At 39.0% G+C, this 72,089-nt stretch overlaps 1 protein-coding gene, 1 non-coding gene and 1 pseudogene across 2 annotated transcripts; all 3 read right to left on the reverse strand.

Annotated features, from left to right (window-relative positions):
* Positions 1 to 20,809: 20,809 nt before the first annotated feature.
* Positions 20,810 to 25,243, reverse strand: LOC114397090 (annotated as a pseudogene).
* Positions 25,244 to 27,323: 2,080 nt separating this feature from the next.
* Positions 27,324 to 28,878, reverse strand: LOC114395719 (F-box/kelch-repeat protein At1g23390-like). The gene has a single exon (XM_028357559.1). The coding sequence runs from the start codon at positions 28,747 to 28,749 to the stop codon at positions 27,598 to 27,600; it is 1,152 nt and encodes a 383-aa protein (XP_028213360.1). The 5' UTR covers positions 28,750 to 28,878; the 3' UTR covers positions 27,324 to 27,597.
* A 27,972-nt stretch (positions 28,879 to 56,850) lies between these two features.
* On the reverse strand, positions 56,851 to 56,957 carry LOC114397862. Its single transcript, XR_003663478.1, has one exon. It is a non-coding gene; the product is annotated as a small nucleolar RNA R71 (small nucleolar RNA).
* Positions 56,958 to 72,089: the final 15,132 nt, after the last annotated feature.

Here is a 72,089-nt window from a genome sequence, read left to right on the forward strand (position 1 = left end):
CTTACTATGCCATGATACAAGAGCAGATCCAATAAGTTGACATGTCCCACTTGTGCTCTTTCTATCAGTTTTGGATCCGGCAAAGTCAGAATCAGAGTATTCTATTAAGTTACATGCTGAGTTCTTAGGATACCATAATCCTAAATTGATTGATCCTAATAGGTATCTTATGATCCTTTTTACTGCACTCAAATGTGATTGTTTGGGGTTGGATTGGAACCTAGCACACATGCATACACTAAACATGATATCCGGTCTACTAGCAGATAAATAGAGAAGAGATCCAATCATACCTCGATATTGTTTCATGTCTATAGACTGACCAGATTCATCTTTATCTAAGTAACAGCCAGTACTCATAGGTGTAGCCATGTGCTTTGCACTTTCCATCCCAAATCTTTTGATCAATTCTTTGCAATATTTTGCTTGGTTGATGAATATACCTTCTTTAGTTTGCTTGATTTGTAACACCAGGAAGTAATTTAGTTCTCCCATCATTGACATCTCAAATTCGCTTTGCATATCAAGAGAGAACTCCTTGCACAATGAATCATTAGTGGATCCAAAGATTATATCATCAACATATATTTGGACCAACAAAATATCATCATGCTTTCGCTTTATGAACAGTGTGGTATCCACTTTTCCTCTAGAAAAATCTTTCTCTAAAAGAAATTCGCTTAGGCGTTCATACCATGCCCTTGGGGCTTGTTTCAAACCATATAAAGCCTTTTTCAATCTATAAACATGATTTGGCTTATCTGAAATTTCAAAACCTGGGGGTTGTTCAACATATACTTCTTCTTGAATTAAGCCATTTAGAAAAAGACTTTTAACATCCATTTGATAAAGCTTAAAATTCATTATGGATGCATAAGCTAAAAGCATTCTAATGGCTTCTAATCTTGCAACTAGAGCATATGTTTCTTCATAATCTATTCCCTCTTCTTGATTATATCCTTTTGCAACTAACCTAGCCTTATTCCTAATGATTATGCCATGTTTATCTAACTTATTCCTAAATACCCATTTTGTTCCTATGATGGGGTAGTTTTCAGGTTTCTCTACTAGTTCCCACACATTGTTTCTCTCAAACTGATTTAGTTCTTCTTGCATAGCAACTATCCAATGATCATCTATTATGGCTTCATTTAAATTTTTAGGTTCAATCATAGACACAAAAGCCATATTATTGCATAAATCTTTAAGAGAATGTCTAGTTGTTACCCCTTTTGAGATATCACCAATAATGTTGTCAAGGGGATGATCTCTTGAAGTTTTCCATTCTCTTGGAAGTTCATCATTTGATTTGGCTTCTTCTGGAGGATCTTCATTACTTCTTTTTCCTTTTCCTTTAGAATCTTGTCCATAAATATGAATTTGTTCTAAAGATTCTGCAATATCATCTAAAATATCCTTTCTTGGAGGAATAACATTAGACTCATCAAAGGAAATATGAATAGATTCTTCAATAGTCATAGTTCTCTTATTATATATTCTATAAGCTTTACTATGCAAGGAATAACTAAGGAAAATTCCTTCATCTGACTTAGCATCAAACTTTCCTAAGTTTTCTTTTCCATTTTTTAATACCAAGCATTTGCAACCAAAAACATGAAGGTGTGAAATGTTGGGTTTTCTACCATTAAACAGTTCATATGGAGTTTTCTTTAAAATGGGTCTTATTAAAGCCCTATTCATGATATAGCATGCAGTATTAACGGCTTCAGCCCAAAAATATTTTGGAAGAGGAGTGTCATTTAATAAGGTTCTAGCAATTTCTTTCAAAGATCTATTTTTCCTTTCAACAACTCCATTTTGTTGAGGGGTTCTACGTACAGAAAAGTTATGTTCAATGCCATGCTTATCACAAAATAATTCTTTATTTTCAAATTCACCCCCATGATCACTCCTAATAGATATAATTTTGAGATTTTTTTTGTTTTGAATCATTTTTGCAAGTTCCCTAAATGCTTGAAATGCATCATTCTTATGAGTGATAAATAGTGTCCAAGTGTATCTAGAATAGTCATAAACTATAACAAGGGCATAATAACTTCCTCCAAGACTCATGATTCTAGAAGGGCCAAACAAATCCATGTGTAATAATTGTAAAGGTTGAGTAGTTGAAACAATGTTTTTGGATTTGAATGAAACTCTAGTTTGTTTTCCCTTTTGACATGCATCACATAGTCTATCTTTTTCAAATTTTAGTTTTGGCAAACCAACAACTAAATCTTTTGAAATTAATTTGTTTAAGTGTTCCATGTTAATGTGAGCAATCCTTTTATGCCATAGCCATGGATCATTATATTTGCTAAGAAAACATTGATTATCACCTAGTTTTTGACTTAAGTCTATCATGTAAACATTATTGACTCTAAACCCTATATGCTTTATATTTGTATCATATCCATGTTCAATGACACATTTTTTAGAATCAAATGATACTAGATAGCCTTTATCACACAATTGACTAACACTAAGCAGGTTGTGCTTAAGACCTTCAACTAGTAGAACATTTTCAATGGAGGTTGAAGAATTTGTACCTATTTTTCCAACTCCAAGAATTCTACCTTTGTTATTGTCACCATAGGTTACATGCCTACTTTTCTTAGAAGAGATATGTGTGAACTTTGATGCATCTCCTGTCATATGTTTTGAGCACCTGCTATCTATGTACCACTTTTTCCTCAAGGGTTCCTACAAGATCAATATTGTGACTTAGGTACCCAATCTTTATTGGGTTCTTGAGTGTTAGTGTGAACAATGGATCCTTTTGGGACCCAAATCATTTTAATATTGTTGCAATTTTTCCTAAAATATCATGTAGATATGTCATGCCCTTTTCTTCCACAGTAAAAACATGTAATGAAAGGAGAATTATATTTTTGTGTGGAAGAAAAGAAATTTTTATAAAACTTTTGTCGTTTTTCTGGTTTATATCCAATCCCTACTTTATCAAAAATACATCTTTGTTTTCCTAATATAATATCTAGGTTGTTTTTGCCACTTGAGAATTTGCCAAGTGAGTTTTTCAGATTTTTAATTTCTTCTACATATTTACTACAACATTCACATGAATTTTCTTTTCCAATAGTCATAGTAGAAGCATGAACTTTATCACTTGATTTAGAGATTGACACTTTAGAATTAAGATGATCTAACTCTTTATTTAACTTTGAAATCTCTTTCTCTAAATCTGAAATAGTTTTCTTAGATGAAGAAACAAGTTTTGCAAGTTTAATAGATTCGCTATGTAATTCAGCAAATGCATCTTGTAACTCATCAAAAGAAATAGATTTGTTAGAAGATGTTACCTCTTCGTCACTTTCATAGTTTTTGTCCATTAGACATAGATTAATCACTTCTTTTTCAGAATCATCAGACGATTCTAAGTCATTATCATCCCATGTGATGTAGGCCTTCTTTGTCTTCTTTTCTCCAATGTTCTTGTTTTTGAATTTCTCCATTCTTTTCTTAAAGATTGGACAATCAACCCTCAGATGTCCGAGTTGATTGCACTCATAGCATCTTGGAGTTTGAGATGATTCTTCAAACCTTCTTTTAGGTTTGAAGTTTTGTCTTCTTTGAGTTTCTCTCATCCTAAGAAATTTGTTGAATCTTTTGACAAAGAGACTAAGTTCTTCATCATCATCCAAGTCAATTGAATCTTCCATATCACTTTCTTCTTGGATTGAAGATGAGGCTTTAAGAGTAATTCCCTTCTTCTTCTTATCATTTTCTTCATGTTGATTTAGTCTTTACAACTCCATCTCATGTTCCTGTAATTTACCAAATAATGTGGCAAGAGACATACTAGATAAATCTCGAGATTATGTGATGGTTGTTACCTTGGGTTGTCATTCTCTACTTAGACATCTCAAAACTTTATTTATTAGATCTTCATTTGGAAATATTTTTCGTAAAGATGCAAGATGATTAACTATGTGTGTGAACCTCTTTTGCATGTCTTGCATACTTTCATTTGCATTCATCCTAAATAGTTCATATTCATGAGTTAATGTGTTTATCCTAGATCTTTTAACATTTGTTATGCCTTCATGTGTTACTTGTAGGGTATCCCACATATCCTTTGCACTTTTACAGTTTGATACCCTAAAGTATTCATCCATTCCTAGGACAGATGTAATTATGTTTTTGGCTTTTAAGTTATATTGTACTAGTCTTCTTTCTTCCTCACTCCAATCTTCCCTAGGCTTTTCTATTGTTGTATTTCCAGCAACCATGGTGGGAATATAAGGCCCTATTTCTATGGCTTCCCAAATGTATAAATCTATAGCCTCTATGAAGATTTGCATGTGGGTTTTCCAATAGTGGTAACCCACTCCATTAAAAATGGGAGGCTTATTAATTGAATTGCCTTCAGGGAACAAGTAGTTTGATGAGGCCATTAATTCTTGAAGCTTCTAAACTTTGTAGAAGAATGAAGCTCTGATACCACTTGTTGAACAAGTGGCCTCATATATCTTAAGAAGGGGGGGTTGAATTAAGATATCACAAACTATTCCCCAATTAAAAATTCTACTTTGATTTTAACCCAAGTCCCAAGATTCCTTTTAAAATGAATTCCTAAATAATAATTCAAATTAAACTTACTGAATAGAAAAAATAAGCAACAATAAATAAAAGAGTTTAAGGGAAGAGAAAGTGCAAACACAGTTTTAATACTGATTCGGCAAAGTTCGTTGCCTACGTCCAGTCCCCAAGAAACCTGCTTGGGAGTTCCACTATCTCACAAATCCTTTACACCTTCTGAAACGCACAAGGATAACCCTTCCTTTGTGCTCAGATGCTTTACAACAAGAGACTCACAGTCTCCTAGCCCTTTTTTCAGAAATAAGAAGAAGAAGAAGAAGAAATGATCTCTCTTGAAAGAGACAGATGTTACAATGAAGCCCTCCATTCCTTATTGAATAACACAAGTGTTTGGCCAAGGAATTTTTGAAGATAAGAGATTTTTGTTTGAGAGGATTATGCCTTTTGTGAACAGTGAAAACTCTGAAGAAAATTTGTGCCCAAGTTACCTATTTAAATGTCTTTGATGGCCATTCAAAAATCCAATGAAAAGTTGTGACTGTTGGCAGATTTTCTCGAAAATCCTCTCTGGTAATCGATTACAGCATTGGCGTAATCGATTACACAATTTTTTTTATTCAAAATTCAAATGTCCAACATTCAAAAGCTCCGGTAATCAATTACATATGATGTGTAATTGATTACACACTTACAAAATCATTTTTAACCGTTTTAAAGCATTGGTAATTGATTATATAGTTTTGGTAATCGATTACAGCTTTGAAAACTTTGAAAATAACTTTGAAAACATTTCCAGAAAGCTTTGTGGCTACTTGTAATCAATTACAACCTTTGGTAATCGATTACCAGAGAGTAAAATGCTTGGAAAAGTTTTTGTTAAGATAGAAACTCACCTGGCCAATCATTTGTGCTTTTCAAAAACTTTTCTAAGAGTCTATCTTAATTCTTATCTTGAGATCTTTGCTTTACTTGACATCTTGTTTTCTTCATCCTTGAAATTCATCTTGAATGATCTTTGAAATTCCTTGGCATCATCAAAATAATTCTTAAATTCCTTGGCATCATCAAAATAATTCTTAAATTCCTTGGCATCATCAAAATAATTCTTGAAGCTTTGCTTCTACAATCTCCCCCTTTTTGATGATGACAAGTCCTGAAATCAAGATAGTATATACAAATACTCCCCCTTTCTTTTGGAGATTATACCCCCCCCCCCTTTCTTTAAGCTCTCTTGATTTCTATGTTCTTTAATTTTTCTTTCCCTTTGGCAACATCAAAAAGCCAAAGTGTGGGGAAATTTAAAACATCAAACTTAAGCAATCAGTAAACACGAATGTTTCAATCAACCAATCAATCCTTATTTATCCAAATCACTAACATCTAAGAGGCCTAATTCTTTCCTAATAGCAAAGAATGTTTCCTTAGGGAGAGGTTTTGTAAAGATATCAGCAAACTGATTCTTTGTATCAACAAATTCTAGAAGAAAGGGGGAATGAGTTCAAGTTAATTGCGACGGGTTTGCGGAAACATTGTCATTGTATTCAAGTTAATTGCAAAAATGCCACCGTTGCAGTTTCTAAGATGGTCCTTTACAACTGTCTTAAAATCAGCGATGTAAAAGGCTTAATTTTTAGTAGTGAAGCTTATGATCAATAATTAAAATTTCATTTAATGAAAACTTATTTAAGCTAAAATTTGTTTTCTTATTTTTTTTAAAATCCACAATTTTAATTATTTTTTAATTGAGATATTTTGTCATTCACTTTTAAAAATCTATAATTTTACTCTCCTATTTTTTAATTGAAACATTTTATTCTCTACTTTTAAAAAATTCACAATTTAAGATTTGATTATGTATTTTTTTAATTCTTTTTTTAATACTTTAAACTTTTTAGCAATTAAATATTTTAAAAAAATATTTGTTATATAAATAATAAATAAACATGTATCAGTCAACGTGTATAGAATGCATAGATCAACTTTTAAAATTAAATACAAGAACTAAAATTATAGATTTTTAAAAAATGAGAGATAAAATGTCTCAATTAAAATTACATATTTTTAAAAATAAAGGATGAAATGTTTCAAATAAAAATAAAATAACTAAAATCATATATTTAAAAAATTAAAGAAACAAAAATTATATATTTAACCTAAAATTTACCGTGTTGGCAAAAATATAAGTATAATGAGTTATAATGTGATAAAAAAGATAAAGACATAAAAGAATGACTATTAACGTGATATATATAGTATACTTTTAGTTTCATAATGGATTTTCAGAAATCACATTGAAATACGCATTAACGTTTGCTTATTTGGTTTCACCTTGCAAAATTTATTTTAGTTTCATAATTAATTAGTATAAGTTATTCTAAAAAAAATAATTAAAAATTAAAGCAACTTTAGATAATTTTGTATTGAATAAAAAAATTATAATTAATTTATTTTTAAAATAATAACATTCAAATATACTACTCTCGTGCCCAATGTAAGAAAAAAACGATGTCAACTAACAAAGTAAGATAGTCACATTAAATTATACCAATTTTTATTAAAAAGTAAATTTTTTTCAACTTATTATTCATTAAAATTTGATATCATACATAAATAAATTGTTATTAAAACTAACACTTCAATTAAAAAAATGATATTCTTAAAATAATAACATTAAATAAAATAAAATAAATTAAAAAATTATATTTCATACTAAGAAAAAATACTTTTTTCTTATATTTAAAGTCAGAAAATAAATGATATCACTTATAAATTAATTAAATTAAAATTAATTTGATTCAAAATTAATTTTATGAAGATACCATACACATACAACATTATTAAGCATCTAAATATCATAACCCAAAAAAACAGGTCCGTAAAAAAAACCAGTACTTGAGATAATGTAGTGAAATGCATATGCATATAGGACCTACCGTGAAGGTGTCTCCAATGTTGATTACAAGGGCATCAAGGCCAGGTGGAATCGTTTGCCACCTGTTGTCCGCAAATACATGAAGGCCTCCAACATGATCTTGGTGAAGTACACGTGCTTTCCAAATATTGCATACTAGCATGTTGTGCAACATCAGCTGGGCAGTAGCTATTGGATTACAAGTGTGAGGTGAAGTCATACATCGGATAAAAATAAAAAGGTTGAGCACCATATAATACAGAAATACACATCAAAATTATATCACCCATACCTAATTTTGGGACCACGTATTAATAAATGACATAATTTGTATTATATGAATATGAATATAAGCACTAATCAACTTGATTTCAAAATTATCAAAATCAAGAGTTCATTACTTTAAGCATTGGGTCTCTATATGTATCCTTTGGTGATTAGTATCTACATGCCTTTAAGTTTTGGTAACAACACAACTAGTGATGTGATCCCCGTTCTATTTTTTGGCATATAAAAACTCAGAGTCAAGGTTTCCTTTACTGCAAACTTTCAAGCTAGAAGATGAAATAAAATGAATTTTATAGTACTTTTTTGGTTGGCAGTACCTTTGTGTCATCCCACTGTTTACGCTGGAATTTGGTAAACAACCGCTAGTCTAAGTTAATTGCTTGCGAGATCAACTAGTGAATCTCAGGAGCATGTCATTTGTGTGTTTGCTTTAAATATAAAGCCGTTAATGTTCATCATTGCAATAAACATTTACTGGTTCGAAATTTGCAGAAAGGAAAATTCTTTGACAGAATCGAAATGCTGAAAGTAACTTTACAAGGGAAGATAAATTGCAGAATCGAAAGGCTCAACGAGTTCATTCAATCGAATGAACCATTTAAAAGACAGGAATTATAAAGTGAAATGTAAATTGCATTGCATTTGAAATGTAAAGTTTACAGAAACTTAAAATGGTTCACAAACATACATTCTCCTTGCGTACTCGTTTCTCTCTGCGCTGGGTACTTTGAGTATATAAGGATTCATATAAATGATTTGCGACCCTGAAATCTGACTAACAAACTGCTATATATAGACATTCGAAAATAAACTGCCCTAACGGTCGAGCACTATCCTAATGTCAAGTGTCCTGCCACGTACACCTTGCATGCACATAACTGCTCCTTAGAACGGTTATCCACATTGCTCGAAGTCGAACTGATTTTGTGAAGTTTTGTCAGAAATTGCGCTAAGTCCAGAAATCTGGCTGCCTCGACTTCGACTCGAGTATACACCAGTTCGAATCGCCCAATGATTCGAAGCCCTCTTTCTTGTCTTAGCCTTATACTTCGTAAATACTTCCTTGCACCTGGGAATCCCTTTCAAAAAACTCTTTTTCCGATTTCGAACAGAATCTGGCAAAACTCGTATCTAGAGCATATTTTTAGCTCATCAAAAATATGGGCTAACAAATTGCCCCCAAAAAATGTCTGCTTCGATTCGAGATCGAAGGGAGAGGAGAAGTTGACATTTTTTCTTTTCTTCAATAGTTTCCCTGGAACGGCGACACGATGGCACGTTTAATGGTAACCGTCGCCTCGATCTTCCACTACCCATCATTAATCCCACCTTTCTAGGCAGAGTGGGACACGTGTCACGCTGGGGAGTAAAAAGGGAAATCTGATGTGATTGATTTCTGACCCTTGATTATATTTTTTCCCTTTTTTTTTTTTAACATGAAACTCCATAAATAGTGCAGAGAACCTCAGAAAACCCCTTCAGCTCCTTTATTCAAAAACCTTTCTTCTTCTTCTTCGCTTCTGAAACCCTTCTTCTTCTTTGCATCCATTATCTCCGGCGAAGCTTTCTTATTTCCAGATACTCGTTATTCCTTTTATCATCAACCTCACCGCATTTCCGAACTTTGCCACCGTTCTTCGTGAACCCAAGCTCTCACTCACTGATTCCAACAACTACCAAACCCTTCGCGAGAAAACCATCCCTTTTCAGACTTCTTACAATGTCGCAAGGACAAGCAGTTCCGTTTGCTGGGAAATGGCATCGTTTTACAGTCAGGCCTGATGGAGAAAAGGTGGTTCCAGAACCACATGGTGACGCCGAACACACAGAAATCTGGGAATCGGAGGTGATGATCCCTTTCGCAGTGGAAAGAACAGTTTATGCTTTCGGTGGACCCCTGCCAGACCAAGAATCACTTTCGAGTGCCATGAACAAGGTATTTCCCTGCTACCCAACTTGCGAACCTAGGATTTTTGATAGTGAGCCTTACAACTTTAATTGTTTAAGCAAACCCCACAAACTCTTTCGATCCGCCCCGTCAATAGCCCATAGGGATTACCTACCTTGGCTTGATCGAGTTGAACAAGCGTATGAGGATTTCTGGAAGACATATGGCATCTTTGATTTGATACAATTTTCTCGATCTGGTCCTGAATACCGACCAGAAATGCTGATAGCAGCTATGCACTTTTTCGAGTCTTCTACCAACACCTTTCAGTTTAAATGTGGTATGATGACCCCCACTCTCTTAGACGTAGCCGCCCTCACAGGCCTTAGGCCTAGCGGAGAAACTTATGATCCCACTAAATCTAGTGATAATATCAAGCTAGTATATAAGGAGAATACCTTTTCCAAATATATAGCTGAACACAAAGGATCGGTCGAAGAGGAAGTCTCTGATGAAGAGCACGTAGCCTTCTTGACCCTATGGCTATCTCACTACGTCTTTTGCACAAAATCCTTGCAAGTAGCCAAAAGATTTATTCCAATGGCATTACAAATTCATGAAGGTCAAAACTTTGGATTGGGACGCCTCTTGTTAGCAGTGCTATACGAATCGCTTGGTGAGGCCTGCAACGATCTGAAGAAATCGAAGGATGGGTCTTCCTTCTTAGTGTCCGGGCCTATGTGGCTTCTCCAATTGTGGCTTAATGCCACTTTCGAACAAGAAATGGGATTAATAATCCCACAAGATTATGCTGAAGAAGTTGCGAATCGCTCGATCGAAGGCCAGAGAGCACTTCGATTAACACCCAAGACCTTCGATCAAAACCCACAAAAGCTGTTCCTAAAGTACATGAGGATTTTTCTGAGCTTTGACAAGTTTCTTCCCCAACATGCTCCATTCATTAGTCGAGAAGTTGGCCCGGCCTGGTTCACTGACTATTTTCCTGCTGTCGATCCGGACAATGAAGAAGAAGTGAACGAAATATGGTCATTTTACTTGAATCCACAGATTCTGTCTTGCCGTACAGGTGTTCAATCGAACTATTTAGGCCTGGTTGGATACCAGCCTAATTTGGTTTCGAGACAATTTGGCCTCTCACAAATCCGTCCTAAAAGCTTGTTCGAAGATCCTCGAGACGTTATAAGAGGGGCCAATCTTTCGGAAAAGACTTTCAAGAAGTTTTTGAAGATTTCTCTTGATGAAAACTATGACCTGCATCCTTTTGAGTTCAACCATTCCCACTTCTGCACCATGGGGTTTGTTACCTGGTGGGAGAAATATTATTCGACCCGTTCAGTTGGAGACACTACTATCATGATCTCCAGACTTGAGAGTGGTTTTACACAACCAACGGTCGAGAATATCCGCTCAAACCTTCAAGCTCGAGGTACTAAATTACTTTTGATTTTCTAAATTGATATGTATTTTTGCCTTTTCTAATATTCTTACTTTCAGGCAAAACAATCATGACAAAGAAAATTGCTGAAACGTCTCGAGCTGATGTGAGACCCAAGAAACCCACTGGGGTGAAGATCCAAGAAGGGAAACAAGAAGAGAAGGTAACTCTTCTGAATTTATCTTTTACTCTTAACGTCTTGCCTCATATTTCTTTATTTTTCAGAGTCAAAAGAAAGATGATAGCACTGAAACTACCACTACTTCAAAACGCTCGAAGCATGCGGTCGTCGAATTAGACGAAGAAAAAGATGCAAGTTTTTATTCTTAATGTCAATATTATAACTCTCTTTCAAGTCTATAATCTGACAATTCTTTATCCTCGTAATGCAGGAAGAGGAGGAAAGACCACTCATAAGAAAAAGAAAATTTCCTTCGACTTCGACCAAGTCTACTGAACAAACAAAGGCAGGGAATTCCCAAGCTCAAATACCTAAGAAGAAAAAGAAGGTAAAGCAGGTCGAGCCTGCACCTCCTGTGGCTGTTGAGGGTGGTGAGCCAATCAAGAAGAAAAAGAAAAAGACCAAGTCTTCAAAAGAACAAGGTGACAATCAACCTGTTGACGTCCAACCACCTTCGACCGATATTGACGGCACTGAAGTAGAGGCTACTCCTTCTGTTGCTGAGATGGGCAATCCTGTTGATCAACCGGACTTACCACAAGAACAACCTGCCGTCGAGGTATCATCCTCTTAATGTATTTTAAATCATAGCTTATACGAAACTATTTGTTAACCTTTTTCCATGATAATTCGAATCAGGTACAACAAAATGTTTCTGTAGAAGAAATACCCTCACATGCTCGAACATCTCCCGCTCCTGAGACGGATGCAGTGAATGTTGAGGAACAGGGTGAAGGTCAAGGCATTGGATCCAGCAGTCCTCATGGATCGAGTCAAAAAAGTTCATCCGAAGAAAACTTTTCCGATGAAGAAGCCATAGAAGAGGCTGAAGCTGGAGGTTCGGACATTTTCCCGGCGTCTTCGACATCTAAGCTTTCCGCTAGCATAGGGATCGCAGAGGATACATTCATTCAAATGCAAGACGAAGACCCTGCTGCAGCCCTTCGACTCCTGCTGAACACCAGTCAAGCCAATACCTCAAGTGAAAAGATTCCTGGTGCTTCGTCCTCCTCTGATGCTGACATAACCTCTTCAGTGCGCCAAGATTGCCTGCTCTTGAAGTTATCAATGGAATACGCACGGGAAGACGTACTTAAATCCATTGAAGAGAATCCCTCTGCCGCTTTTGGACACCTGAATTTTTTGAAGAAATTGCACAACCCCCTTACCTCTGATGAGATTCTAGGCAAAGTTATCCAAATCGAGGCCATCATCGACCAGTTTGCAAGTACCGTGCAGAAAAAACGCGAAAATAGCGCCAGACTGGATGCCCAGAAACAGGCACATATCCTTCTACTCGAGAAAGCCCGAGCTGCTCAAAATGAAGTCGAACGTCTCACCAAAGAGGCGAAAGAAGGATCTTCTGAGATCAAAGCCTGTGATGATAACATCTCCTCCTGGGAGGCAACTATTACAAATTTGCTGTCTCAGGTCGATGATCTAAGGCAGAAAATTGTAACAGAGCAAGCCAAACGCCAAGAACTCCAGGAGAAGGCCGCTAATTCGATTCAGAAGCTGGTTGCTGAAAAAGGGAGGGAAGGCCTGAAGGCCTTTAGCGCATCTCAAGCTGTAGCAGATAAGGCGAGAGCTATGGAGAGTGCTGACCAGGTCTTAACTAAAGAGATGGCTACCTTGAAGAAACTATATGAGGACTTGGTCATGCATTAGTAGAACTTATAATTTCTATATTTCGAATTCTGTATTTCGATTCTACTTTTTATGTAATATTGACAAATGCCTTTTTGTGGCAATTTACTGTTATCGCCATTTTTATGTTTCCAGTATTTTTCTTATTCTATGCTTATTTTAACTTCGAGCAGTGTTGGTTTATATTTTTTCAAATACTTACCATTTATGCTCAAAGTACGTTTCTGAGGGGTTAATTCTTCTAACTTATAAGCACCATTCGAATAGATCTGAATTATTTTGAACGGTCCTTCCCAATTTGGGGACCATTTGCCCAAGGCTCGATCCTTACTATCCATGGGCAGGATAACCTTCCAAACTAAATTTCCAATACTAAAAGTTTTTGACTTCACTTTCTTATTATAAGCTTTAGCAACTCTTTCTTTTTGTTTAGTCAAAACCTCTAATGCTCTTAATCTCTCCTCATCTAAATCAACCAACTCATCTGACATCATTTTCCAATAATGATCGATTGGAATATCCATTTGTTTTTGTACCCTGGCTGATTGCAAATGTATTTCGACCGGAAGTACAGCATCATGCCCATAAGTCAGTCGAAATGGGGTAGTATTAGTTGATTCCTTAGGAGAATTTCTACATGCCCATAGAACTTGATCTAACGTTTTATTCCAATTTCTTGGCTTTTGGGCAATGTGTTTTTTAATTAAGTTAATTACAATTTTATTGGCTGCTTCGACCTGACCATTTGCTTGCGCGTAATATGGTGTTGAGGTTAATAATCGAAAGCCAGTTTTTTGGGCAAATTCTTTCATTTTTCGTCCAGTAAAAACTGAACCTTGATCAGTGGTAATTGTTTCGGGAATACCAAACCTATAAATAATATAATTTTGAATGAAACTAATTACTGCTTCCTGATCAACATTTGGCAAAGGGACTGCTTCGATCCATTTTGTAAAGTAATCGACACCAACTATGATATAACGCTGGTTCTTAGAAGAAGCAGGCTTGATTTCACCAATTAAGTCCAAAGCCCATCCTCTGAAAGGCCAAGGTTTGATTATGGAGTGTAACTCACTAGCAGGTACATGCTGTATTCCTGCATGCTTTTGGCATTCCTGACAGCCTTTAGCAAATTCTATACAGTCTTTTAACATCGAAGGCCAATACAAACCTTGTCGAAATAAAAGCCATTTCATTTTATGGCCTGCTTGATGTGATCCGCAAGCCCCACTGTGAACATGGGAAACTGCCAAGTATGCTTCTGATTCACTTAGACATTTCAGCAACACTCCTTCTGCAGTCTTTTTAAACAAATCATTTCCCACAATCACGTAATTTAAAGCCCTATATTTGATCTTTCGAGCCACATTGCCTATTGGATTTTCCAAATATTCAATAATGGACTTTCTCCAATCATTATCTAACATATTGTCAATGGCCAAAATTTGAATTTTTTCCTGGAGATTATTCATGCTTTCATCTTCATTATTTTGTGGTGTACTTGCCCCCACAAGTTTTGGCATTGGCAATTTAGTGCTTAATGGCTCTGGAAATTCCAGTTTATCTTTTATTTCGATCAACTGAGTTAACTTTTCCTTCGACATTTTGTACCCTGAAGCTATTTGGGCTAAATCATTTGCTTCTTGGTTTTCTTGTCGAGGTATATGTTCAATGTTAATATAATCGAAATGATTCAGAAGAGAACTTGCGATAACAAAATATTTTGCTAAGTGTTCACTAACACATTTGTATTCTTGTGTCAATTGCCTCAACACTAATTCTGAATCGCCTCTTATGTTAACATTTCTTGCCCCCAGGCTAATTAAAATTTCAAGGCCTGTAATTAGAGCCTCATACTCAGCCTCATTATTAGAACAAAGCCCTTTGATTTTATATTTGAATTTAGTTGGAACTTTATTGGGGGATATTATTAAAACTCCAATTCCAGTTCCATGTTTGTGTTTCGATCCATCGAAATACAAAATCCAAGGCTCTGTATCGACATAGTCTTGCGGCATCTCGATCACTGAGTGATCTACAATAAAATCTGCCACAATTTGACCCTTAACAGATTTCAAAGGCTTGTACGTTAAAGAATATTCTGTTAATGCTAAAGCCCATTTTCCAATTCTACTGTGCAAAATAGGTTTTGACAACATGTGCTTAATAATATCATAATGAGAATATACATAAACATCAACAGGCTTTATATATTGCTTAAGTTTTGCACAAGAGAAATACAAACAAAGACAAAGTTTTTCTATGGCAGTATATCTAGTTTCTGCATCATTTAGTACACGACTAAGATAATAAATTGCATGGTCTATGCCATCATCATCTTCCTGAGCCAACATGCTACCAATGGTCTTGTCAGACGCAGCAATATACAACTTCATAGTCTTGTTTCGACTAGGAGGCATTAACACAGGAGGCTTGATCAGATATTCTTTAATTTCATCGAAAGCCTTTTGATGCTCTTCATTCCATTTGAATGGTTCATCTTTCTTGAGTCGAAGTAATGGCGAAAAAATTTGAGCTTTGCCACTTAGATTCGAAATGAATCGTCTCAAGAAGTTGATTTTTCCTAGCAAAGACTGAAGCTGTTTTTTGGTCGAAGGAGGCTTCGTCTCAAGAATAGCCTTTGTCTTGTTTTGATTTATCTCAATGCCTTTTTTATGCACCACAAAACCAAGGAAGTCTCCTGCACGCACACAAAAAGCACATTTTAATGGATTCATTTTTAATCCATGTTTCCTCATTCGTTCGAAAGATTGCCTAAGGTAATCCAAATGGCTATCTTCTGAGGAAGATTTGATGATTATATCATCAATATAAACTTGCATAAATGTGTCAATAAAATCATGAAACATGGAATTCATGGCCCTTTGATAAGTGGCACCAGCATTTTTCAACCCAAAGGGCATAACCACCCATTCATAAGTGCCTAAAGCACCAGGGCATCGAAATGTTGTTTTCGACACATCACTTTCAGCAATAAATATTTGGTTATAACCAGAATAACCATCTAACATGCTTAGAAATTCGAAGCCGGCTGCTGAATCTACCAACATTTCTGCTACTGGCATAGCATATTCATCTTTAGGTGTAGCATTATTTAAATCCCTAAAATCTATGCATACTCTAAGAGTTCCATTCTTTTTAATGACAGGGACTATATTTGCTAACCATTCGACATACCTGGCAGCCCTGATGAATTTACACCTCAGCAGCCTTTCGATCTCTTCCTTAATCTTGGACATGATTTCTGGTGCGAACCTTCTTGGTAGTTGTTTTACTGGTCTTTTTCCCTCCTTAATAGGTAATTTCATTTCGACCATTTCTCTGCTTAACCCAGGCATTTCGTGGTAATCCCAAGCAAAACAGTCTTTAAATTCTCTAAGAAGAGGCACCAGCTTTTCTTTTAAACTTGAGGTGATATTGGCACTGATATAGGTTGGCCTTTTTATCGAGCCATCTCCAATATCGACCTCTTCCAAAGGATCTTGAGCCTGCATCTTTGGCGCCTCACTTATGGGATTTTTCTCAAAACCCAGCGGCTCATCATCATAAATACAATCCAGTCTTCGATCCTTTGTTTCTTTGTTTTCACGATCTTCGATCTTGGCTTCAACTGCCATATTTTGTTGAAATTCAGCCTCAAAGGCCGTATTTAGTCTATTTTCGGCCATATAAGCCGTAATTCTGGCCCATGCAGTGGCCTCAGTCATATTAATCTTCATATATATTCCACCCAGTTGGTGGAATGACTCCATCTTCAGAGGGAACAACATCAATTTCCTCCCTCTCCCATATAAACCCATAGGTAGGATGGAGTTTGACAGAATGGATAACATTGTCACTTGATTCGACAATAGCCTCCTTATCACCACAAGGTGCTATGTTAGCCAACTTTTTGTCAAAGGTTTGTGCAGTAACATTATCGACCTCCGACTTATAGAAGCTTTGATCCGCTTCTATATTTTCAACAATTCCATCCTCCCTCCAGATAATGAGTTTCTGGTGAAGGGTAGATGGCACAGCCCCAACTCCATGGATCCATTCCCTTCCTAACAGCAAGTTAAAATTAGCCTTGGACTGTATCACCAGGAATAGAGTTGGTCGAACTATACTGCCCACAGCAACATCTACTTGAATGGCTCCCAAAGAATAGCCAGTTTTACCCTCATAATTCGAAAGCACAATGTTGTGGGCAGATAGATCAGTGTCATGTTTCCCGATCTTGTAGAGCATAGATCGAGGCATTAAGTTGACAGCCGCTCCTCCATCAATGAGCACTTTGTTGATTCCAACATTCTCAACTTTTGCCCTGATGAAAAGAGGTTTGAGATGACTTTTCATCTGAAAATCTGGCTTTTCGAAATAAGCTAATTGCTCTTCCACACAGCCATTATTCATAACATAGTAACATACTGGCTTTGGGTCAGCCATATCAAAATGATCGAACTCGCTTTCGATCTCAGTAACTTCAGATTGGACATCATATTCAGATGGCAAGATAGATACCACACAGATGACATCAAAATCTGGTTCAGAATCCAGTAGATCCTCATCTTCCATCTTATCTTCATCCACTGGAGGCAGGAGCCTCTCTTTTACTGGCCTCCTAGATACTTCTTTATACTGGCCCGTTTGCGGATTCTGTTGGGCCAATTTCTTCTGACGCTGGAACCTACGCCATTGGGTCCTCGTCATAGGATTCTTTCCTCTGTAATTGTTCCTATAAGAGTACTTATTAGCCTCTTGTGGGCCAACTTGCTTCGTTCCACTCGAACCACCTACTTCCATGATCCCTTTGTTGAACCTTATGAGTCCCTGGTGCATCCATTTTTCGACCGGAACTGATCCAGGAGGAGAGAAAGTATTCCTTCGACCAGACTTCTGATTAGTATTCGGCTGCACCATAACTCTTTTGCCTTTATCGAAACGTTGGTTCTGCTTTGCCCCCTTGTTAACAACTTGGTATTTCTTGAGGCCCTCAGTAGCCTCCCTATCACATACTGCACTGCAGCGAGGGCAGAGCATCACAATCTTGTTTTCGAGTTTGCATCTGTTCAAGAAATCAATTAATTCCTCCTCAGCCTGAGGATACACAACCTTCATTTGTTCATTGTAATCCTCTTCAGATATGTCCTGAACTTGCACATGGGACAACTCCATTGTTTCGACCATCATTATTTCTTGGGGCTCCGCATAGAGAGTTTCAGCAGCTTTGGATGTTTCAGAATTTGCCTGAACAACCTTTGGTTTCTCACCAAATTTGAGCCTCCCTTCGTCAAGAGCCTTTTGAACCAAATCCCTGAAAAGAACGCAACGTGAGGTTTTATGGCCAAGAAAATTATGAAATTTACAATAACCCCTTTTCTTCTGTTGTTCGATTGGGGGTAATTTCAAGCCCTTGGGAACAACAATCTGGCCATCTGTGACTAATAAATCAAATATTTCATCACATTTAGTTATGTCAAATGTATAAGTTTTAGACACAAATTTATCATTTTTAGGTTCAACAGGGTTTTTTCCATTGGAAGGTCTAAGGAGTTTACAAACATAAGGAGGCCCAGGTTTTAATTCTGCTAAATCAACCTCATTGTCTTCGATATCTTCATAAATAATATCGAACTCCTGGTCACTGTCATTGGTTTCGACATATGCAACCTTTTCCTTCTTATGGAATTTAGAATTTCTAGCCTTTTCAGCCTTCAACCGTTCGAGTTGTCGAACTCTATCAGCCAATTGAGCCATATCCCTTAAATACTGGGTATCTAATTTCTTTCTAATCGAATAGTCTAGGCCACCAGCAGCCATTTCGACTAATTCATGTTCAGGGACTTGGGTGAAACACCTTGCCTTTAAGAGTCTGAATCTGTTCAAATAATCATCAATTGATTCAGGTGCCTTGCGTCGAACGCTGGCTAACTCTTTAAGGCTAATCTTAGATTGTCCCATATAAAATTGCTCATGGAAAATCCTTTCCAATTGGTTCCAATTATGTATGGAATGAGGAGGAAGGGTTGTAAACCATGTAAAAGCATTTTTAGTCAAGGAATTAGGGAAAAATTTCATTCTTAAATTTTCATTATTAGCCAAATCCCCTGCCTCGACCAAATATCTAGCAATGTGTTCGACAGTGGACTCATTTGTCTCTCCTGCAAACTTAGTAAACTTAGGGATTTTCACACCCCTTGGTAACTCTGCTTGTAACACAAACTCAGATAATGGAGACACAAAATTGGGCCTATGTAAACCCAAATTTAAACCGTTCTGTACTAAAATTGTTTCGACCATTTGGGCCAAGTTATTCTGCCTATCGAAACGGTTTTGTTGAATATTCCCTATTACTTCATCAGCATTTTGGTTTCTATTTACCAATACTATACCAGGGTTTGGTTCGACCTGTTGGACTGGTGGCTCTATACGTGCCACTGGTTGTGCTGCTTGAGCCATTTGCATCCCTGGGTTGTTAGGCATCTGTATCTCTTGGACAGGCGCCTGTATTTGGATCTGTCGAATTGGTGGTTGCTGTATGGGTGGTGCCCCAAAAAAGTCAGCAATTCGACTTATTTGATTTGTTAACATTTGGTAACTGTCATTTGTATTTTGAATTAAGGGGTTAATAACAGTTCCTATTTGTTGTGTTAACATGTTAACCATATCATGGTTACTTTCATCCATTTGTTGTCTGAGTGACAAAACGGATGTATTGGTTAAATGTTGAGGAATTACCCTACCTTGATTGCCCGCTACAGATCCTGATGGAGAGGACATATTAAGATTCTCTATATTTGGTTGAGAGTTTTGCAACCCTGCCATCAAAGATGTAGGCATGCCATATAGAGGGTTTTGAGGCGGTCGAAAGGGACTTCCAATGGGATTCCCTAAACTAGGGTTATTCCATGGGGCAAAAGCAGACGCTGACGTGGTCGAACTTGCCAACGTCATGTTGGTCATGGGAGAAGTTACCTCTGTCTGATTCATAACTGTCGAAGCGGTCGAACTTATCGTGCCAACAGCTTGGTCAGGAATTGCTCCTATGCCAGAATTTATATTGGCATTACTGACAGATGTCTGCGTTGGTTGCCCCTCCATATTTGGAAGGTCATTGTTTCGATTACTTGGGGGTGGTCTAGCCATCCTTGTACGAGTTTTGAATTCTGTTAAGTGTGGAACAGATTTCCCACTTCTTAAATGCATACAAAATCAAAACAATTAAGAATGCAATAAACCAACTGCACTAAACAACTTTAATAATAATTTAAAATCAAAACACACAATTGACCGGTCCCACTGGGCGTGCCAATTTGTTTACGCTGGAATTTGGTAAACAACCGCTAGTCTAAGTTAATTGCTTGCGAGATCAACTAGTGAATCTCAGGAGCATGTCATTGGTGTGTTTGCTTTAAATATAAAGCCGTTAATGTTCATCATTGCAATAAACATTTACTGGTTCGAAATTTGCAAAAAGGAAAATTCTTTGACAGAATCGAAATGCTGAAAGTAACTTTACAAGGGAAGATAAATTGCAGAATCGAAAGGCTCAACGAGTTCATTCAATCGAATGAACCATTTAAAAGACAGGAATTATAAAGTGAAATGTAAATTGCATTGCATTTGAAATGTAAAGTTTACAGAAACTTAAAATGGTTCACAAACATACATTCTCCTTGCGTACTCGTTTCTCTCTGCGCTGGGTACTTTGAGTATATAAGGATTCATATAAATGATTTGCGACCCTGAAATCTGACTAACAAACTGCTATATATAGACATTCGAAAATAAACTGCCCTAACGGTCGAGCACTATCCTAATGCCAAGTGTCCTGCCACGTACACCTTGCATGCACATAACTGCTCCTTAGAACGGTTATCCACATTGCTCGAAGTCGAACTGATTTTGTGAAGTTTTGTCAGAAATTGCGCTAAGTCCAGAAATCTGGCTGCCTCGACTTCGACTCGAGTATACACCAGTTCGAATCGCCCAATGATTCGAAGCCCTCTTTCTTGTCTTAGCCTTGTACTTCGTAAATACTTCCTTGCACCTGGGAATCCCTTTCAAAAAACTCTTTTTCCGATTTAGAACAGAATCTGGCAAAACTCGTATCTAGAGCATATTTTTAGCTCATCAAAAATATGGGCTAACACCCACCAAATCAAATTGGCAAGAATCTTCCAAAAGAGGATATTGAGTCTACGAAATTATTTAATAAACAAACATGACCAAGAGAGGACAAGATATTGACATTCCCTTACTCCATTAAATTTATTAAAAGAAAAAACATCCACCACCACCATTTCATTGAAGGCATATTCTCAAGCATGAGGAGAAGGTTGTACGAAAAAGGGTGTTCAAAAATACACATTGTGGAATAAAAAGATTTATTTTATATTTAAATTATATTAGAAACAGATGACATATTAAATAATGTACCTATTGATGAACCCTTGAAACATAAAAATTCTTCAATAGTGTGAAGACTCTACGTGTATCTACACCGAGACTGACCTCTATTCATCAACAACTTTGACAAGTGGAAAAATAAGAACAGAGAAATGATATTAGGATTGTTTCAACGTGCAGCCCAAGGCTCTATATAGCACGCTAAAGATACCAAATTTCTGATCAAATCAAAATCATTATTAATAGTATCCTTTTTTAAGCTATATTATTTCTTGTTACCTTTTATTGCTAACCATTTAACAATTAAAATTGAAATAATAATTGATCAAGTCAAACTTGTATCTAGTCGTCTTTTCAACCCAAATTCCAAATACACAATTATACATGTTTGTTTTTCTTCTTTCACCAAATCTTTCATATTATTTATATTTTCAGTGCTAGTAAAAATATAATAATATTCCACCTTTTTGAAATTAATTAATCATTTGATCATATTAAATTCTCTAATTTAATTAATCATCAAATATTAAAATAATTTCTTTAACAGATATTAGAGCACTCGTTTGTGTGTGACCCTGTAGGTTCAATACTAAGCCGGTAATATATTAATCAAATTAATATACTAATCAATGTAGGCGTCTAGCAACACTCCTTAATGTCCGGATAGCATGAAGTGGCATTTTACTTTCAAGAACCATTAGAAGAGTAGTGTAATAATTTCTTTCATCTTTACAACTTTGGGTTAGCTCTAGAGTATGGTATTACTATCAAACCCTTTTGAGTTAACTCATAATGACTTAAGAAACACATTTCTTCTTTCATTTAATTTTCTTGGCCAGGATATAATTTTATTCATAGAGCTCAAACTTATTACCAAGAGTCGATGTATTCCTTCTTGATTAATCATTAATTTCATAGGTATTTAATCATATCCAATATCCATTCAACAAGTGCTCTAAAGCACTAGGTGTTCGAAATCAAAATACAACAAATAACCTGTTAATTACTATGACAATCTCGGGTCAAAGAAAGTTATTATACCTCTTCTTGAGAATTTTCTATTGACAGCTTATGATAAATTTTAACCATTAGAAAATTTCAATTGAGTCAGTTCAATAATCACATCAACATGTGACTCATATATATATGAAAATTAATAAATGAGATCTATTAATATTTATTCAATAAATACTATCACATATATATTAATCCATCAGAATTATTGATATCCTATTTACAATAATCCTATGATCAAGAACGGTTTAGATTAAAATTAGAACGAACTTGTTTCTCATCATCATAATCTCTATTATAATAACAAGTCTTTAATTTTTATCAAGGACATTATCAAATGGACCATTTAATCAAATAGTGAAATATGACAATGAAAATAAAATAATACTTTATTATTAGAATTAGAATTGATTATATGATGACTTGGATCGTAGGCATATAAATTTATTCCAAACAAAGGTATCCACTCAACTAAGTTAGCCAATAAAAAACAAATAACCTATACAAATATAAAATTCCAAACATATGCTTTGTTTCCCATGAAAATTGAAAAAGACTTCAACAAAAAGCAAATCATTTATAGAATGAAAACTAATTATTCCATTAGCATAATTGTTTCCACAACCATATAGTTCGGTTCAAAGAAAAATTTAAATAGCACAAGCATTTCTTAACTTAATCACCACCTTAAAATAAATTTATCTCATGGTTATCAAATATCAATAAGATATACTACACAAACCACTATGATTCAACCAAATGTTCAGTAAGTTTTCATGTTGATCATACAGGTAGTTAAATGTTTATTTTTATCTAAGATAAGTCTTGCATAAAGCATATGCAACACAAATTAACTTTCTGAGGGTTCGATAAAATATGCTATTGCTTTTGGTGATTACAAAAATTGTGAAACTAGTACGCAGCTTTGACAAATACATTGATTTGTCAAAAGTATTAAATAAAGAGAAAGAGATGGTAGATTCTATACCGTTATATGCTGAGAAACACCAGGTGCTCTTGATGCCCTGGAAACTTTGGACAGTTCCTGCTCAATATCCTCCTGTCCATTTAACCAGAAAATGATAAAATACTTTATAAATATATTCTATAGCAACATGCACGTGGCTTATGGTGTCTTAATAATGTAATTGAAATAACAATTAGATCAATGAGTCAGACAAACCTTAGAGAAATACACAGGGCAGTAATGCTTATTCCTCTTCTTCACAGCCAAAAGCTCTGACTGTAAGAACATATGATTATTAGTCAATAGTACCAATCCACCACAGAGATGAGGCAATATTAAAATAGTTATATAGCTTAAAATCAGCCAGTCTCTAAAAATGTATATCATATGCCACAAATCAGCTGTAGTTAATTAGTTGACAGTTAGTTCAGTAAGAAAATGTACTGAAGTTAAGTTTGTACTGATCGTAATAGTTCCCTTTTTATAAATGTATAAACCAAAAGATGAGCTCATAACATTTTGTAACTCTCACCCACAAGCAAATAAGAAAACATACCTAAAAAACAGGAACTCCATCAAAACCTCCCTAGTTGACTGGTTTGAGCTGACAAGAGTGAAATGGAAACTAAATTAAACACAATCTAACAGCTTAGTGGATCAACCAACATATATGCTACATGTTTATATATAGTTTAGTTTTAAATTGATATAGAACTAATTCCCACATAGCAACTATCGTGTATATAGTCAAAGATTCTTTCTCTCATTATTGTCATTGCTACTGGACTAAATTGATGAACAATAATGGTGCTGCTTAAAGTGATATGTTGTAAGTGAGAACTATATAGTATATAGTAAAATTCTAACCTCCAAAGCATTCCTTATTTGAACAGGATCAAGTAAGAATCGGAAGGCAATGCCTTCAACCTTCAACATGTATACTTGTAGCACAAGAATTCATCATATGTAAAAGGTACATGATAAACACCATAATTAACAAGCTGAAGACACTATCTGCTATCTAGTTGCAGTCAGTAGCACATCCTTCCCTCGTTATAGATTACCCAATTCCAACATGACTCTCAATATGATAGAAACCAAGTACAACCAAAGACATTTGATAGATACAGGTATGGAATACAGGTTCCATTGGAAAAATATGTTGAGAGTATAGCAGATAATGTTATCAATATATATAATTTGACAACAACATATGCATCAATTAAAAGAGCACTAACTAAAGCCAAGGTATCATTGAAGAAATCCACATTTGCATTTATTTTCCTTTAAGAAAAGCAACATTACAGCGAGAGAGCGAAGAAAATGAAAAGGACCTGGTCGAGAGTAATTGGAACAACTTTAGCCTTGCTTCGAAGCTCTCTACTACGTGATCGAACCTAAAATAGTGAACAACAAATTAGGACAATGCAATTAAGAGAGGATGAAATTGGAATAGGATTGAGTGGAGAAACTTGAGCGAGAAAGGCTTCGGCGTCCTCTTGGCGAAAGCAAAGCAATCCAATGGACTTGGCACCGTCGGGGTCGGAGATAAGAACGAACTCGTTGTTGGAATTGTTGACGGTGAAAATGGAGGTGCCGACGAGGGACTTAGCCACATGCTGGGAGCCCAAGGTAGCAGTGGCGGCATGGGCAAGGGCGTGTTTAGGGAAGAGAAGATTATGATGAGCTTGAGCTAGGCTCGCTTCATGTCATCCAAATTAGTCGCGAGGTCGGACCCTAAGCGGACGCAGTGTTGATGGATGAAGCTGGAAAATGACAGAAGCAGGTTTGAGTGTCCACGCGACTCCATCTGTTCTTCTAGTGTTGGGATTCTTTGGCGTATACCCTAGCAAGCCAATTGAAGAAAGTTTTCCTATCCTTGGGAGGAAAGGCCCTAAAAATCCCACGTTTCTCCTTCAAAAAATCACTCCTAATACTTTCCTTATTAACTATGGGATATTCGTTCTCATAAGTAAGGAACCAAGAGTCAATGGCTTCATAATCCAACTCAGGGCGGTACGGACCTACACAGCAAATTTCTTTAGAGTTTAAGAAAGCTGGAAGTAGCACCTAAGTTTCTCACATTTTCTTGCATTCCTTTTCATGCCCAGGGATTGAGAGTAACTCCAAGCCTTGGTTTGATTTTGTTGAAGACACTATCGATGTTGGTAATGGTATGCTCCTCATAGTGTTAGTAGAAGCATGTTGCTCTATGGTGTTGGTGCGTTGAGAGGAAGTGACCATTCTGGACAAGAAGGTAGGAGAGAAAAGAGGAGCAGTCACGAGAGAAAGAAAAAGCTCAAGTGTGCAAGTTAGGGTAGCAATGAAGTAGTAGGAATGCTACTGACTTTTGAGTTCAGTATTTATAGAGTTTAAAAGATTGAAAATTTTCAAAATTTGAATAATTTAAATATCTTTTAAGACTGATAATATAATCTTGTGACATATTAATAGGGTAGGAAATTATAGCTGTAAAATAGGGAGTCATTTCTTATCGATTAGTGTAAAAATCACAACCATGATTAGATGATGTTTCCCATATATTAAATACTGATTAGACAAGATATTAATGTAATATTTGAATAGTTGTTACAAAAATATTGCATTCTCTAAGAAGTATCACTCAAATACATTGTTTTTGGAGAGACATTTGTTATCTTTGTTATATAAAATTTGATTAAGTTATGAAAATCAAATTTCGATGTACTTGTTTATAGATGAATAGAGGAAGCCCTTCAAAAGCAATCAGAATACAACAAAAGTTTGAGAAACAAGACAATTTAATCTAAAATGAGTGATTTCGAGTAAAACTGCGTGTAATTGGAAAGCATTAGAGAGCAAGTCTTTTTCGACAAATCGAAGTATCAGTTAATACAGTTGTAGAGAAGTTACGCGAAGCCAATTATGAGTATTAGATCACGGTATATAGCAATGTGGTTGTATACATGTCGAAATCATATAATTCGATGTTAGTATTAGATGTTTATAAATAAAACTACTAACGACCAATTTTGGAGATTGAAACACAATCACTTAATTTTTTAAAACACCAACACGCCTACATGGAAATTGGCAGAGGTTCAGCAAGTCATCATGTAAGTATTCAATTCTCAACTTTCATGAATTCATGTTTGTTTATTTTATTGCATATTTGTAAATCCTTAACTTTTTCCAATCTCTATTTCTTCTCAAAACTTTAGTTTTTCAATTTTTTTTATTATTGTTGAAATTATTTAGAAACTAATCATTAAATCAAAAACAACTTTTATTAGATTAAGTTATCCTATAACCTTGAACTGCAACATAATTATAACTCAAATGAATATATTTATTGTAATTATAATTGTAATTTACATTAAATTTAGACAATTCTCTATTAAGTTGAAAATTAAGAACTTGCTTATTTGACCAAAAAGAACACATAACATTATTTGATTAAAAAAATTTCATCTACAATTTTATACTTCAAAATCCAAAACAACAAAGTATTAAAGTTGATAACACAAGTGAAGTGTATTAGTAATAGTTGAAGTGAAGTGTATTAGTAATAGTTCAGTCTAACAAAATGAAGTCCAATTTCCTACTAAAAAAAAAAAAAAAAGTGCAGATAAACTTTATGCACTCCAATTATTTTTTTTTAACGTGCACAACCCAGTCTGAGTTTTTAAAACCAATCAGGTTACCGAGTTTCCTCAAAACCTGTCGAGTTTAGCCAGACCATCCTATGTTACATGCATGAGCGATCCAATAATGAAACTGGTTCGATTACGGCACCAGGTTCCAGTTGGACCAATCGACCGAACTAGATTTCACAACTATACCTTTAAATATTTATTTGTTAATAGAATCATTTAGTTAAAATCACTTTGTTGTCAAAAATATCTTTCTTTCAAGGAATAAATATAATATTCACAGCTAATAGTAAGAAAAATTAATTAAGTATTAGATAAAAATTTCATATAACTCTTTATTACATAAAAGAAAATGAGATAAATATTTTTTTAATATGAAAACTTAGGAAAGTAACTAACATCAACATTGTTGTTCTCTGCCGTGTTTGAGAAAGCATGCAATGTCGTCTGAAACCTCTGAAAGGACAAAATCAAACAGACTTGATCTGTCTCGAATTGAAACACCATTCCATTTCCTAAATTTTTCACTACCAGGAAAAAAAAAAAACTGAAGCACAAGCAAGCACTCCACCCATTTCCTCATCCTTTTCCTTGAATAGTTTCAGCTCTCAAAAGTCAAAAGTCAAAACCCCACACGTACGTTACTTTTTCTCCACAAACGTACAATTATCCTTAATCGCCCTCTTCAAATCCTCAAGCCCCACATGTCCACCACAGAACACCATTCTCCCCATGCGACTCACGTCATTCCCCGCCACATTCCTCACGCTCCACCACTCACACCTTCCATTCACAACCTCACACACCACCATCTCCATTTCCATCCGGTTCTGAAAATACACATAATCCCCAACCCAATGCACCTCAATGGACCCCACCACACCCCAACAACAACAACAACAATCCCCTTCACCCATTACTAACCTCACCACCATCTCCTTCGGAATCGCTCCTATTTCCTCACACCAATACCTTAACCCTAACCCTAATTCCCCTTTCACTTCCCACAACTTCACCTCCTTCACGTTCTCCGCGTCCCCAACTAATCCCGCCACCATTAAACGACCGCGTATCGTTCCCGTTACGCAGTAGAAAACGTTCTCACTCGGACGTAAATTGTACGGTCCCTGCCACGTCATTGTGCCGCAGTCGAACGAGTACGTCACGCCGGATTTTTTCTCCGTCACGTGCATCTTGTCTCCGGAGACGGCGACGGCGAGCCACGTGGAGGCGGTTGAGCCTTTGAGAATCTCCGGCATGGGCTCGCAACGGAGCCACGCGAGTGACTCCGGGTCGTACGCTTCCACCGCTAGAGGTTCGTCCTCGAAGTCACACGCGCCGCCGGCGAGGATGATGTGGCTTCCCACGCGCGCGACGATGGGGTCGGTGCGCCACACACGTGGGGGGCGCGCGTGGTGCCAGGTGAGTCTGAGGGGGTCGAGGGAGAAGGTGAATTCGCGGGGAGAGAGCATGTAGAGGAGCGTGGAGTGCGACGCGCGAAGGGCGGTGATGTGGTTGGGACTCGGCGCGTGGATTTCAAACCATTCTCGGGAGCGTGGGTCAAAGGCGAAGGTGGCGGTCACGTGTGGGGCACGGGGGCTCTGGATGTGCACGGTGAGCCAGGGCTTGGCGGGGTTGACGTAGCGGAGGGAGGTGGAGATCGCACGCTTCCATTCATGCGACACGTGGGAAGCTGACACGAGGTGGATGAGTGGCACGTGCGAGAATATGGCCTCTAAGATATCCCCGTGCATGGGAGCTTTATCTTCTCTTTCGTCTATGCATGTTGCCATCTGTGTGGGATATGCTTCTTCTGTTTGCTCTTTTTTGCTTCAGAGTAATACGAGTAGTCTAAAAGTATGGATCGTGAGGTATTTATAATTATATGAAAAGTGGGAAAATAGAACTGTAAGTGAAAGGTTGCGTCGTTTCGTTGGGATGAAAATCACAGGCTATCTACTAAGTATTAATACTGTACCTATTTTTGTTGATGATTACAGTCATTTTTATTGAGGAATCTAATAAGTATTTTAATTGTAGTAATAAATATTAATTTTTATATAAGTAAACTTATAATAAATAAATAATTTTAAATATATCATTTATATTTTAAATTTCTGGTAAATAATTACATTGTGATATAAAATTGTTTTTAATTATTAGATAGTTTCTTTTCATAATTGTACTGAATTTAATTTTAAAAAATAAATTGAAAAGAATAAACATTCAAGAAAATCATAGGTAAGATATATAAGATTGATTTAGTAGTAAAAAAAAGAAGAGAGAGAAGAGGCCAAGTTCCAACTAGGGTGGGTATACAATTTGGTCCCTAAGCTCGGAAGGGTAAGTCTAGTTAGCAAAAAGAAATTGATTGTTTTTTCAAAATTTGTATTCAACCCATCAATGTGTGGACTTAAATAGTAATTTGAAAAAATATTTTTTTATAAAAGTATTTTCATAAAGTGAAAAATATATAAAACTAGTTTTTTTTATTGGTGTCATACACTTTATTGTGGTCTCGAGACTAATTTATCATATTTTTTATACATTAAATTTGATTTTTGTTATCTTCCAGGGACCAATTTATTTGTACTTTTAAGAATAAATTTGATTATTTATCCTTAAGTTTTAAACAAAAATTTATTTATTTTTTGTAAGGATAAATACAATATGTTTATAAGCGACGGATAGATTTTGAAAGTGATGGATAATATTTGATTTGGATGTGTTTTAAACCATATTTATATTAAAATTCTGAATACAAATTTATAATATATTATAATTACTATAATAACAAAATCATTTAATAATGAATGCAAATGTACAATATATTATAACAATGACAATAATAAAATCATAATTATAAATGTTGCCAAATAATATATATATATATATATATATATATATATATATATATATATATATATATATATATATATATATATATATATATATATATATATATATATATATATATATATATATATATATATCAGTAACTAATCATACCATATCAGTAACAAATCATACCATAGAAGTCAATAAAAGAATACTAACATAAAATATATAAAAGAATGTTGTCATCCTATGTGATTTTATATGCAAATAACACTGTTTTGAACCATTGTGCCAAATTGAAGTCTTATTTTTTGAACAATAGGATTTGTAATTTGAACAATCCCTAAGCTCTTCAATCTTTTTGTATCAATTTACCCCCTTTGTGTGCAAGTAACATCAAGAGTTCTTGTTCTCAACAAGAAATAAAAGAAAATAAATAAATAATATAACTAATAAATAAGTTAACTAACAATAGAAAGCTCAAATCTAACTACATAAAAAAGAAGAAACATAACAATGTTACATATACTTTGTTAGCCATTGGATTCATGAATTCTACCAGTTTTTCATGATATGGTGAATATAGGAACATATTAGAAGGAAATGAAATGTTAACAAAAAAAGAGAATAAATTATTATACTTGACTATAGAATTTTTCATAAACATAACATGCAAAACAATATGATATTTCCTGGAATTTTTTTTAACATAACATGCAAACCAATTTTGAAATCTATAAGGTCAAATTTGAATTGATAAAAAAGAGATAAAACTTTTTTTAAAAAAGAAGATAAAACTCAACAGATAAAAAAAACTATCAAAAGCATAATAGGACAATTTCAAATAAAAAACAAATTTTTTAATAATATAAAAAGAGGGTCAAAATATGATAATGAGCACAATATAAAGACAAAATTTTTAATGACCTATCAGTCATTTTTTTATTTGTCTCCCGATCATGAAATGTAGAAAAAACTTGAAGGAAAAAGCCAAGAAATTTACGACTTACATCAAACCGAACCACATCTAGCTAGCATTAACAAATATGACTTTTGGACCGCTTTCGGTGAGAAATAAATTGAAAATGTCAAATCCACTTGTCAAACTCATTTACATATTATTTTCTATTAAGAAAACATATAGGAGAACAAAAAATGTGGACGATAAAAATGCATTGTAAAAATTTAAATTAAATAACAAAAAAGTAAAACATTACTATTACTATTAATTGGTGAGTAATATTTATCTTCCTTACTCTTGTTGTTAAATTTATCTTCCTCGATCCCGTATATAGCTAGTATGATTTCTCATACTTGAGTATAGAACTTCACATCAATGTCTACAACACAAGCATATATCAAATTCATAAATCAATTGTTCTTATCAAAATCTGGAACCGTGACATGTCAGGGTGGACATCGCTGAGTGGGGTCCTAAACTTCACACGTCGGTTAGGAGAGGTGCCTATGACAGGAGGGGGAACCTGTAAAACAAAGGGCTCCAACGCTCAAGTAAGAATATGAGTTAAGAAAGAAAAACAAGTATATGCTTAATAAGACTCGTATGAGCAAGAGAGAGAGAGAGAAGAAGGGCATAGGCTTGTTATCGTGTGCTGAGTGCGTGAGTAAATCGTGAAGAAGGGTTCGATAGAACCTGTATTTATATTTGTTGAACGAGGGTGATGGTCCTTGTTTGTATGGGTTGTTGTAGCATTTGCAGATAATTTCCGACTTGTAGATAATAGTTAGGAGCTTATAGATAATGTTAGAGAGAACATTTACTTATAGATAAAAGGTAGATGATAATCGTACCTTGTAGATAATGTGGCGTTATAGATAATTAAATACTTGCCAATAGAAAAGATATTCAAATACATTTGAATATTAGTTAAGTTAGAGATAACCTATTTGTTGGGGAGCCCGACTGCTAAGGGTCATGCGTCCACGCTCTTGTAGTAGGACTGACGTGGAGGGTTGACATGCGTCTTTGAGTGCCATGTAGGATAAAACATAGATTTTGTGTGTCCTGGACAGTACATAATGTTGGATCAAGTGGCCTCAGAATAATTAAGAAGGGGGGGTTGAATTACTTATTAGTGAACCTTTACTAATTGAAAATCTATCCTTCTTAATGTTACTAGATTTAATTAGGCTTTTACTATAATGTTAAGAAAGTAAAGAACAGAAATAGACACTTAACCAAAAGTAAAAGCGATAATTAAAGTGCACAACGGAAATTAAAGAGTGTAGGGAAGAAGAAGACAAACACAAGAATTTTTATACTGGTTCGGCAACAACCCGTGCCTACATCCAGTCCCCAAGCAACCTGCGGTCCTTGAGATTTCTTTTCAACCTTGTAAAAACCTTTACAAGCAAAGATCCCCAAGGGATGTACCCTCCCTTGTTATCTTTGAACAACCAAGTGGATGTACCCTCCACTTGAACTGATTCACAAGAGATGTACCCTCTCTTGTTCTCAATTACAATAATCCAAGTAGATGTACCCTCTACTTGTACCACAAAGGATGTATCATCCAATGTGTTATGACAAAGTTCTCAGGCGGTTAGTCCTTTGAAACTTTGTGAAGGGGAAACAAAAGATATCTCAGGCGGTTAGTCCTTTGGAATCTTTTGTTTAAGGGAAAGGGAAGAATCAAAAGAATTCTCAGACTGTGTCGTTTTGAATTCTTTGAAAAGGGAGAAGGGAGACACAAAAGAATTCAGGCGGTTAGTCCTTTGTTCTTTTGGAAAAGGGAGAAGAGAGACACAAAAAGAATTCAGGCGGTTAGTCCTTGTCGAATTCTTTTTGGCAAAGGGAGAAGAGAATGAAAAGATATAACACACTTTTGTTTTCTGTGAAAGAAGAAGGTTTGGAAACTAGAAAACTTAGAAAGCTTTTTGGGCAAAGGAAGAAGAAGAAAAAGTTCAAAAAGATTGTAAGAGTTATGTAAAAAGTTATTGAAATGCAAGTCAAGGTCTTTCTTTTATAGACTTTTCATGTCTGGTCATGAAAACCATTAGAAGAGTTATAACCTTGAGAAAAACCTGAAAACCATTGGAAGAGTTATGTCTCTTGACTTTCTATTCAAAACTTGTCACTAGTAATCGATTACCAAAACCATGTAATTGATTACCAAAACCATGTAATCGATTACACAAAGCATTTTATGAAAAGATATGACTCTTCACAATTTAATTTGAATTTCAACGTTCAGATACACTGGTAATCGATTACCAATATATTGTAATCGATTACACCATTTAAAAATCAATTGGAACGTTGCAAATTCAGTTAAAAGCTTTTGAAATCAAACTTTGCCACTAGTAATCGATTACAGGTAATTCGTAATCAATTACCAGAGAGTAAAAACTCTAGTAACTTAGAAAATTTTGAGAAAAACTCTTTTGAAAAACAAAACTGTGCTATGTTTGTTTTTTGAAAAATCTTTTCAATACTTTGCTTGTGAAGTCTTCTTGATTTCTTCTTTTGAATCTTGAATTCATCTTTTCTTGAATCTTGAAATCAAACTTCTCTTGAATCTTGAATCTTCTAGATTTCTTCTCATGAAACTTGAAATTATTCTTGATCTTGAACTTGTTGACTCAATCTTGAAATCATTCTCTTGGGCTTTTTGTCATCATCAAAACTACTTGAATCAACTTGATTCATCATCATGAAGCTTGCTTCTACACATAAGCCCCGCAAGCTCTGAGCCGGCTTGCGGGTGAAAGAGGTTGTCTAGTGCTTAAAGAGATTATCTTGTGTCGAGGGAGTTTATCTGATGTCCGGGGTAGTAGTCTTGACAAGCAGAGGTTCATGAGTTTGTCAAGCCCCCAAGTATGAATGAGTGTTGTCCTGTGTCAGGTGTGGAAACCTTGACCAGTCTAAGAGAATTGCAAGTCAACGTGGCTTGTCAAGCCCCCGAGCTTGGACAAGTGTTGTTCGGGCTGTTTTTATCAAGTGGTCTATGATGGACATGTCTTTGGCGTGTTAGGTAAGGTAAGTCATTAGATTTGACAACTCTACCCTTTTCTGACCATTGGAGAGTGCATTGAAGACAAACGTTACTTTTGTCTACTGCAACAGACGTGTGCGGTGCATGTGCAACACTCTTGCATACATGTCACTCATGGAATGGGCACGTACTGGAGTAGTGGTTCATGCGTGAGTGGGAAGCGTTATGGTGTGAAATTTTAGGGCACCTCTTTAGCTCCTACCAGTTACCGATGTGTCTGTCTCCCCTTTAAATGGAATAGACATTTGATTTCAGGTCATTGTTCATTGTCTTCTTGCTTCCTTGCTTTCTTGCTAGCTTTTGTGCTTTCTGGCTTTCGGTTTCCATTTCTTCTTCCTCCAACTTCCAAAGGTACTTTCATCCACCATAATGTCTTATTTTTTGTCTAATTTTGACATCGGTCTGGGTGGTAGTGACTCTGGGGGCTCAATTGAGTAGCCCATCTTGGATTGGGAGGTCATCTCAATAGGCGGTTCCAGGTCTAAGGATACTCACCAAGGTGCGTCCAATAACGAGTCATCCTCTACTAAGAGGGTGAGGGCCTCGCGTCAAACAGGTGGGGGTGCTTCTCGCCCTAGAGGAGGGTCATGGCTTTCCGCTACTGTCGGGGAGCCTGTCCCAGTCACGGTGAACCTCCCCCCTTCTGCTTCCGGGGGTGTGAGGAAAGGCAGTGGCGGTGGACATGTGAGGGCATCTCCCTGCATGCGACGTAGCCTTTGTGTTAGGTTGCTGTTGTCCATCCCGACCATTGCTGGCTATGAGTGGGTGAGGGGCGATGTGTTGAAATATAAGTCTTGTCTGACCTTGGCGACGAGTGTCATTGCGCTTTAGCGCCAGGTGAAGTTGGAAAACCCTAAGGACTCCTGTAAGTTGGTCGTTCAGGCGTGTGGGAGTGATGACTTCCCGTTTTTTGGGGTGGTGCCTTGTCATCCGCCCTTCTTCTTTATGTACAGATGTCTGTTTGAGGTCCTGGGTGTCATTTTACCCTTGACCACTTTTCAGTGTACTCTACTGGAGCACTTGAATGTGGCCCCTTCCTAACTTCACCTGAACAGTTGGGCGATGGTGTGAGCCTTTGAAATTCTATGTCCTTTCTTCAACATCCGTCCTAGTGTGTCGGTCTTCTTGTTTTTCTTCCAAATGAAGTTGAGTGGCAAGATCAGAGTGGTTTCCTTAAACAACGTGTCCAAGAAGCTGTTTGATTTTGATTTAAACATTTTTCATTATTTTAAGGACCATTTTTTCAAGGTCTTAGTTATTGATGTCGTGGATGATGACATGCCACTAATGCTTAATAGGGATAGGGAGCCCTGCTTCCCGTTCTACTGGGAGTCTAACCCCACTAGGTTCAAGTCTTATGACAAGGATTTGTTGACCTTTGTGGATAGGGTCGACAAAGCAATTTTGGCACACCTGCCAGCCTCGCTGGACGTGTAGGCCATTTTGTCTGTTCCTTCAGCGAGCGATCCTCTCGCTGCCTTAGATGGTAAATGCCTAACCTTGCCCTCGTTTGTGTCTGAGGTTGGTGTCAGCCAATGACTAACACATGTTTGTGTTGTTGTCTTACTTGTTTTGCAGGTATTATGGGTGACTTCACCTGGAGGCCACTCATGAAGCAGGTTGGACCTACAGGTGTGATCGTGCCACCATCTGCTGAAAAAGAGGGCTAGCCTGCTGGTGAGGTTGGTCCTGTTGCTATTGCTGTTGAGGTCACCCTTAATGCTCCTTCCTCTGTTTTGGCAAAGAGGAAGATGGATGATATTGTTGGGTCATCTGGCCACAAGAAGTTGAAGGCCCTTATGAGTCTTCACGCCCAAAGATGGGCTGCAGGGTTGATGCCCACAGCGGGTTGCCTTTCGACTGTGCAAGATGTGCCTCTGGCTCCACTGACCGTCAAGACTCTTGCTACTCCTGCTCCTTCACCTCCTCCCGCAGTTGCTATTCAGGAGGTTGCCCATGCTGCTGATGAAGTTTTTATGCCAGCTGCTTAGGTTGATTCTGCTATGGCACCATTGTCCACCGTCGCGGCACCTTTGTTAAGTGTTGGTGTGGCGGCCACTGGTGCTCTCACAGTATTGCCTCCTTCCTCTGCAGCTCCGATGCCTTCTTCCTTTACTATTTTGGTGGCGGTGGCGTCGCCTTCTTCGTCCTCTCGCCCTCATGTCTCGCTTGATCACTTGTACACCTCTAATGATACTGACTCATTGTGGGGTACAACTTATAAGCCAGAGCAGAAGGCCCCAGTTGCCTTTGTGTCAACCTTCGGTAAGAACCTTATTAGGTCGACTGGGGTGTAGAATGTTACTGACTCTGCCAAAGTGTTTCTCCAAAGGAGTTTGGCAATTCTGGAGGATAATGGATTGCGGCACCAAGAGATTATGCAGAAGGTGGCATCCTTGGAGGCGGAGGTCGCCAAGTGGAGGGTTACTGCTTAGACTCTTTGGCGAGTGGAATGCCCTAAGGTGGACAATGCCACCGTTGCTTTTGTTGAGGCCACAAGGTCAAACCACCAACTGTATTCCAAGGTTGGTGGTGTGTTGGCCAAGTTGCTACGCACCTAGTTAGATGATGATGAGCTGTTTAGATGCTGTAAGGACTTGTAGGCTAAGAAGATGAACTTGGGTGGCAAAGTGGAGAGTTTGGCGGTTGAGAAGGACAGGCTTGCCAAAGTAGTTGCTAATTTAGAGGCCCGACTTAAGGAGTCTGAGTCTAGGCTGGAGGAGTCCGAGTTATGGGCTGCCAAGGATAGGGAGGCCGGCAGGCAGCTTGAGGAATAACTGATTTTGTAAAAAAGAAGGTCGTGGAGCAGCATGAGAAAGGGTTTCAGAAGGTCGTCAGACAGGCCTATTTCTTTGTGAAGGACCTTGACTTAGGTCTCTTCGATCCCTTCAAGGATGTGAAGGATGGTGTCTTGCTTGATGAGAAGGAGATTGTTGTGGAAAAAGAGGCTGCTGATGAAGGTTAGGGTATTGTGGAGCAAGGTAATGATGACTGTGTCTAAGCTGCCTTTGTCTTTATCTTTTTCCTCTTTTTTGAAATTTGGCCACACAGGCCTTGCAACTATATCAATTATTTTTGTTCAATGCACAAGCTTTCCTTTGATGGGAAATTTTGAACTGTATGTCTTATGTGTATGTATGTATGTTGCCTTTGTCTTGGCAATGCTCCGTACTTGTGGTCGTATGAATAGATCATCATAATGTAGATAATGTAGGAAGCAAGACCTTGTTGATGTAGAGGTAGGACCGTGGTGGTCTTGTAAAGTGACGTGAAGTCATCTCAAGTTTGATTTCAGCCTGGTAAAAGGTCTTGTCACCCATCTGATGGGGCTTTCTTCTGTTTTGTGGGGCTTCTCCCCTGATGGTTATGAGGAGTTGTGTTTGACTTGCCCCTGGTTGAAGGTCTTGACTAACTAGTGTGGGGATATGTCGTTTGACTTGCTGAGTTCCTCCTCTGATGGTTATGAGGAGTAAGTGTGAGCGGCACCTGATTGAAGGTCTTGTCATGGCGGGTCATTTTTACCTACAAAAGTACTCCTTTGATGGTTGTGAGAAGTAAGTATGGGCTTTGACCTGATTAAAGGTCTTGCCAAATAGTGGGGGGCAATTCGCTTTGTAGATCTTGGACCCTTGACGGTGGTTGTCATAGTTGCTGCATGTGAGCAGATCAAGGGGGTACCTTGGGTTTTGTAGAAGTATGTACCAAGGGCGGACCTTGGGTTTTGGTACCGTTGCAACCTACCCTTCGGTGGGAGGGCAACGCGAGGCTCACGGGTGCATCTTCCAAGGGAGGAAGGCGCGTGGAGTCGCCACCAATGTTTATTCGAGGAAAACGTCGGAAAAACCGGAAAAGGTGTGGTCTACGAACTTTAAGCATGAAAGGTTCGGGAGTTATTTTTACGCACGGGGAAGGTATTAGCACCCCACGCGTTCGTCACAAGGGACGACAGCCTTTAACCAAGTGTGCAATATCATGTCTTCGATTTGTTTTATTTTCCCTATTTTACGTTTTTATGTCTTTTTAGGCCTTTTTGTATTTTTTTTTATCTTTTTGTGGTCGACAAGGGTGTTTCCCTCGCTCCTACGTATCCTCAATTACGATGAGGAAATCAGACCTACGCAGTTCTTTTAGAACTAAATGTTGGTTATGTTGTTTTGATCTTTTTCCGCAAGATCGATTTTAAACGAACAAAAGTCGTTTAAGGCGTTGGACCATTAAACGATCTTTTGATTTTTGGAAAGGAGAGAAATGTTAAGGCGTTTGACCATTAACGATCTCTTGGTTTTTGAAAGGACAGAAACGTTAAGGTGTTGGACCATTAACGATCTCTTGGGATGGTCGACAAAAGCGGGGCTTTTGCTCCTACGTATCCTCAATTGCGATGATGAAATCAGACCTACGTAGTTCTTGCAAAAGCAGTAAAGTTATGAGTTGATTTTATGCTTTTGAATAGTCCATGTTAACCGATAAAAGCAAAGAGGACCGTTTAAGGCATTGGACCTTAAAATGGTCTTTAGTGATTTTTGCGGACAAAGCTTGATTTGTGAGTTGATTTTAGTCTTAGTTTCACTTTGGTTATTAGTCAATTCATTCAAGGAAACTTCCAAAGAAAAACGTCCGATTGATTTTTATGATTATTTTATTCAAAGATATTTTGATTATTTTATTATTAATTTTCAAGATATTGATTATTTTATCATTATTTTGCCTTTTTTTTTGGTTTAACCGTGGTTACAGCGTGAACGATCGGTTAAATTTTGATTTAACAGTGATTAAATGAGATTACAACACAAATGATCGGTTGAAATTCATTTTATCATTTATTAGGTGAGAAAACGGCTTAAATAAATGGTAAAAAGCTCGTTAAAGCAAAATAAAAGAAAATTGAAAGTAAGTGAAATAAAATTGAAAGTACACAAAACAAGTAGGGACCACTAAGGGTGCATAGAATGAATTGAAATATTCGATTTCGGGAACTTACCGGTTGAAGATTGAAGAACGACGAAGAACGAATGAAGAACAATGAAGAATGATGAAGAATTTCCACAGAATCGCTTACGAAAGCGTTACGGAAGCACTTCGACTCGATTTTTCTTCATGAAAACGTGTTTTTTTTCCCAAAATAGCCGAAATGCATAGCCAAGGGGTCTGGAATATTTTGAAACATCCCCCCTCCCCTATTTATAGGAAAAAAAGGAAGGTGCTTGCCGCCTAGAGGCTTCTTGAGGAAGATTTCTAAGCGCACCTCATTTACTAAGTTCACCCCCCTTTTCGTACTTTACAGAAAAGTTACGGAAGCCTTACGGAAGTGTTTTGGATTTGATTTTCATCTTTTTTTTCTCTTCCCTTTCATAAATGTTAAGTGAAATATGCTTACCCAAGGTTTTCAGAAATTTTATGGAAGCCACGAAAGCCCCGGAAACCATTTTTCAAAAACGTGGAGGAGCTTGCCGCCCAGTTGCTTCCTCCTTAAGCAACCCAACTTCCAAAATGTTTGGGAAGGGCCTAGATTCGAATTTCTATTTACACCCCTATCCTGATAAGTTCACCCCTTGTTTTTGTGTTTTTGGCTGTTTTTTTTCCGAAATCTCATGAAACTTTACGGATTCCACCACGATGAGTGTTAAGCCTTCCGAAGCGATCAACAATGGTCCTCAGATGAAATTAGAGTGTAACAGTTTATCTACACACACCCCACTTTGCTAAATACACTCCCGTTTTCATATTTTTGACTAGTTTCTTCCTGAAACATCTTGGAACTTTACGGATTCCACAACGATGGGTGTTTAACATTTTGAGGTGATCAAATGAAGGTTGCATGCCGACAAAAAATGATCCCTGGATGAAATTAGGGTATTAGAGTTGCCCCTCTTTACTTATCTTTTATTGGAGATAAAAGGGAAGTAAAGATAAGACACTAATTTCGTTCGAGTTGAATCTTTACCCGACCGACCACTAGCGCAATTCCAAGCAATAAAACTCGTGAAGGCATGAAGATATTGAAATTCCTTCTTTTCTCATTTAATTCATTTTCATTTTCACTCTCCCTTTTTTTTTAAAGCGTACAAACAAAGAACGTCGAGTCCTACAAAGCCTAGGGAAAATGGATATTGAAGTTTTGGAGGTGAAGATATTGTTGTCTTCGAAATGCAAATGAAGACATTGTCGCCTTTTAAAGGCATGCAATGACTGAAGACATTGTCGTCTTCAACATGTAGATGAGGACATTGTCGCCTTTGAAGGCATGCAATGACTGAAGACATTATCGTCTTCGAAATGTAAATGAGGGTCATTGTTGCCTTTGAAGGCATGCAATGACTGAAGACATTTTTGTCTTTGAAATGTGTGCGGATTACCGTATAGGGCATCTCCGCATGCTACCTGACTTCTCACAGGTCGGGGTAGCAGAACTGTGTGTCTACGGATAACCACTTGGGGTATTTCCGCCTGCCACCTGACTTCACGGGTCAGGATTAACAGAAGTTGTCTTTGTACGAATAACCACTCGGGTATCTTCGCGTGTCATCGGACTCATCATCTCTGGATAGCAAAGGTGCAGAAGACGAAGTTAGTCTCTGCGTGTCAACGGGCTCACTTGCCCCTGGTTGACAAAGGGTGCAGATGACGACGTTAGTCTCCACCTGCCACCTGACTTCTCGGGTCAAGATTAACAGAAATTGCTTTGTACGGATAACCACTTGGGTATCTCCGCCTGCCACCTGACTTCTCGGGTCAGGATTAACATAAATCGTTTGTACGAATAACCACTTGGGTATCTCCGCATGTCATCAGACTCGCTGTCACTGGATGACAAAGGTGCAGAAGACGACGTTAGTCTCTGCGTCTCAACGGGCTCGTTTGCCCCTGGTTGACAAAGGGTGCAGAAGACGACGTTAGTCTCTGCTTGCTATTGGACTTTGAGTCTGACGGATAGCGAAATAGTGTTTATATGGATAACCACTTGGGTATCTCCGCCTGCCACCTAATTTCACGGGTCAGGATTAACAAAAATCGTTTGTACGGATAACCGCTTGGGTATCTCCGCATGTCACCTGACTTCATTGTTCAGGATTAACAGAAATCGTTTGTATGGATAATCACTTGGGTATCTTCGCCTGCCACCTGACTTCTCGGGTCAGGATTAACAGAAATCGTTTGTACGGATACCCACTTGGGTATCTCCGCATGTCATCGGACTCGCCGTCTCTCGATGACAAAGGTGCAGAAGACGACGTTAGTCTTTGCGTGTCAACAGGCTCGCTTGCCCCTGGTTGACAAAGGGTGCAGATGATGACGTTAGTCTCTGCATGCTACTGAACTCTGAGTTTGACGGATAGCAAAAGGGTGTTTATACGGATAACCACTTGGGTATCTCCATCTGCCACCTGACTTCTTGGGTCAAGTTTTACAGAAATCATTTTGTACGGATAACCACTTGGGTATCTCTGCCTGCCACCTGACTTTTCGGGTCAGGATTAACAGAAATCGTTTTGTACGGATACCCACTTGGGTATCTCCGCCCGCCACTTGACTTCTTGGGTCAGGATTAAAAGAAATCATTTTGTACGGATAACCACTTGGGTATCTCCGCCTGCCACTTGACTTCTCGGGTCAGGATTAACAAAAATCGTTTTGTACGGATAACCACTTGGGTATCTCCGCATGTCATTGGACTCGCCATCTTTGGATGACAAAGGTGCAAAAGACGACATTAGTCTCTGTGTGTCAACGGGCTCGCTTGCCCCTGGTTGACAAAGGGTGCAGATGACAACGTTGGTCTCTGCAAGCTACCAGTGAGTCTGACGGATAGCAAAAGGGTGTTTATACGGATAACCACTTGGGTATCTCCGCCTGCCACCTGACTTCTCGGGTCAAGATTAACAGAAATCGTTTTGTACGAATAACCACTTGGGTATCTCTGCCCGCCACCTGACTTCTCGGGTCAGGATTAACAGAAATTGTTTTGTACAGATAACCACTTTGGTATCTCCGCATGTAATCAGACTCACCGTCTCTGGATGACAAAGGTGCAGAAGACGATGTTAGTCTCTGCGTATCAACAAGCTCGCTTGCCCCTGGTTGACAAAGGGTGCAGATGACGATGTTAGTCTCTGCATGCTACCAGACTCTGAGTCTGACGGATAGCAAAAGGGTGTTTATACGGATAACCACTTGGGTATCTTTGCCTGCCACCTGACTTCTCGGGTCAGGATTAACAGAAATCATTTTGTACGGATAACCACTTGGGTATCTCCGCCTGCCACCTGACTTCTCGGGTCAGGATAGCGAAAGGTGGGGCGGTCGACAAAAGCGAGGCTTTTGCTCCTACGTATCCTCAATTTGTGATGAGGAACTTAAACCTACCTAGTACTTGAGAAAGCGGTGTGAGACTAAAATAGTCTCTACCGGAAGATGCTGACATCTCCGGAAAGGGTGCAGATGAACACATTGGTCTCTGCTTGCCAATCGGACTTGGGGTCTCTGAATGACGAGGTGCGGATAACCGTAAGGTGTCTCCACATGCTACAGGACTCTCGGGTCGCTGGATAGCAAAGGGTGTGTGCGAGTTACCATCGGGTGTCTCCGCATGCCACCGGACTCTTGGGTCACGGTAACAAAAGGTGGGGTGGTCGACAAAAGTAGGGCTTTTGCTCCTACGTATCCTCAATTTGTGATGAGGAACTCAGACCTACGTAGTTCTTGATAACTGTGAGACTAAAATAGTCTCGGTGTTCTTTCACTAAAATGTGAACATGCTTTAGTAAAGAAACAAAACCTCTAACCGATCAGAGCAACATATAATTTTTGGAGAAAAACAATGTGTTTATTGGGGAAGGAGAGTATGCTGATAAAATCTTTTCATAACCAGAAATGAGATTTCGGATAACATCACACATGCAAGTGTTTTATCCTAATTTCGAACCATAGATATGTCATAACTTGATTTTGCAAATCATTTACTATCAAATCAAAGATTACATGCATGATCATGGATCAATAGGACCCTTTTTGGGAATAGTGTTTTAGGTGGGAAATTTGGCTTTGAGTGTTTTGGCATTTTCCTTTTCTATTTTTGTTTAGTGCGGGGCGAAAAAGTCACCGACGCATAGGATTTTGGTTGGCAATCAAAGGGAGAGGACCACTTCAAGTCGTGGTTTCCTTTCTTTTCTTATTTGCTTGTGACAATTCAAATATTGTCTGGTCCGAAGACCTTTATGTATATTTCTTTTGTTTTTCTTCTGATCTTCGATCGGGAACTTTTCTTTTTCTTTTGTTTTCTTCCGATCTTTGATCAGGAACTTTCTTTTTCTTTTTGTTTTTGAAGCACGTTGGCCGCTTAACAATGAACGACTCTTCTTTCTTGGGAGATCCCACTGTTCCTTCTTCCGAGGGCAAGGATGGAAATTCTCATCCTGGGTCAAGGTTTATGGTGGTTTGAGGTTTTGACTCAAAAGGCTTGTAGAACGGCTGGACGTGATGTATGTCAGGGTGTTGGTTTGGCTAGCAGTTCCGGGATAAAGGAATGTCGCACACTTTTTCCATTACACACATGCAACAATGATGATTTGGAAATTTTATGGAAAACTGGTCATGCATGCACCCATGTGGACACTCAAGCATCAACTTTTTATGGTCATGTGACACTAGGGCTCAGGATTCATTTTCCCTATTTAAGTCAACCCAGTGTTTCGAAAACATGTTCTTTTATCATTTCCTACATTCATCCAAGTCCATTTTGGGCGTTTGGGAAAATTTTCACAGCATTCACCCTCAGGTGCACACACATTTTTTTTTTCAAAAACTGGTGTTATGATCAGTGAATCTTTTTCAATGAAAAGCTGGAAGTTATTTCTTTTCAAAAGTGTGCTAGCTTTTCAGCCGAAAGATATATTTTTTGTTCTTGTTTGTTTTTGTTTTTTTTCTTTTTTTTTTCAGAGATTAAAAACAACTTGTAACCTGGACACGGTTGATGCCCGGGATCACATCTTTTTTTTTTTTTTGAAAAAGGCGTGCGAACGAAAGTGCATAAGACCTACACATTTTTTTGCGTTTCAGACAAATCATCGTAAAGTAAGTACGACCATAAGCCCAAAGCGATAAATTACTCACAATGCGACAGATAACTGCATGTTCAGTTTAATCACAATGGACATAATAATTGGAAGCAGATAATGTCAGATCACAAGGGAAATAACAAAATAACTGAAAGCAATAATGAAGGATAAATCACAAGTTTGGTGATCCCGATTGTATGGCTCCGCCTCCTCCAAGGAAGTGCGGAAATTCATCATCCCTTAGTTGCCCCAGTCTCTGTCTGAGGAATGACCATCCTTTGATGGCCTTGAAACGCTATTGATCTTCCACGCTTTGATCGATGTTTGTCAAAGCATGTGTCGGCTTGTGAGGCCACAGTGGAATCCTCTTCAATGGTGCCCTTCCTGGACCGCTTCGCGGGGAGCTTCTTCGTAGCCAATTCTAGGTTGCCTCCTAGTAGCGCTTCTTTAACGTCTTGAGCCGGACGGGTGATGACTTGTCGGTCACGGGCCTAGTATTTTTGCTTACCTTTGGCTTTGGACTTGGTCGCCTGCTGGTCGGCCATGTGTCATAGGAAACGCTCCAGCCTTTTTGTGGATGAGCTTAGGTGAACTCTAGAGGTGGTGGCGGTGCGTCTGTTGCCCGCTATTGTGATGCCTCACCCTGCGCCTGGGGGTGCAGTACTTCTCGATGAAAGCCCTGTTAATAGGGGCATGATGACCCTGCTGGGGGCGACGAGCACTCCATAGAACTAACGGAGGCTCGTAATCAGAGTTGGAAACCCTAGGACCCTGTTGGACTTCTCCGGGCCCACTGAGTGCCTTGTAGGCGCGATCCCTATGTCATGATGGCATAAACCAGCTGACACTTCGGCAGGGGGAGATCGGAGTGGTGGTCGCTAGGAAGAAGGTTTCTATGTAGCAACATCATCCATATGTTGGTGCACATGATCCACACTCGTCTCTTTGCAGCGGCTGGGTGAAATCTTGCCCTGGTATGCATAGTAGCTGCACGATAGCCTCCCTCTAGTTATGCTTGCACAGTTGGCCCTCCTCTGAGATCACGGGGGTGGCCAAGGAACTGATAAAGGGAAACTACTCGCCCCTCACCTGGGAGCGCAAGTCTCGGTTAAGCATTAAAGGCAGAGGACCTTGAGTCCTCTAAGGCGCTGATGTGGAGCCCTCTGAAGGCGAGGACGTGTAGTCCTCTGAAGGCAAGGGCATGCAACCCTCTGAAGGCGAGGACGTGTAGCCCTCTGAAGGCGAGGGCGTGTAGCCCTTTGAAGGCGAGGGCATGTAGCCCTCTGAAGGCGAGGACGTGTAGTCCTCTGAAGGCGAGGGCGTGTAGCCCTCTGAAGGTGAGGGCGTGTAGTCCTCTGAAGGCGAGGACGTGCAGTCCTCTAAAGGCAAGGACGTGCAGTCCTATGAAGGCGAGGACATGCAATCCTCTGAAGGTGAGGACGTGTAGCCCTTTGAAGGGGAGAACATGTAGTCCTCTGAAGGCGAGGACGTGTAGCCCTCTGAAGGCGAGGATGTATAGCCCTCTGAAGGCGAGGACGTGTCGTCCTCTAAAGGCGAGGACGTGAAGTCCTCTGAAGGCGAGGGCATGGAGTCCTCTGAAGGTGAGGGCATGGAGTCCTCTGAAGGTGAGGACGTGCAGTCCTCTGAAAGCGAGGATGTGTAGTCCTCTGAAGGCGAGGAGGTCCATTCCTCTGAAGACGAGGACATATAGCCCTCTGAAGGGGAGGACGTGCAGTCCTCTGAAGGTGAGGATGTGTAGTCCTCTGAAGGGGAGGATGTGTAGCCCTCTGAAGGCAAGAATGTGTAGTCCTCTGAGGGCATGTAGCCCTTTGAAGGCGATGACATGTAGCCCTCTGAAGGCGAGGACGTGTAGTCCTCTAAGGGCGTGTAGCACTGTGAAGGCGAGGACGTGTAGTCCTCTAAATGCGAGGGCGTGTAGCCCTCTCAAGGCGAGGACGTGTAGTCCTTTGAAGGCGAGGGCGTGTAGCCCTTTGAATGCGAGGATGTGTAGTCTTCTGAAGGCGAGGGCATGTAGCCCTCTCAAGGCGAGGGCATGTAGTCCTCTCAAGGTGATGACGTGTAGTCCTCTGAAGGCGAGGACGTGTCGCCCTTCGAAGGCGAGGGCGTGTATCCCTCTGAAGGCGAGGGCGTCTAGCCCTATGAAGGCGAGGACATGTAGTCCTCTGAAGGCGAGGGCATGTAGCCCTCTCAAGGCGAGGACGTATAGTCCTCTGAAGGTGAGGATGTGTAGTACTCTAAAGGTGAAGGTGTGTTGCCCTATGAAGGCGAGGGTGTGCAGCCCTCTGAAGGTGAGGACATGTAGTCCTTTGAAGGTGAGGACGTGTAGTCCTCTAAAGGTGAGGGCGTGTAGCCCTCTGGAGGCGAGGACATGTAGTCCTCTAAAGGTGAGGGTATGTAGCCCTCTGAAGGCGAGGACGTGTTGTCCTCTGAAGGTGAGGGTGTGTAGCCCTCTAAAGGCGAGGACGTGTAGTCCTCCGAAGGCGAGGATGTGTAGTCCTCTGAAGGCGAGGGCGTGCAGTGTAGAAGTAAAGCTTCATGGTGAATCAAAGGTGATTCAAAGGTGTTTTGATGATAAAAATGTGATAACAAAAGATGATGACAAAGATGATGACAAAAAGCTCAAAGATCAATCAAAGAACAACTCAAGTGAATCAAGAACAATTCAAGATTTCAAGATAAGAATCAAGAAGAATTCAAGACTCAAGAAGAAAGTCTAGTGACAAGAATCAAGATTCAAGGTTCAAAGATCTCAAGAATCAAGATCAAGATTCAAGACTCAAGATTCAAGAATGAAGAGAAGACTCAATCAAGATAAGTATTAAAAAGTTTTTCAAAACTTTGAATAGCACATGAGTTTTTGACAAAACCTTTTACCAAAGAGTTTTTACTCTCTGGTAATCGATTACCAGATTGTTGTAATCGATTACCAGTTGCAAAATTGTTTTGAAAAAGTTTTCAAATTGAATTTACAACGTTCCAATTATTTTCAAAAAGCTGTAATCGATTACAATGTTTTGGTAATCGATTACCAGTGCCTTTGAACATTGAAAATTCAAATTCAAATGTGAAGAGTCACATCTTTTCACATAAAAGCTTTGGGTAATCGATTACACTTATTTGGTAATCGATTACCAGTGACTGTTTCTGAATAAATCAAAAGATGTAACTCTTCAAAATGTTTTTGACTTTTTCAAATTGGTTTTAAGTTTTTTTCTAAAAGTTATAACTCTTCTAAATGGTCTTCTTGACCAGACATGAAGAGTCTATAAAAGCAAGGTTTTGTTTTGCATTTTCAATTCAATCAATTCAATACTTTTTCAATCAATCTTATACAATCCTTTACAAGCCTTGAATCTCTTTGAACTTCTTCTTCTTCTTTGTACCAAAAGCTTTCTAAAGTTTTCTGATTTTCTAAACCTTCAACACTTGTGCTATTCATCTTTTCATTTCCTTCTTCCTTTGCCAAAAAGAATTCGCCAAGGACTAACCGCCTGAATTCTTTTTGTGTCTCTCTTCTCCCTTTTCCAAAAGAACAAAGGACTAACCGCCTGAATTCTTTTGTGTCTCCCTTCTCCCTTGTCAAAGAATTCAAAACGACACAGTCTGAGAATTCTTTTGATTCTTCCCATTCCCTTATACAAAAGTGTTCAAAGGACTAACCGCCTGAGAATTCTTTTGTATCCCCATTCACAAAGTATCAAAGGTTTAACAGCCTGAGATCTTTGTCTTAATACATTGGAGGGTACATCCTTTGTGGTACAAGTAGAGGGTACATCTACTTGGGTTTGACTGAGAACAAGAGAGGGTACATCTCTTGTGGATCAGTTCTAGTGGATGGTACATCCACTAGGTTCAAAGAGAACAAGGGAGGGTACATCCCTTGTGGATCTTTGCTTGTAAAAGGATTTTTACAAGGTTGAAAGAAATCTCAAGGACCGCAGGTCACTTGGGGACTGGATGTAGGCACAGGTTGTTGCCGAACCAGTATAAAAACTCTTGTGTGTTTGTTTCCTTCTTCCCTACTCTTTTACTTTCCGTTGTTCATTTAATTTCCACTTTTACTTTCTGTTAAGTTTCTCTTCTACTCCTCATTCTCTTAACAATTTAGTAAAAGCCTTAAAAGAGTAATTTTTTAATTAGTAAAGGTTTAGGAATAATTAATTCAACCCCCCCTTCTTAATTATTCTGAGGCCACTCGATCCAACATGCAGCCCTCTGAAGGCGAGGACGTGTAGTCCTCTGATGGCGAGGGTGTGTAGCCCTCTGAAGGTGAGGACGTGTAGTCTTCTGAAGGTGAGGGCGTGTAGCCCTCTAAAGGTGAGGACGTGTAGCCCTATGGAGGTGAGGACGTGTATTCCTCTAAAGGCGAGGGCGTGTAGCCCTCTGAGGCGAGGGTGTGCAGCCCTTTGAAGGTGAGGACGTGTAGTCCTCTGAAGGCGAGGAAGTGGAGCCCTCTAAAGGCGAGGATGTGCAGCCCTTTGAAGGTGAGGGCATGCAACCCTCTTAAGGCGATAGGTACTAGTACCCAAGGGTTCACCCTTATGAGAAAGCAAGAGATCGACTCATCGAGAGGGCCGGTCATCCCAAATTCAAAAATATTGGAAAGTAGATGTAGGAAATCTATGTAGTTAACATGATTTTTAGGGATCCAGATGCATGCAACCTTTGTCTTGAAATGCGGTAAATGCGGACTTCGTATGCAACAATGCAATGTAATGGAAAGTTGTACAATCTTCATGACATTCTTTCCCTATTTTGTGATTTTGATTTGATTTTTTCGGAAAACACAGATTGACTGTCCTTTTGAAAGAGGTGATAATTCATGCAACCTTATCCTATCTTTTACAAATCTCTCCGGGAACTCCCTCAGAGTGTATGTTCTGTTTGATTTAAACACTTGACCATTTTGGAGTGACGGCAATGGAGCCGTTTGACATTTAATCAACCCATTGAAATCCTAGGGTTTGTCCCCTTTTTTTTTTTGTTTAAAAACATCGAGGGTGAGAACTTTTGATCTGCCCCTAGGCTCATGCACGGTGCCCCTCATTGCCCCAGTGTAAGGCTTTGAGGTACCAATTGTTATCTTTCATCATGACCTTGTAGCTGGGAACCTATTGGGTGAGAACTTCTAATCTGCCCCTAGGTTCGCTTGAGGTTTATGCATGGTGTCTTTCATTGCCCCAGTGTAGGGCTCTGAGGTATCCATCATTGTTTTGTTTTCACAACCTTGTAGTAAGGAAGAATGAAAGGGGCAGTTAATTCTCGCAAAAAGAATTTTTCATGGACGAGAAATAGTTGAAGGATTTTTTTTAATTGATGGGTTAAGTCAAATGACTCCTATTCTTGATAACTCACTTCTCTTTAAAAAAGAAAAACTTTCCGGAATGATAAAATGAGGTCACATGAACGTCTATATTTTTACTTGAAAACACAGTCAATCAAATGATTTTTTCTTGAACTTTTTTTTTGCTTTACTTGTCGTTTTACGGCACCCCCACCAACGTCCAGGATGAGTAATCTCTGTTTGAACGGTCTTGGAAGTCAATACTTAGGAGCGTAGGTCGCTTTGAGCAAACAAACCAATGGCTTACACTCACATTCCGGTGGAGGTTGAATAAGCAAAGATGTGTTTGTGAGAGGATGAGAGAGACAAGGATGTCAAATTTATCCATATTATTTAGCAGCCACATCATGGGTTCCTTTCTAATTCTCATCCTCTTCATTTGCCCCACTTTTCTCATTCATCAAAGCAGGATGATCGAATTTGCCTCTTTTTAGACCCGCTTCGATCCTTTCCCCGATGAAGACCAAATCTGCAATGCTTGAAGGTGCATACCCCACCATTTTCATAGTAAAACACTGGTAATGTGTCTACTATTATTGTGATCATTTCTTTCTCCGTCATTGGAGGTGCCACTTGAGCTACCAGGTCTCTCCACCTTTGGGCGTATTCTTTGAAAGATTCGTTCCCCTTTTTGCACATGTTCTGTAGTTGCATCCTATCCGGAGCCATATCAGAATTGTACTGATACTGCCCAATGAAGGCAACCATTAGGTCTTTCCAAGAATGGACTCGGGAAGGTTCCAAGTTAGTGTACCAAGTAACAGCTACCCCAATAAGACTTTCTTGGAAGAAATGTATCAACAGTTTCTCATCTTTTGCGTATGCCCCCATCTTCTTACAATACATCTTTAGATGGTTCTTGGGGCAAGTAGTCCCCTTGTACTTGTCAAAGTCCGACACCTAGAACTTGGGAATGACCATGTTTGGGTACTAGGAACAACTCTTCTACGTCAGTAAAGGCATAATCTCTGCCAACTTCAACGACCCTGAGCCTTTCCTCTAGATGATCCAACTTTTCCCATTCCTTCCATAATAGGAGGGATTTTACCTGTTATGGAATGCAAGGGTTGTGGTTGGGGGCGAAATTGAGGGCCCTCCAAAGTGTTTTGTAGGAGTATACCACCAACTACATGCCCTTCAGTGGCATATTCGAGGCAAGGCTCGAAGTCGGCTAGATTGTGGTGGGGAATTTCATGTGTCTCCCCCATGGTTTGAGAGACATGTGCATGATCAGTTTGGGGTTGTCATCTCTGAATGAGTATGGGAGTGGAGTTATTGACATCCTCACTGGGAGTGTATGCCATATTGGGTGGTGTATAGTTGGGAGGCAAGCCATATGGTGGGAAGGCGTACTTGTTTTGAATTTGCAAATAATAGGAGCCGCTCGTACTTCCCAAATCTTTACCTACCATAGCTGAGGTTGGATGATTCATTTGGTTGAGGCCAAATGGGGGCATCGGGTTCACCTTAGCAACAACGCTGGTAGCGGAAACTGCAACTGCATTGGCTTCCATTATCTTCTTCATGCTCATCATGGCCTCCATCATTGTGGCCATTTGCTTTTTCATGGCCTCCATGTTGGCCTTCATCTGCTTTTGCACCTCCTCTACTTCTCCCATTACTCTAGCTATAGCACGGGTTCGATAAAGGCGTCGGAAAGCGTGTTCTTTCCTTTTGATAACGATGATTAAGTTTGTTTTTTTTCAAGGAAAGAATGCAATGAGCAATGCAACCAATGAAAAGCATGGATGTATGCGAATGATGCACAGTTAAAGTATTGCGAATTTTTACGCAAGACATGGGGTTGAATCAATTTAGATTTTCAACATGGTCCTTGACATCTTTGTCAAGGTGAAACTAGAAGTAACAAGGACATCAATAGTCTAAATGTGTTTGGCAGTAGACGAAGCAGCGATGTAACCCGATCCAACTTTTGCCCCAATTTTTGCAAGATGGTTACTTCCATACTTCAACTTGACTTGATGAACCTTTTTCGTAAAAGCATGAGCTTTGTTCAACCCCATAACCCAAGGAATAGCAATTTCAATTGCCAATAATTTGACAACATTTCACAGAGATGAATAACTCGAGCATACTTAAGCTATGCATGGCAAATGTTATTATGAAATTGAGATGCCCGAAGAAACATCTTTTCTTAGTTAACCATGCATTAGTTACCATGTTCAATCATTTTGTTTTTAAGTGAAACGGGTTTATGATCCCAACATGGTTGACTCATGATACCGAACATATGCAACTAAGAATGCAGAGTGAATTTTAATGCTTCTTTTTTTGTTTTTGTTTTGCATAGGAAAATGCAAGGATCATGCATGAGTAAACCTGAAAACAAATGGTATGCAAAAAAACATGTTAGATGCAGATGCATGGTGATGAAGTGACTTATGCAAAATGCAATGCATGAATATGGTAAGTGACAAATGCAGGAACGATATGTCCATTACGATGCCATGAAGAGATGCTTATGCGGTGCATGATATGAATGCATTTACGGACACGAGAGACCGAAATATCATATCTTCTTACTTGCACATTTGGGGGCACAGTGCCCCATGTGTACAGTTAAGAAAGTGATATGGACCTTCCAGCTTCCCGTGACAAAAGATGAGACCAACATGCACCGCATGCGTGATGACATGATGCACATGCGCAAAAGCGCAACAGGGGGATGTACACAACATGGTAATATCCTCAAATAATCACACAAAAAAGACGTGCATGACATTAAGGTTATATGCATGGCAGTGTTTTAAAACGCACGCAGCGTGTTCGCTTCGTGCCCCTATTTTAGGGTTCTAAACGGGAGGAACTAAAAGACTTTTAGTGATAATTCCCAAGGTGGTCATATCTCTCTTGATGGTTTCTAGAGGTATCATCCCCTTCGAAAAACATATTGCGGCAGTAGGGACTACTAGCAACAATATGTTATCAAAGAGAAAAACTCTAGATGAGGGTTCACTATTGTCATACCCTAATTTCATCCGGGGACCATTGTTTGTTGGCATGCAACCTTCGCTTGACCGCTTCAAAATGTTTAACACCCATCGTTATGTAATTTATAAAGTTTCACAACATTTTGGAAGGAAAAAACAAGCATTGTTGCGCAACCCGTAAAGTTTCGCAACATTCCGAAAGTCAAAAAGAGCATTGTTGCGTAATCCATAAAGTTTCGCAACATTCCAGAAAGAAAATGGGTGTCGTTACGTAATCCGTAAAGTTCCGTAACGTTTTGGAAAGGAATCAACAAGAAAACACAAAAGGGGGGTGTATTTAGTGAAAAAAGGGGTGAAAATAGCAACCAGGCCCACTTGGGCCTCCCTGAGGGTTCCAAAAGAAGGCGATGCCTTCTGGTGGAAGCAACCCTGCTCGCCTGGGCGAGCTAGGCGGCAACCACCTCCCTCTTTTCTCCTATAAATAGGGGAAAGAGGGCAGAGCAAAAATGTTCAGCCCTTCTGGTATTGAGAATTCTCTCGAAATTAGTGAAAAAAATTGTTTCCGTGAAAAAAATCCAAGCTGAGGTGCTTCCGTAACGCTTCCGAGACGTTTCCATGAGCGATTTCGTGAAGATTCTTCACCGTTCTTCATCATTCTTCGTTCGTTCTTCATCGTTCTTCGGTCTTCAACCGGTAAGTTCCCGAAATTGAATCTTTCAATTCATTCTATGCACCCTTAGTGGTCCCTACTTGTTTCGTGTACTTTTATTTTCATTTCGTTTTATTTTCAATATGTAATTTTACCGCTTTTGTCGATCACCTCAAGAGATCGTTAATGGTCCAATGCCTTAATGTTTTCTCTCCTTTCAAAATCAAAAGATCGTTTAAAATGGTCCAACACCTTAAATGACCTTTGTTCAAATTAAAATCTATCTTGCGAAAAAAGATCAAAACAACTTAACCAATGTTTAGTTCTTAAAGAACTACGTAGGTTTGATTTCCTCATCGCAATTGAGGATACCTAGGAGCAAGGGAAACACCCTTGTCGACCAGTAAAAGATAAAAAATACAAAAAAACATAAAAAGCATAAAAACACAAAAAAGACATTAAAAAAGGGAAAATAAAACATTTTGAAGTCATATTTGCACACTTGATTAAAAGCTGTCGTCCCTTGTGATGGACGCGTGGGGTGCTAATACCTTCCCCGTGCGTAAAAACAACTCCCGAACATTTCACGATTAAAGTTCATAGACCACGCATTTTCCGGTTTTTCCGACGTTTTCCTCGAATAAACATTGGTGGCGACTCCGCGCATTTTCCTTTCATGGAAGACGCACCCGTGAGCCCTCGCGTCGCCCTCCCGCCGAAGGGTAGGTTTTGATAGTTGGCGACTCCACCAAGGACTTTTTTTTAGAGAGTTAGGCCTATTAATCTTTTGTTCAAAAGTTGTGTTTTCCCTTTCATCAGTTTCCCTTTTCCTTTTTGTTCATGTATAAAATTTCTTTAATGCTTTAAGTGTGTTTTAATGTATGCATTAGATAAAGATGTTTTCATTTGATGACACCAACACCTTTTTGCACACACGATGAGTTGAAAAGGGGCCCTATACCCGAGTCCATGGGAACATAAGGAGTGAAGGTGAATCTGTGGTCATGTTGGGTCTCCGACTTACTTGATAGCAGTGAACCCTCATCTAGAGTTTTTCTCTTTGATAACATATTGTTGCTGGTAGTCCCTACTGCCACAATATGTTTTTTCGAAGGGGATGATACCTCTAGAAAACATCAAGAGAGATATGACCACCTTGGGAATTATCACTAAAAGCCTTTTAGTTCCTCCCTTTTAGGTCCCTAAAATAGGGGCACGAAGTGAACATGCTACGTGCTTATAACCTAAATATCATGTATGCTTTTGCCGTATGATGATTTATGGATATTGCCATGCTGTGTACATCTCCTTGTTATCATTTTTTTCTGCATCTGCATCATGTCATCATGCACGGGTTGCATCTTGATCCCCTTATTTTGTCACAAGAAGTCGAAAGGGCCGTGTCACCTTCTTAAATGCATGCATCGGGTGTTGTGCTGCTCGAATGCTGTATTTAAGAAAGAGATGACCTCCCGGGCTCTCGTATCTGTAAAATACATCTCTGCCATAAGCATTTCTTCATGCATTCCTCCATTTTTACCCATGATAGATGTCGGAGCCTTGATTCGCACAGGTTTTTCACTTTTTAGTAAAAAAATGGGATCGAGTCAAATGCCTTGGCTTAAAAAGAGATTCTATCATGTCAAGATCAAGAGCCTAGAAATCGCCAGTCTGAAAGAGTTAGGACAGTTGATGGGTCAATGATCGAGGTCGTACCCGAATCAAATGAACATTAAAAATGCAGTATCTAGGAAGTGATCCTAGGTCGTCTCCTAACGAGCAATGGTCAACCAAACGTTCATAACAGATAGTAGGAAAATAGTAATGAATTGGGGGGGGGGGTGTTATTTCCTTTCGTTCTTAATGCAAATTTCCGTTTTCTGCTTCTAATTACGAGTTCATTCGTGCTTCTTCTTCTACTTTCATTTACGTTTTTGTTCATTTACGTTTCTGTTCATTTACGTTTCTGTTCATTTATGTTTCTGTTTCATGTTTCATTTGCGTTTTCTGTTTGAATCCATGGAAGGCTAGATTTTCTGGTGTTGTTTCCTTTTGATGACGAAGCCCAACTCTCTTTGAGGTTTCGCTTGTAATGTGGGTTCCTGGCAGTTTTCCCTTCACCAGTTATCCCAATTTCGTGAATATTAATCAGTGCACGCTTCGTATTCGATTAATTGCCTCTGAGCCTAACTTGCGTTCATGCTTAATGGACGAAGGGCTAACTGGTGTATGTGGTGCCTAATCACGTATTGAAAACCCTAAGTTGATTTTCGCTTAGTAAATTGAAACAGGGTTGGATTAAGTGGTTGACTGTTAGGGACGAATTTTCCATAACCCAGGATAAGAGAATGGCTTCTGAATCAAAGGAAACAACCCGTTTTTAATATTAGTATTTTTGTATTCCAGTTTACTTGTTCTGCTCTTTAATTACCAAACAACCAAACCCCCCCCCCCCCAATCGTTACTGTTACTGCAAGTATATTATGAACATTTGGTTTGTCACTACTCATTGGAAAACGACCTAGGATCACTTCCTAGTTACTGCATTTTCATGTTTATTTGATTCGGGTACGGCCTCGATCAAATTTGGCGCCGTTGCCGGGGAGCAGTGTCCAAAGGTTCATAATAGCTAGCTAGTGTTGTGTGTTTAATCCTTTCGTGTTTTATGTTTAATTGTTAGTATTGTGTTAGTATGTGTGTTAATGTTGTTTAGTGTCCTGGTATTTTGTTTAATGTGTGTTCTGTTTCAGTTTTCCCATTAAGCGTTTCCCCTGTTTCAGTCTTGGGTGTTTTGCTGTGAAGAGTGTGCTTGCGGCAAAAACAGAGTAGTAGTAGAAATCAATTAGAGACGGATTTTAGCGACCACCCATGCTGAATTATTTGAGATTTTTTGTTTTAGTAGCTAGGGTTGTAATTTTTGGCTGAATTTTTTTGTGGTAAATTCTTTTAATCCATATTTTGTGGGAAAAATAGCTAGAGCCTTTAGTTTGGTTAGATTTGAAAGTTCCAAAAAAGTAGCAAATTTTGTGTTTGTCGAAACTTCAAATGGCCATAACTTTTCCTCCGGTTATCAGAATCGCAATTACTATATATGCATTTGGGGTAGAAAAAAATTTCCTACCCTGGGGTAGCCGGCCTAGCCAGCTGAGGTCTCCATCGTCCAAAAAAAAGCGATTCTGTCAAAAGTTTTTTATTTTTCAAGTTTTATTCACTTATTTTTCTTAACCCACCAATTTTAGCTTTCATAGTTAGACTTTGAATTTTTGTCTGAAATTTTTTGTGCTATCTTCTCATCATTTTATAAGGTTGCTCACAAAATTTCAAGTCATTTGGATATCATTTGAGGGTAGCTGTAGTTCAAACCTGCACCTTTATTTACATGACAAGGCAACTAGTTGTGCATGCTGAATGTAGTGTATGACTAGAGGCAATCCATCTGACTTAGAACCCTTTGACCCTGAGATAGATAGGACATTTCATAGATTAGTTAGGCATCCTTTTACACCTTTTGATCATCCTGAGCATTCCATTACTGGTGAATCTGTGCATTCTGTTATTGGTGATTTTGAACATCCTGATCTTGAGCATTATAATTTTGAGCATTCTGATTCTGAGCATTCTGATTTTGCACATTCTGAGAACATGGCACAACCTCCACCCCGTGAGAGGACTCTAAGGGAAATGGCTGCACCTGATTTCACCTACGAAAGCTTGTGCATCCAATACCCTGATGAGGATGTCCCATATGTTCTTAAAACTGGACTGATTCATTTGCTTCCAAAGTTTCATGGCCTTGCAGGTGAAGACCCGCACAAACATTTGAAAGAATTTCACATTGTCTGCTCCACCATGAAACCCCCAGATGTCCAAGAGGATCACATATTTCTGAAGGCTTTTCCTCATTCATTAGAGGGAGTGGCAAAGGACTGGCTGTATTACCTTGCTCCAAGGTCCATCACGAGCTGGGATGACCTTAAGAGAGTATTCTTAGAGAAATATTTCCCTACTTCCAGGACCACAGCCATCAGGAAGGATATCTCAGGTATTAGACAACTCAGTGGAGAGAGCCTGTATGAGTACTGGGAGAGATTTAAGAAACTATGTGCCAGTTGCCCCCACCATCAGATTTCAGAACAACTTCTTCTCCAATATTTTTATGAAGGACTCAGTAATATGGAGAGAAGTATGATAGATGCTGCCAGTGGTGGAGCCCTTGGAGACATGACTCCTGCTGAAGCCAGAAATTTAATTGAGAATATGGCCTCCAACTCCCAACAGTTTAGCGCCAGAAATGATGCCATAGTCATTAGAGGAGTGCATGAGGTAGCTACAAACCTATCTGCATCATCTGAAACTAAGAAGCTTGAAGGCAAACTGGATGCATTGGTTAACTTGGTAACCCAACTGGCCTTGAATCAGAAATATGTACCTGTCGCAAGGGTTTGTGGTTTGTGCTCCTCTGCTGACCACCATACAGACCTTTGCCCTTCCATGCAGCAACCTGGAGCAATTGAGCAGCCTGAAGCTTATGCTGCAAATATTTACAATAGACCTCCTCAACCTCAGCAGCAAAATCAACCACAGCAGAGCAATTATGACCTCTCCAGCAACAGATACAACCCTGGATGGAGGAATCACCCTAACCTCAGATGGTCCAGCCCTCAGCAACAACAACAGCAGCCTGCTCCTTCCTTCCAAAATGCTGCTGGCCCAAGCAGACCATACATTCCTCCACCAATCCAACAACAGCAACAACCCCAGAAACAACCAACAGTTGAGGCCCCTCCACAACCTTCCCTCGAAGAACTTGTGAGGCAAATGACTATGCAGAACATGCAGTTTCAGCAAGAGACCAGAGCCTCCATTCAGAGCTTAACCAATCAGATGGGACAATTGGCTACCCAATTGAATCAACAGCAGTCCCAGAATTCTGACAAGCTGCCTTCTCAAGCTGTCCAAAATCCCAAAAATGTCAGTGCCATTTCATTGAGGTCGGGAAAGAAATGTCAAGGACCTCAACCCGTAGCACCTTCCTCATCTGCAAATGAACCTGCCAAACTTCACTCTATTCCAGAAAAAGGTGATGACAAAAATTTACCTAACAATTTCTGTGCAGGAGAATCTTCTTCCACAGGTAATTCTAATTTGCAGAAGCAGCACATTCCCCCTCTTCCATTCCCTCCAAGAGCAGTTTCCAACAAAAAAATGGAAGAGGCAGAGAAAGAGATCTTGGAAACGTTTAGAAAGGTAGAGGTAAACATACCTCTGTTGGATGCAATAAAGCAAATTCCAAGATATGCCAAATTCTTGAAGGAGCTGTGCACTAATAAGCGGAAGCTTAAAGGAAGTGAACGGATTAGCATGGGCAGAAATGTCTCCGCATTGATTGGTAAATTTGTTCCTCAAATTCCTGAAAAATGCAAAGATCCAGGTACATTCAGCATACCTTGTATCATAGAGAATAGTAAGTTTGACAATGCCATGCTAGATTTAGGAGCTTCTGTTAGTGTTATGCCTCTGTCTATTTTTAATTCTCTATCTCTAGGCCCCTTGCAGTCAACTGATGTGGTAATTCATTTAGCTAATAGAAGTGTTGCCTACCCTTTTGGTTTCATAGAAGATGTCTTAGTTAGAGTTGGTGAACTGATTTTCCCTGTTGATTTTTATATTTTGAATATGGAAGATGGATTTTCTCAAGGATCAATTCCCATCATTCTAGGCAGACCCTTTATGAAAACTGCTAGAACTAAGATAGATGTTTATGCAAGCACACTGTCCATGGAGTTTGGTGATATAACTGTTCATTTTAATATTCTGGATGCTATGAAATACCCATATGAAGATCTTTCTGTATTTCGTGCTGAAATAATTGACCATGTTGTTGATGAATACATGACTAATCTTTATTCTAATCTGCATGCCTCTCACTCTTCATGCATTGAGTCTGAAATTGTACTTGATCATATGTCTGAATTTGATGCTGAGAGTGAATCTGAGAGTGATATTGATTGCATGCCTGGTGGTGGTGTTTTACCTCTTGAGATTGATTTTATAGAGTCAGATAGGACTAACCATGTTTCAGGAAGTACACATACCTCTGACTTTCTTTATGAGGTAAAGGTTGAGAAACCATCCCCTTCCACCACTGTCCAGCTGACCACACCAGAATTGAAGCCTCTGCCATCAAATTTAAAATACGCTTACTTGGATGATAGCAAGAGTTTTCCAGTGATTATATCTGCCTCCCTTGCTGATGAGCAAGAGGAGAAGTTGTTGTCAGTTCTCAAGAAGCATAAGAAGGCTATAGGTTGGACCCTGGCGGACATTCCTGGTATTAGCCCATCCACATGTATGTATCGAATAAATTTAGAGGATGGAGCTAAACCAGTAAGACAACCACAAAGAAGACTCAACCCGGTGATTCTTGATGTAGTGAAGAAGGAGATAACCAAGCTTTTGCAAGCTGGAATCATTTATCCTATCTCCGATAGCCAATGGGTGAGTCCCGTCCAGGTAGTCCCGAAGAAGACTGGCCTCACAGTGATCAGAAATGAGAAGGAGGAGCTGATTCCTACTCGGGTGCAGAACAGTTGGAGAGTCTGCATTGACTATAGGAGGCTGAACCAGGTTACCAAAAAGGACCATTTTCCCCTACCATTCATTGACCAGATGCTTGAACGCCTGGAAGGTAAATCCCACTACTGTTTCCTTGATGGTTTTTCTGGTTATATGCAAATTACTATTGCTCCTGAGGATCAGGAAAAGACCACATTCACCTGCCCCTTCGGCACTTTTGCTTATAGGAGGATGCCTTTCGGCCTGTGCAATGCCCCTGGTACCTTCCAGCGGTGCATGATTAGTATTTTCAGTGATTTTTTAGAAAATTGCATAGAGGTGTTTATGGATGATTTCACTGTATATGGATCCTTTTTTGATGGTTGTTTGAATAGTTTGGAAAAAGTTTTGAATAGATGCATTGAAACTAACCTTGTTCTAAATTTTGAAAAATGTCATTTTATGGTTGAGCAAGGTATAGTTTTAGGCCACATTATTTCCAATAAGGGTATTGAAGTAGATCCTGCAAAAATTTCTGTTATTTCACAATTGTCTTACCCCTCTTGTGTGCGAGAGGTGCGATCTTTTCTTGGTCATGCAGGATTCTACAGGCGCTTTATAAGGGATTTTAGCAAAGTAGCCCTTCCATTGTCCAACTTGTTGCAAAAGGAGGTGGAGTTTGACTTTAATGACAGATGCAAAGAGGCTTTTGATTGCCTCAAGAGAGCGCTGACTACCACCCCCATCATCCAGACACCCGACTGGACAGCCCCTTTTGAGCTTATGTGTGATGCATCAAATTATGCATTGGGGGCTGTCCTTGCTCAGAAAATTGATAAATTGCCCGGGGTGATATATTACGCTTCTAGGACTTTAGATGCTGCCCAAGCAAATTATACTACTACTAAGAAAGAGCTTCTAGCCATAGTTTTTGCTCTTGAAAAATTTCGATCTTATTTGCTTGGTACTCGCATTATTGTTTATACTGACCATGTAGCTCTAAAGTACTTGTTGAAGAAGGCTGATTCTAAGCCTAGGTTGATCCGATGGATGCTCTGGCTCCAAGAGTTTGACTTGGAGATCCGTGATAGGAGCGGAGCACAAAATCTAGTTGCTGATCATTTAAGTCGGATCGAACGTGTATCTGATGCAGATTCACCTATTCGGGATGATTTCCCGGATGATCATTTGTATATACTGTATAGTATTTCTGACTCTCTTTCTACTCCCTGGTTTGCTAATATTGTCAATTATTTAGTTGCTTCTGTTTTTCCTCCCTTAGCATCTAAAGCCCAAAAAGATAAAATTAAAAGTGATGCTAAGCATTTTATTTGGGATGACCCCTACTTGTGGAAATTGTGCAGTGATTAGGTCATTAGACGGTGCATTCCAGATCATGAGACTGACTCAGTCCTGCAGTTCTGTCATTCTTCCGCATCGGGAGGTCATCTGGGTGTTCAAAGGACAGCTCGCAAAGTGCTTGATTGTGGTTTTTATTGGCCCACCATCTTTAAAGATGCGTGGAAGATCTGCAGCACTTGTGAGTAGTGTCAGAGAGCAGGAAATACACTTACATGGCGACAACAAATGCCTCAGCAACCTATGCTATTCTGTGAGGTGTTTGATGTCTGGGGTATAGATTTCATGGTTCCTTTTCCTGTCTCTTTTGGTTATGTTTACATTCTCCTTGCAGTTGACTATGTTTCAAAATGGGTGGAAGCCAAGCCCACTAGAACTAACGATGCTAAAGTTGTCGCAGACTTTGTCAGGTCTAATCTGTTTTGCAGGTTTGGAGTACCTAAAGCAATTGTTAGTGATCAAGGAACCCATTTTTGCAACAGGACAATGCATGCCCTGCTTAAAAAGTACGGGGTGGTACACAGGGTATCCACACCATACCACCCCCAGACTAATGGACAGGCAGAAATTTCTAACAGGGAAATCAAGAGAATTCTAGAGAAGATTGTGTAGCCAAGCAGGAAAGATTGGAGTACCAGGCTTGATGATGCTCTCTGGGCACATCGGACTGCCTACAAAGCACCCATAGGAATGTCTCCTTATCGGGTTGTCTTTGGAAAGGCATGTCATCTTCCAGTGGAAATTGAGCACAAAGCATACTGGGCAGTGAAGACTTGCAACTTCTCTATGGATCAAGCTGGCGAGGAAAGGAAGTTGCAACTGAGTGAGTTAGATGAAATCCGCCTAGAAGCCTACGAGAATGCCAAGTTCTACAAAGAAAAGACCAAGAAGTTCCATGATAGTATGATAGTTAAAAAAGACTTCGTGGTTGGGCAAAAAGTGTTATTGTATAATTCTAGGCTTGGACTCATGAGTGGTAAGTTGAGGTCTAAGTGGATTGGTCCTTTTGTTGTTACTAATGTTTTTCCTTATGGTACAGTTGAGATCAAAAGCGACTCCACAAACAAGAGCTTCAAGGTCAACGGACATCGACTTAAGCCATTCCTCACGAACCCTTCTTTAGTGGACGTAGTGGTGGAAGAGACTTCCTTACTCCACCCTACTCTTCCTCCACCATGACTTAGGGAGTTTTTCTTTTCCTATCTCCTTCTTTGCTTTTATTACACTTGTCCGATTCTCTTTGATGATTTAATTTTTTTTAATCTTTTAATTGTGCTACATTGAGGACAATGTGTTGTTTAAGTATGGGGGGGGGGGGGGGGGGGAGTGTTCTTTGGTTTTGCTAGTTTTGTTGGTTTTGTTAATTTGTTAGTTGTGTTAATTTGTTAATGTTGTTAGTTTCGTCGGATTTTCAGTTTAATATTTTGGGTCAATTTTGTGTGCACGTACGAATTTGCATGTTTTTCTTTGAATTATAGGATATGTTCAAGAAATGGGTAATTGTTTTGAAAATAAAAGTTCTTGACATTTTGTGACTTGAAATCTTTGATTCTTCTCTACATGTCATGATAGTTTTGAAAGCTCAATTTGAAAGTGATGAGTTTACCTTTGTGAGAATTTGAGCCATCCATCATCATAATCATTTGGTGTGTTTTGCCCCATTGATTGCTTGCACAATAGCCTTGGCTTGATTCTTGTTGATGCGTCCTAATTCACATGCATATTTGGAAATGATTGAGGCAATTTTGTTCTTATAAGCTTCTAGCCAAATGGACTTACCTTGAATTAATTCCTTTGATAGCCCTTTTGAGCCTTGTTTCCCTTTCCTTGTTTTGAAGCTCACTACAAGCCTTAAGTGAAAAACCATGATATCACCATATCCTTAAGGAATTTTGGAGCTTTGGAATTGTTTTGGGAATAAGTGTGGGGGGTTTTTGTTTCATTGGACAACTTGTTTTGTTGGCTATGCTTCATGATGTATTTTGGGCCATACTTGATGTACATTGTATATTGGTTAAATGTTGGACATGCTGAATGAAATGTTGTTTCTCAAAGGCTATAGAATAATAAAAAAAAAAGAATAAAAAAAAATATTCGAAAAAAAAAAATTCGAAAAAAGAAAAAGAAAAGCAATAAAGTTGAGTGAATAAGATCTTAAATGGCACAAGAATGATGAAACTCTTGGTTCTACTCTTCATGTTTAATTTTTATCTTTACTTCTTTTTATTTTCTTATTTTTTTCTTAATATGCACTTATTCCCCTTTGCTCCTCTATTCCTTTGGGATTTAGCCACTTATTCCATATTTCTCCATACCTTGTCCTTGGCTCCATTACAACCTTAAAAGACCTTTTGATCCTCATGTGCTTGTGTTTGTGGGTTGATTGTCAATTTTAGAATCTTGCCAAGTCTATGTGGTGTTTGCTTTCATGGGTGCTTTGAGGGTAAATAGTAGCCTAGACACTTGAGAGATAAAGTGTATATCTTGTGAGGCTTTATCACTTTTCATTCTTGAGCTGATTAACTATTTTGCCATGATTGGGTTGCTTGGATTATTTTCATGAATGTCTTGACTTTTTGGATCTCCTTATGTTAGATGTTACCCATTCCTTTCATTCCTTGATGTTCATTGAGAAATATATGAATGTGTTTGTTTGTCTCTCTTTGATATCCCTGGATTTTGTTCTTTGTTTCATTTTGCCCAGGAGTGCAAAAGGCTAAGTATGGGGGGTTTTGATGTGCCATCATTTTCTTCTATTTTCTAAACCCTTTTTGCACCATTTTAATTATTGATTGGTCTTAATTGTCAATTAATTAGGCAGTTTTATTATTTGGGCTCATTTAGCTAATTTGATGTTTTTAATCTAATTTCAGGAATTAATGAAACATTAGGCTTGATCCGGATTTTAGTTGTGGACTTGAAGAGGGCAAATAAAGCAGCGCTTACCTTAGTTAATTTCTAATTAGGAAATTTCGCAATTTTATTTTATGTTGTTCAGTGTTTATTTCGTTTTGGGCCAGAGTATTGTAATAGGGCCCAGTGACTTTGAGTGACTCTTTTTAAATAGCTGCCTTGGGATTCGTGCAAGGCATTCTATTCTGCTATTTTCATTATTCAGAGCTTTGGTTTTAGGTTTTCACGTTTTTCTGTTCCCTTGTTACAATTTTCGTTCTTAATGCAAATTTCCGTTTTCTGCTTCTAATTACGAGTTCATTCGTGCTTCTTCTTCTACTTTCATTTACGTTTCTGTTCATTTACGTTTCTGTTCATTTATGTTTCTGTTTCATGTTTCATTTGCGTTTTCTGTTTGAATCCATGGAAGGCTAGATTTTCTGGTGTTGTTTCCTTTTGATGACGAAACCCAACTCTCTTTGAGGTTTCGCTTGTAATGTGGGTTCCTGGCAGTTTTCCCTTCACCAGTTATCCCAATTTCGTGAATATTAATCAGTGCACGCTTCGTGTTCGATTAATTGCCTCTGAGCCTAACTTGCATTCATGCTTAATGGACGAAGGGCTAACTGGTGTATGTGGTGCCTAATCACGTATTGAAAATCCTAAGTTGATTTTCGCTTAGTAAATTGAAACAGGGTTGGATTAAGTGGTTGACTGTTAGGGACGAATTTTCCATAACCCAGGATAAGAGAATGGCTTCTGAATCAGAGGAAACAACCAGTTTTTAATATTAGTATTTTCGTATTCCAGTTTACTTGTTCTGCTCTTTAATTACCAAACAGCCAACCCCCCCCAATCGTTACTGCTACTGCAAGTATATTATGAACATTTGGTTTGTCACTGCTCGTTGGGAAACGACCTAGGATCACTTCCTAGTTACTGCATTTTCATGTTTATTTGATTCGGGTACGGCCTCGATCACTTAGCCTTCCATTAATCAATAGAGAATGAAATTTTATTGCTAAAATGAAAAGTAACAACCAGAATTGCAAAATGAAAAAGTGCTAAATGAAGAAGAGCCTAAAACTAAAACGAAAAAGAAGAGAGAGGAGAGGGCCTAAACTAGAACCTTGGTGTTGCTATATAGTTTTTTTTTCCAGCCCCAAAGCTTACAAATCTGTTTTAAATCCAAGCTCATAAATAAAATAAAATCAAATCTAGATAAGATAAGATAAGATCTAGATGAAATAATATCTAGATGAGATCAAATCTAAATAATATCTAGATAAGATAAAATTTGGTAGAATAAAATAGTCTGCCCTCTTCAAGTCCAAACCCAATTCTGGATTCAAGCCCAATGCTTCATTAATTTCTGAAATTAGATTAAAAAGCATCAAATTAGCTGAATGAGCCCTGTCGCAACCTACCCTTCGGCGGGAGGGCGACGCGGGGCTCACGGGTGCATCTTCCATGGGAGGAAAATGCGCGGAGTCACCAGCAACGTTTATTCGAGGAAAACGTCAGAAAAACCGGAAAAGATGTGGTCTACGAACATTAAGTGTGAAAGGTTCGGGAGTTGTATTTGCGCATGGGGAAGGTATTAGCACCCTACGCATCCGTCACAAGGGACGACAACCTTCAATCAAGTGTGCAAATATGACTTCAATTTGTTTTATTTCCCTTTTATGTTTTTATGTCTTTTTATGCCTTTTTTGTATTTTTTATCTTTTTGTGGTCGACAAGGGTGTTTCCCTTGCTCCTACGTATTCCTTAATTGTGATAAGGAAATCAGACCTACGTAGTTGTTTGAGAACTAAGCGTTGGTTAAGTTGTTTTTATCTTTTTTTGCAAGATATATTTTGATTGAACAAAAGGTCATTTAAGGTGTTAGACCATTAAAAGATCTTTTGATTTTGAAAGGAGAGAAACGTTAAGGCGTTGGACCATTAACGATCTCTTGTTTTTTTGAAAGGAGAGAAATGTTAAGGTATTGGACCATTAACGATCTCTTGGGGTGGTCGACAAAAGTGGGGCTTTTGCTCCTACGTATCCTCAATTGCGATGAGGAAATCAGACCTACGTAGTTCTTGCAAAAGCGGTAAAGTTACATGTTGATTTTATGCTTTTGAACGGTCCATGTTAACCTATAAAAGCAAAGAGGACTGTTTAAGGCGTTGGACCTTAAAATGGTTTTTAGTGATTTTTGCAGACAAAGCTTGATTTGTGAGTTGATTTTAGCCTTAGTTTCACTTTGGTTATTAGTCAATTCGATTAAGAAAGAAAAATTCCAAAGAAAAACGTCCGATTGATTTTTTTTATTATTTTATTAAAAGATATTTTTTTTATTATTATATTATTATTTTGCCTCTTTTTGGTTTTAAACGTGGTTACGACATGAAAGATCGGCCGAATTTTATTCTAACAGAAATTAAAAGATATTATAACTCAAATGATCGGTGGAAATTTATTTTCTTTTTTGATTAGGCAAGAAAGTGACTTAAATAAATGACTAAAGCATGTCAAAAAGGGGTACGGAAAGTAAATGAAATAAAAATAAAAGCACGCGAAACAAGTGGGGACCACTAAGGGCACAAGAATGAATTGAAAGGTTCGATTTCAGGAACTTACCGGTTGAAGACCGAAGAACGATGAAGAATGAACGAAGAACGATGAAGAACGATGACAAACCTTCGCGAAATCGCCCACGGAAACGTCTCGGAAGCATTATGGAAGCGCCTCGGCTTGGATTTTCTTCACGGAAACAATTTTTCTCACTAATTTTAAGTGATTCTTAGATACCAGGAGGGTTGAACGAATTTGTTCTTCCCCTATTTATAGGGGAAAAGAGGGAGGTGGTTGCCGCCCAGTTCGCCCAGGCGAGCTGGGTTGCTTCCACCAGAAGGCATCGCCTTCTGTCGGAAGATCCTGGAAGGCCCAAGTGGGCCTAATTGCTATTTGTACCCCCTTGTTTACTAAATACACCCCTCTACCCTTTTTTTTTTATTCTTTTTCCGTAACGTTACGGAACTTTGCAAATTACGTAACGATACTTGTTTTCTTTCCGTAATGTCACGAAACCTTACGGATTACGCAATCGTTCCTTCTTTGGCTTCTGGAATGTTACGGAACTTTATGGATTGCACATTAACACTTCCTTTTAACTCCCAACATGTCGTGGAACTTCACGGATTGTCTAACGATGGGTGTCAAGTACCTCGAAGTGGTCAAGCGAGGGTCGCATCCCAACAAACAGATGGTCCCCGGACGAAATTAGGGTATGACAAGCCCAAATAATAAAACTTCCTAATTATTTTGACAATTAAGACTAATCAATAATTAAAGTGGTGCAAAAAGGGTTAAGAAATAGGAGAAAATAATGGCACATCAAAAACCCCTCATACTTAGCCTTTTGCACTCCTGGGCAAAATGAAACAAAGAACAAAATCCAAGGATATCAAAGAGAGACAAACAAAAACATTTACATATTTCTCAATGAACATCAAGGAATGAAAGGAATGGGTAACATCTAACATGAAGGGATCCAAAGAGTCAAGACATTCGTGAAAATCATCCAAGCAACCCAATCATGGCAAAATAGTGAATCAGCTCATGAATGAAAAGTGATAAAGCCTCACAAGATATACACTCTATCTCTCAAGTGTCTAGGCTACTGTTTACTCTTGAAGCACCCATGAAAACAAACACCACATAGACTTGGCGAAATTCTAAAATTGACAAACAACTTGACAAACACATGCGCATGAGGATCAAAAGGTCTTTAAAGGCTGTAATGGGGCCAAGGACAAGGTAGGAAAAAAATATGGAATAAGTAGCTAAATCCCAAAGGAATAGAGGAGCAATGGGGAATAAGTGGAAATTAAGCACAAGTAGTAAACCCAAACCCTCTAATATCAACAAAATCAACCAAGGCTCCCAAATCAAGTCCTCATAACAAGACCTCATTTATTCAACTGCACTTCTTTTCTTCTTCTCTTTTTTTTGAACAGTACGAATTTGCAGAATTTGCAGCAATTGATTTTTTTTTTCATTTTTTTAAACAGTACAAATTTGAAGATTAAAGCAAGAACTAGGCAATATATATATACATCAAGCATGGCCAAAATAAAACATTAAGCATGGCCAAAAATCATATCTTCCTTAAGGCTTGTAATGAGCTTCAAAACAAAGAAAGGGGAACATAGGCTCAAAGGGGCTATCAAAGGAATTAATTCAAGGTAAGTCCATTTGGCTAGAAGCTTATAAGAACAAAATTGCCTAAATCATTTCCAAATATGCATGTGAATTAGGAAGCATCAACAAGAATCAAGCCAAGGCTATTGTGCAAGCAATCAATGGGGCAAAACACACCAAAAGATTATGATGATGGATGGCTCAAATTCTCACAAAGGTAAACTTATCACTTTCAAATTGAGCTTTCAAAACTCTCATGACATGTAGAGGAAAAACAAGGATTTCAAATCACAAAATGTCAAGAGACTTTTATTTTCAGAACAATTACCCATTTCTTGAACATATCCTATAATTTAAAGAAAAATATGCAAAGTTGTACATGCAAACAGAATTGACCTAAAATATTAAACTAGAAACCCAACAAAACTAACAAAACTAACAAATTTAACACAAACAAAACTAACAAAACTAGCAAAATCAAAACCAAAGAACACTCCCCCCATACTTAAACAACACATTGTCCTCAATGTAGCACCATTAAAAGATTAAAAGCAATTAAACCATCAAATAGAATCGGACAAATGTAATAAAAGTAAAGAAGGAGATAGGAAAAGAAAAACTCCCTAAGTCATGGTGGAAAAGAAGTAAGCTGAAGTAAGGAGATCTTTTGAGCAAGGACAACCCCCAATGTGTAATTGGATGTATCGCACATTTGCTACCGTGCTAAAATCTCTTATAAAGCACCTGTAGAATCCTGCATGACCAAGAAAAGATCGCACCTCTTGCACGCAAGAGGGGTAAGGCAATTGTGAAATAACATAAATTTTTGTAGGATCTACTTCAATGCCCTTATTGGAAATAATGTGGCCTAAAACTATACCTTGCTCAACCATAAAATGACATTTTTCAAAATTTAGAACAAGTTTAGTTTCAGTGCATCTATTCAAAACCTTTTCCAGACTATCCAAACAAATATCAAAAGAGGATCCATATACAGTGAAATCATCCATAAACACCTCAATGCAATTTTCTAAAAAATCACTAAAAATACTAATCATGCACCGTTGGAAGGTACTAGGGGCATTGCACAGGCCAAAAGGCATCCTCCTATAGGCAAAAGTGCCGAAGGGGCAGCTGAATGTGATCTTTTCCTGATCCTCAAGAGCAATAGTGATTTGCATATAACCAGAAATGCCATCAAGGAAACAGTAGTGAGATTTACCTTCCAGGCGTTCAAGTATCTGGTCAATGAATGGCAGTGGAAAATGGTCTTTTTTGGTAACCTGGTTCAGCCTCCTATAGTTGATGTAGACTCTCCAACTGTTCTGCACCCCAGTAGGAATCAACTCCTCCTTCTCATTTTTTATCACGGTGATGCCGGTTTTCTTCAGGACTACCTGGACGGGACTCACCCATTGGCTGTCGGAGATAGGATAAATGATTCCAGCTAGCAAAAGCTTGGTTACCTCCTTCTTCACTACATCAAAAATTACCGGGTTGAGTCTTCTCTGTGGCTGTCTTACTGGTTTAGCCCCATCCTCTAAATTTATCCGATGCATACATGTGGATGGGCTAATACCAGGAATGTCCGCCAGGTTCCAGCCTATAGCCTTCTTATGCTTCTTGAGAACTAATAATAGCTTCTCCTCTTGCTCATCAGCGAGGGAGGCAGATATGATTATTGGAAAACTTTTGCTCTCATCTAAGTAAGCATATTTTAAATTTGATGGCAGAGGCTTCAATTCTAGTGTGGGAGGTTGGATAATGGTAGAAAGAGATGGTTTCTCAGCCTGTACCTCATAAAGAAAGTCAAAGGTATGTGTACTTCCTGAAACATGGTTAGTTCTATCTGACTCTAGAAAATCAATGGCAGACGCGTACTCCGCCCCCGAGGAGATCCACGGGCTCCTAAACTATTGTCAGCATATGATAGAATTGATGGCCCATATAATTAGGAGTTGTTAGGGAGTTTATATTGTCACTCAGATCTTGACTAGTTATAACTTTCTGAATAAAATGAGTTTATCCCATGATTTTTACTCCAAAGATCCGCGCGAATTGAATGACTCCCACATTTTTTCTAGCATGCATTTATTCCTCATTAACGTACTCTTCACATTTGGTCTCTTTAGGACTGACGTCATAACTATGCGTGCCCCAAGGCATCCCTATCGCACCAGATCCAAATCTAGGATGATGGGTGACCTAGAGGAAGTACAGTAGTAGATGAAAGCCAACATGTCAGCTTTGAAAGAACAAATGGCTTCTATGATGGATGCCATGCTGGGGATGAAACAACTAATGGAGAGTAACGTGGCCACTGTCGTTGCCGTTAGCTCGGCTGCCGAGGCAGACCCGACTCTCCCGACTGTTGTGCACCATCCCATTCCAAACATGGTGGGACGAGAGAGAAGCACACCGGGGCATATTAGCAACCCCCATCCGGGGTACAACCGAGGTACTTACCCCTACGGTTTACCACCCAATTACACATCACCAGCCATACATGAAGACATGGGTCACGTTCCTCCCCTCATCCTCGAAGGGAAGCCTCCTCGGCATCCTGACGGGGTCCACGAGAATCCTCAAGAGCATGCTCAGGGAGACGTCGACTCCTACTCCCCGTTTCCCGCTGAGGGGCCGACGCCCAACACCAATGATTATCCTTTCGTAGACATGACCGACCTGTGCCTGGTGCCAGACGTCGTCATCCCTCTGAAGTTTAAGGTACCTGACTTCGATAGGTACAATGGGACGACTTGTCCTAAGAATCACCTAAAAATGTACTGTTGAAAGATGGGTGCATATTCCAGGGACGAGAAGTTATTGATGCATTTCTTTCAAGATAGCTTGGCTGGGGAAGCAATCATTTGGTACACTAATCTAGAAGCTTCCCGCATCCGCACCTGGAAGGATCTGATTACGGCCTTCCATAGGCAGTATCAGTACAACTCTGACATGGCTCCCGACTGAACTCAACTGCAAAACATGATTAAATGGGAACACGAGTCTTTTAAAGAATACGCTCAGCGTTGGAGAGACCTAGCAGTGCAAGTAGCCCCCCATGGTCGAGAGAGAAATGGTTACTATGATGGTGGATACCTTGCCTGTATTCTACTATGAGAAATTAGTGGGCTACATGCCCTCTAGCTTCACGGACTTGGTTTTCGCCGAAGAAAGGATCGAGGTGGGATTGAAGAGGGTAAAGTTTGATTACGTCTCCCCGGTAGGTACCAACAGTAGGAAGACCGGAATAGCTGGGGCAAAGAAGAAAGAGGGAGATGCCCATACCATCACTTCAACACTTGCGTGGCCCAAGTCGCCACAAACCCCCCACGGTACCCACCAATATGCACAACATCACCCGAGTTTTTCGGCTCGCACCGGGGCCTCTTCCGATACAGCGCTTGCCCAACCAAGGGCGTCCACGCCCCCACAGGGGCGGGCTCTTCAGGCTCCGGCTCCGACCCGGCCAACAATGCCCACCTTAGTGAAAGCCCCAACACGGCGAGGAACTTTTCGCCAAGGCAGGCTCAGATTTTCGCCCCGATCCCAATGACGTATGGGGAACTCCTGCCATCTCTCATTGCCAACCAATTGGACGTGGTGGTTCCGGGAAAGATCTTTCAGTCTCCATTCCCAAAATGGTATAACCCTAGCTCAACCTACGCATACCATGGGGGAACCCCAGGCCACTCAGTCGAACAGTTCTTGGCCTTGAAAAGCAAGGTCCAAAGCTTGATAGAAGTCGGATGGTTGACTTTTCAAGAGGACGGGCCCAACATAAAAACAAAACGGCTTGCCAATCATGGAGGGGGGGCGGTTAATGCCATCGAGGTGAGTAGGTCACACGGGATCAAACTTTTGAAGGACGTAATGACCTCCAGAAGGTTTATCTACAAAGCCTTATAAAAGGCGGGCATGATTCCCCGCGACGGGCACAGAAAGGATTCATGTTTAATGCATTCGGGTGTACTACATGACATGGAAACATGTTCGGCGGTAAGAGATCTATTACAACAAATGATAGACCATGGCCAGCTTGAGGTCGGCAATGAGGGGGAGGAGGAACAACATGTATACATGCAGTCGACAGATAAGGAAGGTCCTAAAAAGCCTAAACCCTTGGTAATACACTTCACCAGGGACACAACTCCCCAAAGACCTCAACACCCCTCAGCAGTGTCGGGCGGTATACCTATTTTGTTTCCTTAGGAGAACAGTCACGCAGTTCCGTGGAGGTATGCCCCTCCGAGCGGTAG

The sequence above is a fragment of the Glycine soja genome, chromosome 18, assembly GCF_004193775.1.
Source record: "Glycine soja cultivar W05 chromosome 18, ASM419377v2, whole genome shotgun sequence".
Taxonomy (NCBI): Eukaryota; Viridiplantae; Streptophyta; class Magnoliopsida; order Fabales; family Fabaceae; genus Glycine; species Glycine soja.

Coding starts and splice junctions, on each gene's coding strand:
- LOC114395719 (XM_028357559.1), bottom strand. CDS start 28,749: ATGGCAACATGCATAGACGAAAGAGAAGATAAAGCTCCCATGCACGGG.